This window comes from Phaseolus vulgaris, chromosome 7 (genome assembly GCF_051622355.1).
Source record: "Phaseolus vulgaris cultivar YP4 chromosome 7, ASM5162235v1, whole genome shotgun sequence".
Classification (NCBI taxonomy): domain Eukaryota; kingdom Viridiplantae; phylum Streptophyta; class Magnoliopsida; order Fabales; family Fabaceae; genus Phaseolus; species Phaseolus vulgaris.
The window spans coordinates 45,246,051-45,318,139 of record NC_143504.1 but is presented as its reverse complement, the minus strand read 5'-3'; the positions used below and the strand labels follow the sequence as shown (position 1 = coordinate 45,318,139).

Below are 72,089 nucleotides of genomic sequence, written 5' to 3'. Positions count from 1 at the left end.
AGCTAAGAAACCCTTGAATTTGGACTTGAATCTTCCAGCAGCACCAGAGGAAGATCAAGGAGAATCCAAGTTTTCGTTTCAGCAAAGAGAAAACGTCATTGTCTTCTCTAATTCTTTGGTGAATTGCAATTACTGAAGTTGTAGTCTGTGTTTTTTTATAAATTAGTCTCACAAAGAACTATTCAGTGGTAATTGAACATACTTTATTTTATTTTTTTGGTCTGAATGTATATGGGATTCTTTCCATTCATCCTATGGCATAGAACACCGAGCTACGAAACGCTGGCTTGTGGCTATTAATCTGAGAGAACAAAAAAACTCTATGGCATAGAATGAAAATTGAATTCATTTATTGGCTAATTGCTAAACAGATTTATGTGATTCAGTTTAATCTTTTGTCACGCTGTTTATTATTTTAATTTAAAATTGTTTTCCTTTAATTTTTTTCTGAATCTGATTGACCATGAAGATGCATGTGACCAGGAAAAAAATTTATCTTTTAATAATAACCTTGAACACGTATACACCTTTAGAAATGATGAATGTAATGAAGAAGAATAATAAATTGAGTACAGAAAAGTTAAATCTCACATAAAACCAGTGCAAAATTAGTGTAAAAAAGATCAGGATAATCAATTGGCACAGACTAACATGGACCACCATCCCACAAATTTCAACGTTTTGAGTTAATCTCAACCTAAAACTAAAATGATTATGATGTACCCTCCACGCTAGACTTTTTTTCCATTTCCATATTTCAACAACTTCATATTTGGGTTGCCGTTAACCACTTTACGCCGCTACCAGTGGGGGCCATTTCTTCCTGCAAAATAAGTTCACTCCACTGATCTTTCTGTTTTGTGGTTGTGATGGGTTGAACGACAGCAGGAGCATGACAGTGGAAACGAGCGCTTGGTTTAGCCTAGAATCTGCCTTATCAATTGGGTAATAAAATAGAGGGAGATAGAGAAAGCGTACGGAAGCAAACAAAAAGAAACTTTGATTGGAGTTGCGACCAACAAAATAAAACAACAGACCAAAAGCTATGAATTAGTTTCTTTGTGCTTCCAATTTGGTGCAGTAGAAAGTTGAGTTTTATGAAACTTATTTTAAAGTCTTAGGTTATCCATATACTTAGTCTGCTCTTTTTCATGTTTCAACCAGTTACATCAATATGATATAATTAACTTTGACAATTCTATTTTTTTTTTATATAATTACATTATAATTCTTAATATTATAAATTCTTAATATTATTATTTTAATATTTTTTTTATATGGCTTAATTATAAATTTATTTTTTATTACATATATTTATATTTAAATCAATTTGATCAATAGTTGTCTAGAGGTCTCATATTTCTCTCAGTAAAAGTATCATTTCTTTAAAAAAAAAAAATATTTTAAGCGATACGTAGACGATGTCATATTTTGCTCCCTTCAACCGTACGATTGGCCATTCTAGTAAATTCACTATAAAACTTACTATGAACCCTCTCTAAGACAACTTAAATAATGCAAAACTATGGCACTCATACGGAGAAGGACCAAACTTTGTTTATAATGTTATGGTAAATGCCTTCCATGACTCAAATGGTTGGCTTTTTAACATCACCTCTAACCAAGTTAATTATATCCTCCTTATCCATATAAATTATTCTGATAATCAATCTACGATTATCTATGATAATAATAAAAGAACTTATTAATTATGAAACATAAACATAGTTACGAAACATCCACACACAAATGCAGATGCTGCATAGATATAGTTAAATTACATATTATAAGACACAAAACACGACAATAATATATAAGGGTAAAAATAACTATTTTTTATTTAACTTGTTTTTACTATCACACCGTATTTTAAAATGTAGTGACAATTTTTAAATTAATTTTATGAATACAAATTGTAGGAGCTGCATTCTTAAATCAAAACGGTTGATTTATTGTAATAGTCACATTTTTAAATCAAAGCTTTTGATTGAAGAATGTGGCTATTTGTAATATTCGCATTCTTAAATCAAAATGTTTGATTTATGAATGCGGCTTTACCTATAGCCGCATTCTTAAATCAAAGCATATGATATAAGAATGCGGCTATTACAAATAGTCGATTTCTTAAATTATTTTTAACCCTAACTCTGAAGCATGTTACTTACGTTTTCCATACTTTCTTCCTCTTCTTTCCCGCTTTGTTCCTACTCACACCTCTTCTTTCGCTTTGCGTTTGCTTCCGCGTGTCATTGTAAGTTCTCGAGCTCTGTTTCTTCTTCTTGTTGGTCTCTTCTTCTGCATTGTTCGTTTCTCTTACTTTTTTTTTTTTGCATTGGTCGAAATACTGTTTCATTGCCTTCATGCTTCTTAGGTGTGTTTTTCTTTGCTCTGTCGCTGTTTCCGTCGATCTCATGCCACTCTTCACCAACGTTGACTTCACGCACAATGTTGGTGGTGCTTTAATTTTTTAAATTTTTTTTTAATTTTATGAATATGTTTATATTTTATTTATTATAATTTGTATTTTTTAAAATTTTATATTATTTAATATTTATTATAATTTGTATTTATTATTAGTTTATATTATGTTAGTTGTTAGTTTATAATATAATTATTGTGTTGGTATTGAGTTTGAGGGTGTTCGACCCTCGATAATTGATACGTGCTGGTATTGAGTTTGGGGGGTGTTCGACCCTCAGCAAACACGTGAGATGTAACACTTATTAGATACACTTGAATGACTATTACAAAATATAATGGATCGAATTGGATTAATTATGTTCGCATAAGTGATGAGTATGAAAGAGGAGTAAAAGAATTTATACAATTTGCGCAACGTAACGCAAATTATAGTGGTCATGATGGAGCAAATATCAGGTGTCTGTGTGTTAAGTGTTTGAATGGAAGGATACTAGATGTTAAGATAATCAGGCAACACCTTTTATGTGATGAGTTTCTTCAATCTTATACAACTTGGACATGACATGGTGAATTATTAAATTGACCATGTATTTTCGCAACTGAAGAATATGTGGGGTCTAGCATGGATGATGTAGTACATGATGATCGATTGGAGGACATGATTCATGATGTGGTAGATGAGTCTTTTGCAGAAGCGCATGGATGTGGAAGTATGTTAAGCGATGCAGAGACTCCATTGTATCCTGAATCAAATAACTTCACACGATTTTCGGCAGTGTTAAGATTGATAAATTTGAAGGCAATAAATGGATGGACTGATAAAAGCTTCACGGAATGGCTTCAATTGTTGAAGGATATGCTTCCAGAGGGAAATACTCTACCTAATCGTAATTATAAGGCCAAAAAGATTCTTTGTCCAATGGGTATGGAGTATAAAAAGATACATGCATGTTCTAATGATTGTATATTATACAGAAAATATTTTGAATTGTTAAAAATTTGTCCGAGATGTGGGTTATCACGTTACAAGTTGAAACAAAAAGATGATGATACTATTGAAGAGATAGAAAAGCATGGATCCCCAATGAATGTTATGTGGTATCTTCCCATCATTCCAAGGATGAAGCGTTTGTTTGCAAACCCAAACGATGCTAAGAATCTTAGATGACATGCAAATGAGAGGAAATGTGATGGCATGTACCAATATTCAACAGATTCTATTCAATGGAAGGAATTTGATGATGAGTTTCCAGAGTTTGGTAAAGAATCAAGAAATATTCGACTTGGTTTAGCTACAAACTGAATGAATTTGTTTGGTAATATGAGTACAAATGACAGTTCATGGCCTATTTTACTAGCTATTTACAGATTACCTTCTGGATTGTGCATGAAGCGAAAATACATAATGTTATCTATGATGATATCCGGTCCGAAACAACGAGGGAATGACATAGATGTTTATCTAAGTCCCCTAATTTAAGATTTGAAGTTAATGTAGGATTTGCTAATGAAACTTTCAAGCTGCATGCCATGTTATTTTGCACCATCAATGACTTTCCAGCATATGGTAACTTATTAGGGTATAGTGTTAAGGGTAAGAAAGCATGTCCAATATGTGAAAAAGACACCGATTCTCGACAATTGAAACATGGAAGGAAGATAGTATATCTTCGGTATCAGAGGTTGAAAAAGGCCTTTAATGGACATCCAGAGACTAGTGGTCCACCAACTCCATTAACTGGTGTTGATGTTTATGAAAAGGTAAATAACATAGAGCACACCTTCGGTAAGTAAAAAAAAAAAGTATTTGTGACAAACATTTGGAAGAAAAAATCAATCTTTTTTTATCTTTCGTACTGGTCGAGGTTAGAAGTCAGACATTGTATAGATGTAATGCATGTTGAGAAGAATGTGTGTGATAACTTAATTGGTACACTTCTTAACATTAACGGGAAGACGAATAATGGTCTAAATGCTCGTTTAGATTTGATTCAGATGAACATACGAGGCGAGTTGACACCGATAGAAATGGGTAAGCGTACATATTTGCCCCCGCCTGTTACACCATGTCAAAAGATGAAAAAGTAAGTTTTTGTCAATGTCTAAAGGGTGTGAAAGTGTCATAAGGACATTCCTCAAATGTGAAGAGCCTAGTGTCAATGCAAGATTTGAAGTTAATTGGGTTGAAGTCTCATGATTGCCACATCTTCATGCATCAGTTGTTGCCGGTAGTTATTCGTGGGATCCTACAAAAAAAATGTTAGACATACCATAACATGTTTGTGCTCATTCTTCTTTTCCCTATGTTGTAAAGTCATTGATTCATTAAAGCTAGATGAACTTGAAGATGAAATTGTTGTTATTTTGTGTGAATTGGAGATGTTTTTTCATCCATCTTTTTTTGACATCATGGTTCATCTAGTTGTGCATCTAGTAAGAGAGGTTAGATTGTATGGACTAGTGTACTTAAGATGGATGTATCCTGTTAAGCGGTATATTAAAATTTTGAAAGCTTATGTGAAAAATCATTATCTTCCAGAAGCTTCAATGATTGAAAGGTACATAGCTGAAGAAAGTATTGAATTTTGTTCAGAGTACATGTCAAAAGCAAATCCAATAGTCTTCCAGCTAATTCATGGCACCACAAGCATTTTACAAGTAAATGGTTACGTGGTGTGAATATTGTAAGAAAATTTCGATCAGAAGTCTTGTAAGTACATTTTTATATATTGAACAACACAAATGAAGTTATACCTTACATAGAAGCTCATAAAGCCATTATGAAGGCAAATAACCCAAGACAAGCAGAGAAATAGGCCTTTTCTCATACAATAAAAACAAGAAACAACTGGTTGTTTCGACTTTTCAACCGGTTGTTTTTCTGCAATGGTTGGAAAAGGTTTTGAAATGCCACTATTCTTGCTCTGGATTAAAACCAAGTCCAAATTTTCCAAAGACACAATTTTGAGATGCTAATACATTCTCAAAGTTGGATTTTCCTTTTGAAAGTTTATCCACAATTTTCACAAGATAATGAACCTTATTTCCAAGAGATTCACAGTTTTTACAAAAGCTTGAGTCACACTCACAATAAGAGTTTTTGTAAATCAGTTTAAGAGTTTCAAAATCATTTCTGGAGTTTTCCAACTCTTCTTCTAAGGTTTTGACTTTAGTTTCCATCCAGTTATTTAAACCTTTCAACCTATTGTTTATGAGGGCCAATCTATTAGCTTATTCATGAGTTTCTTTGAAAGCTTCAAGAAGTTGACTATAATTTTCAACATCACTGGAAGAGTTTGAACTTACACTACTTGATTCATATTCTTCCTTTGCCTTCAAACACAAATTGACTTCTACATCTTCTGAGGTTAATTGTTAATTGTTACAAGATGGGGAACTTATGGTTAATTGTTGTGCTGGAAGGTGTGTACTAATACAAGGAACAGCTTGTGGAGATCCTGTAGCCACAAAGGACTAACGCATTGTTGCTGTCTTTATTCTTGGTGTGGTCTGGTATGGGGGAATGGTGCTGTCAAAGGTTATTCTGCTGCACAGAATTCTAAGTAGCCAAATACAATTTGTGTTTTTTTTCTCTTAGTGCAGACTTTGAGCTACTATTATTTTGTTTTAATGTTGATGTTGGTAATAGTATTAGGAAAAACTGGTGCAGAATTTACACCTGTGTACACCAGTTTGAGATCAATTAGTTGTAGGTTTTTGACATCTAAAGTTTCAAAACTTTTGGGTAATTGATTTTGCTCTATATCACAAGGAATGTAACTTTGTGATTGTGTATATGGGTTGGGTTACCCCTGAAGTAACCCTCTAATTTAATTTATTCATTGCTGATAAAAAAAAAACTTTCAAAAAAATGAACAAAAGTAAGGGTAGCATGGTATTTATTCTTTTGTGACGTGACTTTTTTCTCACAAATTTCTTTTTTTTTTCTTCAAGCTTCAGAGGATCAACGAATCATTCAACTTTATCTCCCCTCACTCCCTCACCTTCAACTCTGTCTTGAATCAAATGAGGTGACACCCTCTCATCCGTCTTCAACTAGAGTGTCACCCTAGAACCAAACAGTGTGTTAATAAAAATGTGTTAATAAAAATATTTGGATGAAACATTCATTTTAAGAAATATAAGGTACTTTCTCATTTGTTAAAGATTGGTGGAAGATGAAATTTTGGACTACTACTCATCTATGACTAAGTTTGGTTAGACTACCTCTTTTCCTCTTTCTTTTTTCATTTTAAAAATGTATACTTTATTCAGAATTTGGTTAAACGAATGTATTTTCTCTACAGTTTTGTTGGCAAATTTGCAAGGATTAAAACAATGTACAGAGGAGAACATGTCTACTAGGGATTGAAACCATAAAACAAGAATGAATGGTTGTTCCTTTTTTCTAATGCAAGTGGAAGACTATTGACGGTTGAGCTCGAAGATGTCATAGAGAAGAAAATGAACAACGTCAAGATGAAAAATGCAAAGCGTGGACAAGAATGTAAAAACCATGGACAAGAAAATGAAAAACACGAACAAAAAGATGAAAAACACAAATAATAAGATGAGAACAACCAGAGAACAAAATGATTCTAAAATCCTAAACACAAAAAAAAGAAAAATACATTACATAAAAAATAAGTCAATTTTTAATTCAAATCCAATATCACATCAAAGTTATATAATTATTCTACACCACAAGAATGTGAGCATTTGTCATTTATCATTTTTCTATATAACTTTTAAAATATTTTTCCAATTTAAAAAATTCAAAAAGATTAACTTTAAACTTAAAATATAATTAATTCTTTAAAAAGACAATACTTTTTCGTTTATTTTCCCCTCCTATATGAGGTGGACGGAAAGCCCAGATGTATTTTAAGCTTAAAGAAAGACTCAGCAGTGACTTAGTACAGTGCCGGAACCGGCTACAGCCAGTTTCTCCGGCCACCATGAAACTGAACTTAGTCCTCACCACCCAACTCATCAACCCACTTCCCCACTGTCAGTAGCTTCATACATCACCGTTGGATCCTCATCACACGGACAATGGCGCTCCGCACCTTCATAGTCCGTAGGACCCAAGACGACATTCACAGCGACACTTGGAGAGCCGCTCTCTCCGAATTCATCTCCACACTCATCTTTGTCTTCGCTGCCTCCGGCTCCACCATCGCCGTCAAAAACCTCAGCGCCGACGCGCCCACCGCTCTCGTCATCGTCGCCGTTGCCAACGCCTTCGCCCTCTTCGCCGCCGTCTCCGTCAGCACAAACGTCTCCGGCGGCCACGTCAACCCCGCCGTCACCTTCGGCTTTTTCGTCGGCGGCAACCTTACCTTGCTCCGCTGCATCCTCTTCTGGATCGCTCAGATCCTCGGCTCCGTCATCGCTTGCTTGCTTCTCAAATTCACCTCCGGCGGACAGGTACAATTAGCGTCACAATTACCCTTACTCAATTATACTTATTCAATTCTTCTTTCAAACACGTATCTTAGTTTAGAAACACTTCTGTTATAGGTAACTAAATAATTGCTTTTACACGAGATTCGAACCTTAGTTAATCACATTTTCAATAGTCGAACTAATTTCTTGAATTAGGTGAGATTCATTTAAGAAAATGAATCACACTTCTGACAACAAACTTAAGAAAAATAAGATTATCGATCAAATCATACATTAGTTTGTTACAAGAATGATCCAAAATGAAATAGCATTGTGTATGAATTATCAGTTGATACGTGAGTTTATGGAGCCGGATAGCGCTAGTCATAACAGTCTCAATGAATTTGATTATGATAATCTAGGAGGTGGATTTAACCTAATTCAACCTCACAATTCAACTCCAGTTATATTTATGATTTGAATTCTTCTCTAATTGAGATCTTCAGAGATTGAGTTTTGCTATGGTACATGACAGAGAGTACCGGTTTTCGGACTTTCGAGTGGTGTGAAAGTGGGAAACGCTTTGGCGTTGGAGATGGTGATGACCTTTGGATTGGTGTACGCGGTATATGCTACTGCCGCTGACCCCAGGAGCAGAAGGAATATTTTGGGAACGATAGCGCCAATTGTGATTGGCTTAATCGTTGGAGCGAATATTTTGGTGGCTGGGCCTTTTGATGGGGGCTCCATGAACCCGGCTGCGGCGTTTGGGCCTGCACTGGTGGGCTGGAACTGGGAAAACCATTGGGTTTACTGGGTTGGGCCTCTCGTTGGTGGTGGGCTTGCTGGGTTTCTTTATGAGTTGGCTTTTGTTAGCTCCACCCGTCAGAGGTTCCGCAGAGATTACCGTAATTATTATTGAAGAAAAAGGAAAGATGAAGGTTCTTATGTATAATGATGATTTCACTTGTGTATGAATGATCTTGGTTTATTCTTGTGATGAATTGGCTGTGATCCATGAACCTGGTACTTGGTTGGTTTTCTCTTTCCTCAGTTGTTACATTACATACATGGTCTAGCTCTTTGCAGTTAAAACTAAGCAAAACTATATAACTGTAATTGTTACAGTTAATACAGTTTACAATATTTGGATTATTATAACACTCCCCTCTAATCCAAAATATCTGCTGACTTTAAGCCCCATAGACTTCTCAGCTTTTCAAATCTCAATTGCCTAAGTGATAGTGAAAGCATCAGCTACTTGATCCTCAATGCAACAATAGACAAGTTCCAATTTTCCTTTACATAGATAGGCAAATAGCAGATTTATTATCAACAAACAGTTGTACTGGTTTTTGTGCTCCAGTTTCATCTCCTCAAGCAGAATTTCCAGAAATAAGCACTGACATACGACTTCTGCAGATGCAGTGCACTCGGCTTTCCAGGAAGAGAGTGCTATAAGATTTTGTTTTTTCGAATGCTAAGAGATTGGTGCATTCATATACTTGAATAGATAGCCAAAAGTGTTTTTTCTCTCCACCTTATCTCCATACCAAAGCTTCTAGGACAACTCCATCCTGATTTGTTTCTCTCGGGAAAACTAAGCCAAAGGCAGTTGTACCTTTTAGATACCTCAAGATATGTTTAGTTGCAGCCATATGTGATACTCTAGGATCATTCATGAATCTTCTAATTAATCCAACTCCATAGCTAATGTCTGACCTGTTGTTACAAAGATACCTAAGATTGCTATAATTTGCTTGAACAAAGTTGCATCCACTGCCTTTTCATCCAGTTCTTCCGTCAGCTTCAATTTGCAATAACTGGTATAGGAGCTGCATTGCAATTCACCATATTAAACTTCTTTAAAACTTCACACGTATAATTTGTCTCATATAGCAATATTCCTTTGGGAGTGTGTACAAATTCCAGACCAAGAAAATAGCTGAGAGTCCCTAGATCAGTCATCTCAAATTAGAAATTCATCTTCACCTTGCATTCTTCAATCTCAATCTGCATATATCCTGTTACAATCAAATCATCTACATAGGGACACACAATTAACAATTCTTGTATTGAGTCTCCTTCTCATATACATCGAATTCAACTGTACATCTCACAAAACCTTCCTTGGCTTGGAAAGTATCAATTAGTTTATTACAAGCTCAAGAAGCTTGTTTAAGGCCATATAAGCCTTTTTCAGTCTATACACTTGTTCTTTCCCTGGCTGCAGAAATACACTTCTTCTCCCAGAGGACCATTTAGAAAAGCTAATTTAACATTCAACTAACATATAATCCAATTTCTCCAAATAGCCAGAACAACAACTTGTCAAACAGTTTTCAACCTTGCCACAGGAGAAAAAATCTGTATAATCAATTCCCTATTTTTGAAGAAAACCTTTGGCAACTAACCTAGTCTTGTGTTTAACAATTGTGCCATCTAGTATGAATTTAACCTTAAACACCCACTTCACATCAATAAAACATTTATCCACTAGCTCCCAGGTTCTGTTTTTCTCAATTACTTCCAATTCTTTAACCATAGCAAAATCTTCATGGGAAGTATGAATTATTTTTTGTCTTGTGTGTTTAATTTTATTTAGAATAAATTTTGAGTTGTTTGACAGGTAAAACACATTATCAAAAAGTTATTTTAATAAGATGAGAAATTTGATGATTTATCATACCAAAAAATTACATTTATTAATTGTTTCATGCTTTCATACTATATATGTTTTACTTCATTTTTTTTATATGTTACACTCTAATACATTTGCTTATATATATGTTTTGATATACTTGTTGCATGCATCTTGTCATAAGAATTCTCTTATATGATCTCATATTTTTGCTCCAATACATATTAGACCTTAACATATTATTATACATCTTTCTATGAAATATGCTTTGATATATCTTTTTTTAAAATACTTAAATTCAAAATTAATAGTTGTTTGACATCGTATAAAAGGGAAGAGATTGTTAGATCCAATATAAAACCTTAATTTAAAGTTTCGATTAGTGTAAATAAAGATAAGTTTTTATCTTAGTTAGGACAAATTCACTTGTTTTGGCAAAATTATTTATCTCATACATTAATATAAGTTGTGTGATTATATCATTAATCTAGATTTTCTTTTTTATGTATAGACCTTACATATATTTGTTTAACATGTTGCGTTTGATAAGTGTATCAGAACTATCATTCACTTAGTAATGGCTACATTAAGCAAGAATGTAAAAAATAGTTAATTGGAGTTATGATATTCACCATGGTGGGGGAGATATGAGTAATGGGTCTATAAATGCCATTTTTCCATAAAGTAGATATCGGGAAGCAAACTCACAAATACCATAAATATATATGCAATAAAACCCCTAATAATAAATATTGAATGTAAAGAAAACTTATCCCATTACAGAAGCAACCCATACGCTTTCCCTCCTCTATCCGTAAGATTATAGTCATCATAAAACTTTCCTTCATTTAATTACTACCCACTCTCAACCGCAAAAATTATATATTATTAAAGAACATGAAGACTTTTTTCTATTAAGATTCTCATATGGAGTTTTTAGAACTTCATCAATTATGCTTGAAGAGTAAACTGCATTAAGAAAATAAATAAAAACATAAAAGCGAATTGCATACCCAACTTGGTTTCTGAAAAAATCTTGAGTAATAGAAGTTGCCATGTTCTCATTCTGTTTTAAATGCAACGTCGATTCTTATACAATGGCTAGCAACATACATATCTCAAAGATTCATTACATTTAACACAATTCTAATATGTAACATTTAAAATAGTATATGCATCAGAATTAATGCAAATTATAATTATTTTAATACTAGTAATCATCAATTCTTTTGAATAAAACATAAACTAATATAATTCATAATGTCATTTTAAATTGAAGATTTTCTTTTTTATTATTACTCAAATTTCAAAGATAATATATATGTATTCGTGTCTCATGAAAAGAAAAAAGTTTAAAGAAAAGAAAGGAACCTTAAAGCACATAAAAGTGAAAAGAGTTGAAAAAATACACGGAAAAAATAAGTAATTTTTGTTTAAGGTTTTGGGACATATTAGAGAGAATATTTGTGTTATAAATGTATATTATTTTGTTTTAATGTTACTATCAATTCCTTTTTATAAAGTTATAATGTAATAGTTGATACTTTTTAAAAAATACATTGTCCTTTTCCAACTTTCGTGTATCTATTCCTCAAAATACTCTTTTTAAAGTTTTTTCTTGGATTTTCTGGTATTGGAATCATTTCATTAAAATAACTTATTTCAGAGTCTCAAAATTGATATTTATTATTAAAATAATTTACTTCATTAAAAGTATTGAGACATAAAATTTTCTCAAATCATAAGTGGTAGAACAGTATATCCTAAATTTTATGTTATAACTCTTATAAAATGTTTTGAGAACTACATGCCAAACAAAATTATATCTAATATTAATTTCTATCCACACATTTATTTTCCAATAGACACCAAAAACCTACTAGAGATAAGAGATACAACTATTCCTTCTATATGAAGGTGTTTTAATTGGTTTGGGGTAAAAAAAATTCTTCATGTATTATTATTTTATATTTTTGTGTGTTTACTTGTGAAAAAGGCTAAACAAACATAAATAGTATCACCTGTCACACTCTTAACATATATAGAGGAATGTGTGAGAGAATGAAAAGGCATTTATATTCCTATAAAAGATGAAGTGTTGTAGCCTTGAAGGATTTTGACAATTCGCATTTAACACAAAGTGACATTTCAGAGTTACAAAGTGACATTTCAGAGTGAGATTTCTGATATCTATGGCCCTATCTTATAAAAACAGTTTATAACATAAGGTTTAGAATTATTTATATATTATAAAATGTTGTTCTTTCTTCTTTAGTCGATGTAAAAATCTTTATTATTTTTTTAAATTAAAATCTACCAACTCATAGATGATTCACGATAGTGATGATAGTCATTATACTTTTAAATGTCTTTAATTTATTTGTAAATGTAAAATCTTCAACAACATCTAAATTAATTTCTTGTTTGGTCAAAGGGACCATAAGGTATCAACAACTTGCTACTTGCCACCACAAACGTGCTTATTATAGGCTCCTATCATGCTTTGCCACTCATTCATTGTCTTAATGCAACTTCTTTTTTTCTTGCTTTTGCATTGTAGCTACCTCTGCATTCTACCTACACTCTACTTCCTCAAATTCCCCATATCTCTGGATACTCACAAGAAAAACTCTATTAATCAATCTTTTTCTGCTCCTCTTCACTTTAATGGATGCCTGTCACCACTTGTCTTCCATTGATGAGTCTTCTTAATAAGACAAGAAAATTGGAACCAAGCCTAGCTCCCATTTGTTGAATTTATTGCAATTCATCGTCTAGCATTGAATATATATACACACAATCAAACTTTTAGGCCAGTACCTCATTCATTGTTTCTCTTTCACATCTAACAACAAGCATGAAGCTTTCAAGAGTATGTATAATTCCAATTTTGCTCATGCTTTTGCTGGTTTTGTTAGATTCAGCATCAACAAGAGCTGAAGACGTGGAAGAAACTGGTAACTTTCAGGCAGAAATTCCCTTTTTTACTGTTATTACTGTGATTAGAGTTGAAGTTTTTGTAGTATGAGGTAATTCTTAGAGAAATGTTACATTGCAGTGGACGAGAGAGAGTTTGATTACATGAGAGGAAGTGAAAAGGGACCTGGTTACTGGGGAGAGTTAAAGAAAGAATGGTCAGCTTGCAAACATGGAGTCATGCAATCTCCCATAGACTTGTCCTGTGCCAGAGTCAAAATCATCCCTCGTTGCCAACAACTCTACACTGATTACTTTTCTTCTAATGCCACCATAATCAACAGAGGCCATGATCTTGCTGTGAACATCTCATTATTTCTCTTCTTCTTTCCTCTTACAATATCACAATCTTGGTTAAAACACTGTCTAACACTGAACACAAAACATCCTCATAAAACTCAAACTTTTGTAATTGTTTCATGATGTGGTTGCAGGTATATTGGAAGGGTGATGCTGGCTCAATTCACATCAATGGAACCGAATTCTTTCTGAAACAATGTCATTGGCACTCACCTTCTGAACATTCCATCAATGGCAGGAAGTCTGTGCTGCTTCTTTCTTGCTCAAAATATTTAATAATATAATGATTTTATGGAAAGTATAATTTGTACTTTTGTTTTTAAGACATGAAATAATAATTGAATTTGAAACATATATTAAAATGGTGAGACATCATATTATGAACTATGCCTTTTTGTTTTGTTGATACAATAGGTATGACTTGGAGATGCATATGGTGCATGTAAGTCAGGAAAAGAAGATTCTTGTGGTTGGTGCTTTCTATAAAATTGGGCATCGCCCTGATCGTTTTCTCTCTCAGGTTGTTCCAATTTATACTTTATGGTTTCATAATTTGAATTGTTATTCTAAAAGCAACGAACAAATAATGTGTGTGAAAAATCAGCTTGAGAAAGAAATTGTGCACCTTGTTGATGAGGAAGTAGAGAGAGAAATTGGAGAGAGAAATCCCTCAGGAATACAGACAAGAGGCAATATGTACTACAGATACTTAGGCTCTCTCACAACTCCTCCTTGCACTGAAGGTGTCATCTGGAACATTGATAGAAAGGTACAACTTACTCAAACCATCCTTTTTATAATTTGCCAACCCTTAAATTTGAGTTGGAACATATGTAGTAGAGATACTAAGATACACACTAATACAATATAAATACGAAGATTCTAAAATGTAAGATATGATAACACAAATTTATATTATATAATTGTTAATTATATAAATTAATTATAAAAATTTATGTACATAAATATATTTTAATTTTTTTAACAGAAATACGTTTTTTTTTAATGATTCAAAAAGATTTGTTCCTTATTTTTATAATCCTAATAAAAAATTGTACATTAAGTTTGAGTTTTTAGAAAATTAATGTGATTCTCTTTTTTAAAATTGTGTTAGATCCATATTAGAATTGTAAAAAATTTAACAAATATTTTTTTGAATTAAACACTTAACCGATAAGTATCCTACGAGTGTCATACAATTGTCATGTCCAGTATGTGTGTCCGACACAAACACGCCATTTAAGAAGAGTGTACGAGCTTCATAACTCTTTATGATGTGATAGGTTTAAAAATAAATATATATAATAAAAAATAAATTTAAAATTAAATATTATAAAAAAATATTAAAATAATAGTATCGAAAATTGTAATGTAATTATATAAAAAATGTTTATAACTATATTAAAGGAAACACTTTTATTAATATAACAATATAAAACAAGGTCACTGTGTTGCATATAAAACTTCTATATAAACCCTAGATTAAGGATTAATAGAAAATAGTTTAAAATAAAACCGTTAAAATAATTACAAAAAATACGTATTAGAAGACGATTTAACTCGTTTTAATATTACTAAAGTGCGTTTAGTAGACGTTATTTTTCTTCTTCACATAAAACAGTTTGAGAATTTGACTAGACTCTTCAGCACATAGACTATTGTATACGATATATAATTAATTATCACAATTTAAAAAAAATCTAAAATATTATTTTGGTTTTCTTTTATGATCTTTTTTTAGTTTTATCTTACAAGTTTAAAAAACACTTTATTATGCAATGAAAGTTAGTTTTTTTAAAGCCTAATGAAAATTAGTGAAATTAGGAATGGGATTACGGATCTTGTCCTAGTCAATGCATCATCAAATGTCGTTTATAAAACATGAAATATATGTTAAAAAAATTATGTTTAAAGTTTCTAATATGTAATTTTTTAATATTTTAATAAATTTAAAAAATAAAATATATGTTTTGTTAGTATTCTTAGCTTATTCTATAAAATGAATTTTTGTAATGCTAATAAAAATTAATATTGAAATGAATTTATACTAAAATATTTATATATTTTACATTTTGAACTAAACTTATTTATTTCAATTAATTTTAGAAAAATATTAAAACTTTTTTTCTTTTTGTTTATATTTTTGTCGAATTGGCTTATCGGTTATAAATAAGATGAATAGGATTTTTTCATTGGAGGACCAACTCAACCCATTTTTACTTATCAAACTCAATGAAGGTAGACCACTCTATTTTATCATCTAAATTAAATATGCATTTATTATGTTAATCAAAATTAAAAATTAATAAATCAGTGAATATCTTAATTGTAATAATTGATCTTAACATATTATCTTTAGATTGAAACATTCAATAATTTATATAAATATATATATATATAATTAAATTGCTGAGTATTTGTCTTATTTTTTATTTGATGTATATAAAAATGATTTTGAAATTTCCAATTATCCTAGCAGATAAGGACAGTGTCGGAAGCACAAGTGAGGCTTTTGAGGGAAGCAGTGCATGATGTAAGTCATTCAATGTGCCACTATTCAATCTGTTATTCCAATTTTAATAAGAGAAATGATAATTGAGTACTTCTTTCAGAATATTTTTTAAATTTAATTCCTCAAATCACAGTTTTATCTCATTTTCTTTCGAATATGACCAACTTTTGCAGCATGCACAGAGGAATTCAAGACCAAGGCAGCCACGTAACCAAAGAGATATATTATACTTCAGATTCAAAAGCAGAGCAAAATCAAAATATTAAATTTTGAGGTTGATTTTGGGGTACATTTCAATGATGACTTTTTGATATATTTTGCTTTCTTTTATGTCTGTATATTTTTTAAATATTTTTTTTTTTATATTTTGTTATGTTCATTTAGTGCGAAGATATTTGAAAGTCTCAGTTAAGAATGTTCCACACACTTGAAGAATAGTTTGATGGATATATAAATGTAATTTGGTTTTGAAATTGAAATAATGTATTAGTTTTGAAATAAGTTATGGTTCAAATAATGTTCAAGAAATAAGATACTCTCTAACTATGCTTCAAGTGATGTTCAAATTTGAATTTGTACAAGGGTCGGACACCCTTTTTGAAATATTTTTTTACTTAATTAATTAATTATCTATTAAAAAATGTAATAATTGTTGATATTTTTGTCTCTATGACAAAATAAACATGTACGTGTGGTAATTCCTTATATGCACCTAACATATCAATTTAATTTATTTAAAAGTTGTAAATTATGTTAATATTTTAAATTTTAACTCTAAATTTATTTAACACATTAAGTTTTTAGGAAAGGGATGTGTGAGGATTTGAGGGAGTGAATGTGTGAGGAAAATGTGAAGGAAGTGAGGATGTTTGGATTGATGTATGTTAGGGTAGATGTCTTAGGAAAGTTTATAGGAGTTTGTGAGTGATGTGATGATTGTGAAAGAATTTTAATTTTTTTAAAGGTGTGAAATGTTACTTTACAGATTTATCTTTGCCTATTAAAAGAAAATTAATAATAAAATGAGTTGTTTTTGTTTAAAAATGAATAACTTTCACATATTTCATAGATTTAAAAATTATAATTAAAAAATATGGTAAATGTAAATATGTATAATATAAAAATTATAATTAAAAAAAATATGTATTCAACAAATTAAATAAAAACAAAACTTCAAGTAATAAAATTAGAAAATAAATGAAATCTTATATAAATAAAAAGATATTATTTTTTAATATTAAAAACCCTCTAATAATGAAAAATAAAAAATAAAAATATAACATAATTAACAATACAAAAAAATTTCATAAAAAACTATAATGAAATAAATTATAACTCATAAACATAATAACTATAGAAATATATTAATATAAATACAACAAAAAAATTAAATAAAAATAAAATTTCAAATAATTTTTTTAAATATTAAACATATATTATAAAATTAGAAAATAAATCACATCTTATATAAATAGAAAAATACTATTTTTTAATATTAAAAAACCTCACAATAAAGCAATTTAAAAAATACTACAACAACAAAAATATAACTTAATTAACCAAGGATTTCATAAAAAATTATAATAAAAAATAAGGATAAAAACGTATTAGTAGTATAATCCGATATAATATAGTTAAATAATTAATTATTATTATTTCATTTTATTAAATATTTGTGTTAGTTAAATTTATTTAATAACTAATATTTATAATGAAGTGTAGTTTTTATTAATAAATTATGTAAAAATATGTGAAAAATATATTTAAAGAAAAATGAAAATAATGTGTTGGAGTTTTATCCTTATGGGTTTTCAGCCTCTTGGTGGATGAGGATGACATAGATTATAAAGTTATAACCTATTATGAATAATTTTATAGCGTAGAGACCAAATTAATAAAATTTAAATACGAGTAAATAGAAGAAAATTGTGAATCATTTAAATAATTCGATAAATAACACAATTACTTAAAGACTTTGATAAATAACACAATTAAACAACAAACTTCGAAAAACAACACAATGATAAACAATTAAGTTTGATAAACAACACAATCAAAACAACAGAGTTCGATCAACAACACAATGATTTAAATACTCAAATAAACAACACAACCAAACTAAAATGAAATGCAACCTTAAAATACAACTTAAAAACCATTCAATTAAGCCGAGTCATCATATTAAACAACTTTGTCATTCTTCGTTGGGCAGGTAATCCAAATAGTTGCTTGACCTTAGCTGGGTTTTCACACAAGAAGTCGTAGCATTGGTCCATTAGATTTTCATCACTAATGTTCATGTCAACCAACAAAGACCAAATATCATACTCGGAGTACTAGTAGGACGCTATGCGGCGTTGATGGTGTACATGCTCACCATAATAATTGGTGCGTCTTCTGATGTCTGCAGCTACATCTTGTGTTGCGGTCGCCTGTATAAGAGCAATCTCAACCAAATAAGTGGCCACTTCATTACCATGCTTCATGTAGGACCCAAAAACCACAAGGTTATTGTTTAACATGGAAAATTGATTTTCAATGACATCCACCATGGGTGCTTTTCTCTTTGATCCCTTTAATGAGGAGGTCTCACCCGTTGTCTGAGAGGGCGTAGATTGAGTATTGCTTGGACTATTAGTTGATTCGACATGTGGTCCAGGTGAGCGGGGAAGATCCTCATCAGGAGCATCGGGAGCATCAAACTTCGGCGGTTGTGGTATGTAATCCATGTTATTATCACTTAGATTGACACGTAAATTTTTCGTTGGGCCATGTCTGGTTGCCTGTCGAGGTGTCCTCCCCTCATTTCTGGGGGCTCTTTCATTCGACCACAGCTCCTCCATAAGGTCATAATTGCGAATGGAATTGACACACCATTTACCAGCAGAAGGCTTTGCCTGTAACCAATAAAATGTCAATAAAAATATTAGTAATAATCCTTTGTTTAGGGTTTAAAGAAATGTTGTCAACATTATTAATTATGGTACTTGGATCAAGCTATCACAGACTTCGTCCTCTGCCTCAAATTTTTTACTACTCTGGTTCCATGCAAAACCACTAAGACTAGAAAACAAATCGTGCACCTCCCTCCACCTGTCCTTCAAAATTTTTTGACGATTTTTGACATGATTTTTTGTTATGGTATGCATTCCAGCCTCGTGTAATGCCATAACAATGTTGTTATAGCCCTGTGTGGTCCAACTACCATCAACTTTTGAACCTCGTTGTGCCTCTTCCACCATTGCACTTAAAAGTGTTAAGTCCATATCCACGACCCACTTAGTAAACTCTCTTAAATTGCCTGATGAAACTGCAACAACATTTTTACCGCGATCCATCTAAAAATTGTAATCAAAGTTAGGGCCAAATAGAGTAAGAAAAATTCAAAATAAAATTTATTGCATAAAATTAATTGTTTATAATGTTGCCACATTTCATTCGCTATATTGTCTCTAATATGTGAACCTATCCTATAATCATCCTCACGAGGTTGAGCAGCTGAAACTTGTAAATCTTGTTCTGGCAATTCATGATCAACTTCTTCAATGAAAGAATCATCATTGTCCACCACACGCAGAAAGTTATGGATAATACAACAAGCACAAACTATATTTGTGATAATGTCCAAAGAGTAATGTGGCTCGGTCCCACTAGCTATAATTGGGAAACACTTTTTCAAAACACCGAAAGTTCTTTCAATTACATTTCGCAGTGACGGATGTCGATGATTAAACAACTCTCGAGCATTTTGTGGACCTCTTCGAGAGTATTATTTCAAATGGTATCTAACCCCCCGATAAGGTGTTAATATTTGTCCTTTTAACATAAAACATGCATCGCCGAGATAGTATTTCCCTACAAACATTTTGCAAACCATAATTAGTCCAGAAATGTCTTCAATAAAAATTGTTATGCAGACCCAAATACCTTCACTAACCTTCCGGAATAATAAGAGGATCCTCTCGTATCAATGCATCCTTTAGTATTCTTGAATCCGAGACTGTTCCTTCCCACCCGGCCAGAACGTATGTGAATTTCTTGTCAAAATCACACGCTGAGAAAACGTTTTGAGTTGGCCAATCTTTTCTTCCTCGAAAACGCAGTGCATCACCACGTTGGACCTTCACGCGTACATGAGTGCCGTCTATGGCACCTAAACAATTCAAATGAAAAAAAAATTAATATTTAAGAAAACAATTAAGAAAAAAATTACGATAAATATAAATGAAATTTGTCATAAATGAACCTTAAAATACGGATAGAATCGGTTGTTGTGTAAGATCTGGGGTTGCACAACACTGTCATCCGGTTGATTTAAGAATTCTCTCTCCAACACCAAAATTGCATTCAATATGTTATGAAAGTGACGGGAAACTGTTTCTCCAGACCGATGAAAGAAGAATGAAACACTCTGATTCTTGACATTATGGCCAATAATGTGGAGAAATTTAGCAAGTTGTTCTTCCACGGTTGATCGATATGCATCCTTAACAAGTCTGGTTTGCCTAATTTATTGACATAATTGAATGAATGTTTGTGGTCCCATGCGAATAATGTCACGAGAACGTTCAGTGTGCACCAAGTACTCCATCAACTCTTGTCTGCATCGCTCTTTCTGTGGTTCAAACTTGGTAATAAAGTCTATTGTATCACTTAACATACGCAACAAATGTAATAAAAAAGCAACGATGCAAAGGATCATAACTGATGCAACTTTTGTGTTCTTTTGTATTTGTTCTTGTACTTGTGAAATTAATTTCATGTTCGCACTCGCAATATCGTTATAAATTGCAATTGTTTAATCAAAATTTTCATTCTCGTCGTTCTCAAAATTTGGCAGCGAATTGTTGTCGTTATCCATCCCAATAATATTGACCTCCATAATACACAACCATGTAAGAAAAATTTATTCAAATGGTTGTACGTAAGATTACAAATCTTACACATTAGTCATTATTGAGTTACCATACTAGTCACAATTTTAAAGTTAGGGTTAGGCGTATACTATTAGGTTAAGGGATAATGTTAGTATTATGGTTAGGGTTACTATTTATGTAAGAGATTACACAATAAATATAAAAAATGTAACTTATTTTTTTTATTATAATAAATAACAATTTTTTTTTAACTAATAACAACAAAATTGTATTTTCTAAAAAAAAAAAATATAATGTAATTAATTATTTTTCTCGTAATAAATACCTTAAAATTGTTTTAATTATTTTTCAAAATAGACCATAAACAAAAAAATAGCAGTACATTATTTAAATTAAAATTTAATTAAAATCATTGAAAAATATCTTGTGTAGAATTATTACACAAATAAAGCAAATATATAATTGTTTAATTTTTATATATTAAAATACCTTTATTGTTGATTTATTTATTATATCAAATTCACATAAATATTTCAAGTTGATAGAGATTTTTTTCCTTCATTTTTGTTAATTAAGAGTATCACCTTTTCGAAGAGGTAACTAATTTCTTGAAAAAATTATCGTCCCTTTAAAAGAATGACAGTTCTTATAAACACATTCTTAAAGGTAAAAATATATCTCCATTTTTAAATTATAATGTTTTAAATATTTTCTATTATTTAATTATTTTTATTGTTACTATAAAAGTGTAAGATTTAGAATCACATTCTCATATAAATTATATCAACCGAATATTAATTAAAATAAGAAATAATTAATATTAATTGAAATAAAAAATAATTAAACATATAGTCTTTGTTAATGTATAATAAAATTTTATATAAATTAATAATTACTTTATTGGTTTTATAATGGAGCGAATAATGGATAATTTGTTTTATTATTAAAACTAATTTTTTAAGGAGGTAACTTTTTTAAGTACATATAATTTATTTAAAATAAATAACTTACACTACAAGTGTCAAATTTTACATATTTTATTTTGATTCAGTTCAACTTTAAACCTAACAAAGTCATTTAAGGCACCATTAAGAAATAATTTAATTAACTAAAATCTTAGAAAAGGGAAAATTACGGATGAAAAAAAAAATGGCTGATTTTTTGGAAATTTAGATTTTAAAGTTGAAAAAAATTGAAAAAATCAATTCAAATAAACAATATATTTATTAAAAAAAAATCACACCACAAATAATTTAAATACACAATCAGGACCCTATTGACTAACACAAAACTGAATATAATATTAAAGAGATATATTAACTAACATAAAAGTGATATTAACTAATAAAAAACTGAATATAACATTAACAGATCCTTAATATTACAATTAAATTAAACATTTGATCATTTTACATCCATATATGTTAAACAACACAAATTTAATTTAATTTGTACATGCTTAAACAAATCCAACAAACTTGAAAGCTAAAAATAATTAAGGACTAACCTGAAAGAAGAAGATTAGGAAGCCTCTAATATTATGAGAGGTTATAATTTGATTCTCTACACCCAACAAGAGTCCCTAAACCCCACCTGTTATTAATAACATTGCAATAGTAAAATACACAACTTAGAAAGAAAGCACCAATACATATTAAAACCACCAATGCACAAGAACAACATGCATTTTTTTAATGAATTTAATATAACAAAAAAATAAAAAATAAAAATGAAGCAAAACAACTCCAGTGTCAAAACAACATAAAACACAAAGTATATATGAACTAGGATGGAGGGGGATTTTACCGGTAGCCGCTACAGCTGAATGTATCAAAGAGAGAAGCATCAATTCATCAAAATGGGTAAGGTTCATGGATCTCTCGCGCGTGCGGACAAAGTTAGAGGACAAACTCCTAAGGTGGCCAAGCAAGACAAGAAGAAGAAGCCGGAGAAGTGAGGGACGTGTGGATGACGGGTTTTCGAAGAATGCAAAATGTGTCTCTTGTTTTATTTTTATTTGATTGATGACTGAAAGTTTGATAGTTAAAAAAAACTAGGATGGAGGCACAAGAAGCTGTACTTGAGAAGGAAGAATTTTGTTTAGAAGAATGCTTATAAACAAACTTCACATGCAACAGTTCAAAGAAAAATATTCAACCTTTTTTTTATATAAATATGGCACATATGAGAGTTGTGATATTCACCCAATGCTGTGTAAATCACCATGGACCAAGCTCTTGGTCAAGAAAAACTTCACGAACCTTGCATGGGTTATATAAAAAGCTCTGCGTGCATGGGTTATATAAAAAGCACTCTGCCCCTGAAACCAAATGAAGCGTAACTTGATACATAAAAATCAATATTTTATCACCATGGGTATGCCTTTTCAAAGAATATGCTTCTGCATGCATGGGTCATTTAAAAAGTATTTGTTGAACCAAGTGGTGTTCATGTTTTGAAGAATCCAAATCCTTTGAAGGATGTTGAAGCCTCTGCTTTGCTTGATGTTGTTGTGCTGGTTTAAGCTTTGTTATGGGGTAGTTTATATGTTGTAATCCACCCTTTGATTAAATCTCAAGCAATTAGCATCTCAATCTTTATGAAAGAAAAATGTTTTTTAACTAAGTTGAAACAACCGATTGTTTTGTCGAAACAACCGATTGTTTATACTTGGGTGTTTTGAGAAAGATTGAAAACCATTTTTGAATGGTTGAAACTGTTAAGTACCAAAACAACCGATTCATTCGAGGAAACAACCGATTGTTTGTTTTAGAATCATAACAGAAAAACTGTTTTGTGTTTGACTGAGCTTTAAATGTTTTAATTGTATACGCTCCAGTCATTAAATGCTTTGACCAATCTTTTAATGCAATTTAAGAGTTTGTTAAGATTTGATAACAAACTACATCTTTGAATATATAGAGAAAAACATATTTGATAATTAAGAGTCTTTTGACAAAGTTTTTCTAAAGAGTTTTTCAAAGATCTGAGATTGCTAAGAGTTTGTGATTGATCAAGGTGTTGGAATATGATTTTACTTGTATTGATTTCAGATATTCATCTGTAACAAGTGTAATCTTTGTACTCTGTTGAATAATTTGTTTCTGTGATTGCTGAGATTGGCTGTGTGTTCTTGAGGTGTTCAAGATCAGCAATCTTAGTGTTGGCCAAGGGGAGTGTGTTTCTTGAGGTGTTCAAGGTCATTCTCTTGGTTGTCGTGTAAGTGATCAAGGTGTGGTTGCTTAGTGGATTTCCTCAGGACTTCTGATAAGACTGGATGTAGCTCTGGTTTGGAGTGAACCAGTATAAACAACTGTGTACAATCTCTCTATCTCTAACTCTTTAATTTCAGTTTATTTGTTGTTTGCTGGTATAAACAACCGATTGTTTCTATGAAACAACCGATTGTTTTTTATGGTACTACAGTTTTTGCTTGCTGTTTTGGCTAACTGAATTGCTGAATCAATTGGTTTCTAAGATAAATTCATTCTATCTTTGAAAAGTTTGCGAAAACCCTTTTAAACAATTCACCCCCCTCTAGTTTAAAGCCATCTTTTCTAACAATATTGAGTCCATTAAACCAAATAAAACATAACATAATACATAAATACATATCTTAATATATTAATTATCTTTTTTCAGTTTCTAATGAATAATTTAAGTTATAATAAAATTATTTTAAGTGATGGATTGTTTTTAGGGATTTTTTTTTATTAAATAAATTAAATATTTAGTATAAAATAAAATGAAAAATGTTTAGTATAACCTTTTGGTGATGCCCATGTTCCAACCGAGGTAATATTTTCAGTGTTAATTAGATATAGTATATTTTTTTAAAAAAAAAAAAACTAAATCCAACCACATTTAATAAAATATCTGATTCGAACTTGAAAAATAGGTATCACATGATTTACTCTAATAACTAATATATAAATGGAAGATTTTATTTAACTATATTTTTTTACACTAGTTTATCATTATTTACATAATTTATATTTTATAAAATAATAAACAAACTTAAATTTTTTTTAAAATTTATGATGATTTGTTTCTTCATTTTAAATATTATATATATATATATATATATATATATATATATATTAAACATTGTACAATAATTTTTTTTAAATACTAATACATTCAAATGAAGCACTCTAATACATTCAAATGAGGGTAAATTTGGAAATAAGGGATGCTGACATGACTTTCCCTCTACATCTCTTCATTTTGAGGGGAGAAGATATTTACTGTTCATAGGTATATCCTCTCCTTCACTTCCCCACACAACCCTAGATCCAAATAGCTGATATCCCCTCACTTCTTTGCCTGTGAACAGTACATCCATAGAAGCAAACAGGGGGTAAGTGACATATATTATGCTGAATCAATCTAACTTGCGCTAACTGTATCTGGCCTATGCTAAATGGATGGAAAAATAGTTTTGAAAACTTAGAAATAATTGAGCAAATTTATGGAGAACAAAATGGCTAAGCGAATTTTTTTCAACGATGGGACTTTAGAACTATTTTTTTTCTAGACGCTATCTGATGTGAGTTGATTTTTAGATGTTTTCATTTAAGATGACACTTTACTTTAAGATTGAGATTTTAGGGGTTAATGGTGATGACCTTAGGAAAATTCTCACTGGACACTAACTTAACCAAGTGGTTAAGTAGGTGTGAAGTTCCATTTCAAAAAAGCAAAGATAAAAGGACATTGTATGGTGACATGTATGCAATTGCCGAAATAAAGAAGAAAACTAGGAAACATTAATGGAAATGAAACATGAAGGAAATGGAAGAAGAAACTTATGAAGATGGTGGTGGGTGGTCACACAACTTGATGGGTGGAAACCACTAAGATAAGTGTTAGGCTGCCACTTGATATTTTCATTCTCATCAAGATAAGACCAAAAGGAAAAGGAGACAATACTCACTCAAGCTCTCACAATATTTGTGCAGAGTAACTTTTCTATTCAATTTCAACATGTAAAATACAATGGGTAGGCCTCCTATTTATAGGTGAAGGAGCCTTGGAAAACAAGCAAGAGAGGTAGGATGGGAAAAGGGAAAAAATGGGCAGCCTTAGGGTTTGACTAAGTCAAACCCGCATCCTAGGCTTGTCCTTCTAAAAACTAGGTCAAATTTTCTTCCTAAAGGGCTATGAACAAGCTAAAATGATACCTACATCTCCTATTACGCTAAAGGCACCTTATTCTAGCCTATATTTGCTATTTAGACCCCTAAAGTGAGCCCAAATTATTTACAACTTGTTTTTTTTTCTTTAAGAAGACCAGCAAAAAAGAACATTAGATGCTCTGGTTTGTGTCCATTTCTTCCTCTAGTGAAGTCTGCTAAATCCTTGGTAAGGTCTTCACTTGATTGTTTAGATGACTTCTCATAGTGTGCATTCTTGGTCATCTCCTTGCTGGTTTGGTTTGCATCATGTCCCCCAGGTTTGAGAGAATTCGACCTCGAATTTAGAACTCGTACAGATAACATAGTTAGTTTGTTCACATATAAGATAGTGCAAGGTGTGGGATGTGAAACAAACTTATGTTCTTTAAGCTTGGGGAGTTTAAAAGGGTAAGCGCTTCTTACAAGCCATGTTGGAAAAGAAGATTTAGGGATGACAGAGCGTGGTGATAAAAATCCTCTTAAAAGGTGAGAATCCTTACACTACAAAGAAAATACAAATTAGCTTCCAAAATTTTGCGTGGGCCCAAAAATAAAAATTATTATTGTCGGTCAAACCTACAAAAATAAATTTTAAAAAATTAGCATCCATTTAATGGACACAAAGTCGAAGAAAAAAAAATATTTGTTATGTTGGCTTAACCCACTCAAAAGTGGACAATAAATGTATATTATTTTAATAAAAATAAATTGTGAAGGTTAAACCTACGCAATTAATTTTATAAACTTTAAAATTAAATGTAAAATTATGTGAGAACTTAACGGAGGATAGACAGACGCATTGTAATAAAATAGTTTTAGAATATCAAAAGTTAGATGGAGTCAAGATTGACAAACATTTTTAATCATCCACGTAGGCTAGTTAGCACTTAAAGTATAAAGAGATTATTGTAATAAAAAATATCAGTTAGCATTTGAAGTTTTAGTGTGTCAGATTCTCTCACTTTCATTCTCTGCTTAAATTTTAATCTCTTTCCTTTTCTACTTAAACCTTAATCTATGAGAAATTTCCCCAAAACCAGCTCCTCAAAATCGTCCCCAATGCAGTTGTGGTGAAGGTCCGTGAAGATGCACGTGGTTGCCTAATGGTGTCATTGAAGGTGAGCGGTGGTAGATGGTGGTGATCTAAGCTCCGTTGGTCGTTTGAAGCTTTGTCGCACGAGATTCAAAATTAAAAGCGAGATTTGATGACGACGAGCACCACAACAGAGAGTGCAACAACGACGAGCGCGAACAATGGCCGCAGGAGGCGAGCGCGAAGACAACTGCTACTGCAAGTAGTGAGATATCTTCAACAACACAATCTTAAACAGAAGTGATGCCGCTGACAACGAGGAGAACAACAGACGCGCAGGAGACACAAGCAACGGAGGTGTGAGCAACTGATATGCACCGTAATTTGAGTGATTGAAGTTTCAACAATTTGGGGATTTTTTTAGGGTTCAATATTTCAATTTTTTTGTTTTGTTTTTAAACTGGCCCTCCGATACATCCTCCATAGTATTGGTCTTTTAAATTTGATTTTTTATTTAAATTAATTTCTGTTCAGATTTAATTTTACTTTAGAAATTTACAAATTTTATTATTGAAATTAAAGTCTAATTTTAATTTGTTGAGGAATTCATATGTGGAGATATAAATGTTATATTTCTAGAGAATTGAAAATTCAATTTTAGTTTGGAATGGAGATCCATTTACATATGCATATTCATATTAGTTAGGTTTGGAGTAGTATTTTACATGTTTGGCAATGAGCAATATATATTACTTAATATTCATATATATGGTCGGTTTTGCTTAGGCTTAGCCTACAATAATTGCATAGCTAAACCTACGCAAAATAGTGTGGGCTTTCAATTGTGACACAAGTGTATTTGTGTCCATGAGTTTAGCTTCCATTAGCTATGGGACGCTAAGTTCACGAAATTTTTTATTTTACGTCGATATTTCTCTGTTTTGTGTGTTTTTGGCCCACTCAAATTTAGTGATTTTGTGTAGTGTTAGGAGGTGTTTGATGTTCATTCCAAAATTTCTTTGTCCAGTAATTAGATTTATTTGGTAATGAAAAAGACAAAGAAGAAGGACACCTTGGAGGTGTAGTTGGTAGCATGGCACAAGTCAACATGATTGATTTAGTTGTGGAAGATGATATTTTGTGACTCAGTTTATCTTTTCTTTCTTTCTCTTTTTCATTTTCTCTTTTGTTTTTCATTTTAAGTTGCTCTTCTTGGACTTCTTTTGGTGAGAGATATTTTAGTGTGACCTTATGCCCATGGAAGGTGAAAGAGATTTTGTTGGTAAGGCCATCATGAAGGGTTTTCCTATCAAATTGTCATGGCCTACCTAAAAGAATATGAGTAGCTTCCATAGGGAAAACATCATACAAGACCTCATCCTTATATTTACCAATAGAAAAGGCTATGAGGACTTGCTTATTCACTATGATCTCCCCCTCTTCACTTAACCATTGATGTTTATAGGGCTTTGCATGAGAGATGGTAGGTAACCCAAGTTTGTCTACCATTCTTGTGCTTGCCACATTTGCACAATTTCCCCCATCCACAATTAAGGAGCACAACTTATCATTAATGAGGCACCTAGTGTGGAAAATGTTTTCCCTTTGAGTTTCATCAAAAGGTTTTAAAACTTGACCTAGCATGCGCCTCACTACTAACAAGTCTCCTTCGCATGGGCTCTCACTTTCTTCCTCACTTGGGGATCTAGAATGGCTACGGGACCTAAATCTTTGGGAGTTGTGGTCACTCATGACAACCCCTTCTTTAACCATCATGTTTCTTTTTTAAGGACAACTAGATGCAATGTGCCCAAAACCTAAACATTTAAAACACTTTCTACTTGAGGTTTAGGTAGGTGACTTAGGTGTTGAAGTGGGGGGATTAGAATGTTTAGGGTTGTAAGTGGAATCTTTCTCAACATTTGAAGGGAAAGTTTTGGAAGAAGTTTTGTTTTTATTTTTCCAAGAAGATTGGTAGTAATCATCATTATGAGAGTTTTTGAAATGATTTTTCTTTGAAAGTTGGGTTTCAACCTTGATGGCAAGGTGAACCAATTTTTCTAAAGATGAATACTCTTAAAGTTCCACCACATCTTGGATTTCCCTTCTTAGTTCACTTACAAATCTAGCCATTTTAGATTCCTCACTTTCATGCATATCAATTTTGGTTAAAGTTGTTTCAAGCTCTTTAAAATAATCATCAACACTTTTTGTTCCTTGTTGAAGTCATTGGAGCTTAAACAATAGTTCCTTCCTGTAGTGAGGAGGAACAAACCTAGAGTGCATGCATAACTTTAAATCATCTAAAGAGACCATGGTTGGCCTCTTGTTAAGTCCAATGTCCATTACACTTTTATGCCACCACTACATGGCATAGTCTAAAAATTCTAAGGAGGCTAACTTGACTTTTTGGTCTTCTTGGACCTCATGTACATTAAAAATTTGTTTTACTTTAGCCTCCCATCCTAGGTAAATGCTGGGATCACCTTCCCCACTAAAACTATAAATTTTTACATAAGGCAAGAAATGTTAGGAGCATGGTGTGGATGTTGGCGCCTCTCCTCAAAGTGGTTCAACCTCCAATCTTCTTCTTCCTCATGGCTACCATATTGAGTGAAATTCCTTGTAGCTTTTTTATGCTCCCATCTCCCTTGTTGTCTTCCATGAGCCGATTCAAGCCTTTGGAGCCTCTACTCCATTTGTCTCATTTCTTCATCCTTTTGTGCTAGGAATGTCTTTTGGGGAGATTGGGGTTTTGATGGCTCCCCTAAAGAAAGATGAGCCACAATTCACAAGTGAACAAACAATTAGTGAAATAGAAGTTAGAAAATACAGTCTTAAGTTTGCGTCACTTTTGGTGAAAAGAAAATCAAGAGGAGCACGCTCAAAACACTCAAAAAGAAATTTTATCCTCTCACAAAGGTCTTTCTTGAGGTTGAAAACTCTCAAATGAAAAAGGTCAAAGCCTTAAACACTTGATCTTAATGGAAACCACAACAAAACTTAAGAAAGAAATATAAAAGACAATCAAGAAAAGCTTAAGCAGGAAAAACTAAACCAAATTTGAGAAAGAAAATATGACAAAACTTGAAAAGGAAGACAAGCAAGAAAAAGGCACACAAAAAGACTCTAAGATACTTACTAAACTTTTAACAATGAATCTTTTTCTTTAGAAATTGTTAAAACAAAAGGATAAAAATTCCAAAATGGTTGAAATCAATTTGCCAATCAAGTGGAATCCAAAATTTTGAAAATGTTGCTCTTTGAAAGATTGGAATAAAAAAAATAGCTTGCGTAAATTTCTTTTCTCTTTTTTTTTATACTTGTTCTTGGATTATGGAAATGAAATGTCCATGGTTTTTATCATGCATATTTTCATATAACTCCAATTTTCACAAAAAGTTTGGGATTCAAAATAATTGATCACTTGAAATCTTTTGCTTGGAACTTAAATCTACTTCTACTAAAACAAGTTTCTAATTACTTATAACTTTAACAATTAAAAGCAAGTAAGTAGAGGCAAAATTATAAGGACTCCTAGAACCCTTAAGAACATATGACTCAAGGCAAATAGGTAATAACAAAAGAATACATAAAGGAATATTCAAGAAGCGAAACAAAGCTATTGAATAAGGTAAAATGCCGAATTTAAAAAAGCAAGAAAGTAAATGACTGAAATTAAAAGTGCTTGAAAGTAAAGACAAAATTTAAAAGTACTTGAATGTAAAGACAAGGAATTAAAGATGCAAGAAAGTAAAGTGCCAATCAACTCTAAACAAGATAAGCTCAAAAACCAAAGCTCTGAATACCATATGATGTGAGTTGATTTTTAAATGTTTTCATTTAAGGTGACACTTTACTTTAAGATTGAGATTCTAGGGGTTAATGGTGATGGCCTTAGGAAAATTCCCACTGGACACTAACTTAATCAAGTGGTTAAGTAAGTGTGAAGGTGCATTTCACAAAGGCAAAGATAAAGACATTGTATGGTGACATGTATGCAATTGCCGAAATAAAGAAGAAAACTAGGAAACATTAATGGAAAGGAAACATGAAGGAAGTGGAAGAAGAAACTTATGAAGATGGTGGTGGGAGGTCACGCCACTTGATGGGTGGAAACCACCAAGATAAGTGTTAGGCCACCACTTGAGAGTTTCATTCTCATCAAGATAAGATCAAAAGGAAAATGAGACAATACTCACTCAAGCTCTCACAATATTTGTGTAGAGTAACTTTTCTATTCAATTTCAACATATAAAATACAATGGGTAGGCCTCATATTTATAGGTGAATGAGCCTTGGAAAACAAGCAAGAAGGTAGGATGGGAAAAGGGAAAAAATGGGCAGCCTTAGGGTTTGACTAAGTCAAACCCGCATTCCAGGCTTGTCATTCTAGTAACTAGGTCAAATTGTCTTCCTAAAGGGCTAGGAACAATACACGCTCTATTATGTTAAATGCACCTTATTCTAGCCTATCTTTGCTATTTGGACCCCTAAAGTGAACCCAAATTATTTACAACTTGTTTTTTTCTTTAAGAAGACTAGTAGGAAGAACATTTAGATGCTCTGGTTTGTGTCCATTTCTTCCTCTGGAGAGGTTTGTTAAATCCTTGGTGAAGTCTTCACTTGATTGTTGAGATGACTTCTCATAGTGTACATCCTTGGTCATCTCTCTGTTCGCTTGGTTTGCATCACTATCACAATATCAACATATTCTATCTTGAAATGAGATTTCTTGTCTTTCTAATTTCTCTTTTTTCTAAATACAACTGGAAGTAATCCTTTTTATGGCAATTAAAACACCCAACATCTGCATGTTATTTGACAAATATTTTGTTTGTTTCTTCTCCTTCTACTCCTTCTTCTTCTTACTTGTTGACTTTGAAACATTCACAATCAGCCCATCATCGTCTGTTGTAGGCTTTTGAGTTTTTGTAACTCTTTATTTTTTATTGAGTTGTGCACCTCCTCTAAGTAATGGTTTGTTCCTTACCGAACAACAAAATGTTCTTGAAATTCTTAAACACCTTCAGCAAGGCGTTAAGAAGCAGTAAAGTCTCTTGCAACTTCACTTTTATGTTCTCTAGATCATCCAAATTCTTGTTGAAATTTGTTCGCTTCTCCACCATTGTTCTTGGCAAACAAAATTTGTTTGCCAAAAACTTAGTCATATACAATTACTCAAGTTTCATTTACATCGATACATTAATCATCTCCTTAGCAACTTCCCTTAATGCCTTATCACCAAGACACAAAATTATTGTGTTCCTAACTTTGTTGATCATGTCGTCAATTTTTTTCTTCTAAGACATATAAACACTAAAAATGTGTCTCACCCCTTAGAAAAAATAAATTTCTCTATATATAGAAGTTAACAAAAAAACGTCAAGAGACTTAAGCCTAAACATTCCATACAAGCATTAAAAGATAACAAATGAAACGGTTTATCCAAACTTAACATTATTGGACATTGACAATATTTTTTTATATTCTTCTTCATATGATCATGATTTAAAGTCAATTACCATATAGGCAATTGAAGTGGTTGTTGCTTTGGAGACTTTTCATGAAGCAATGTGAAAATTTGTAAAGAATAGTTCAACAAAAAAAATATCATCAAAGATTCCTAGACCGTGCAAATACATATTATTTGTGTTGCTATACGCCAACTAAGATTTGAAGTATCTTATGGTGATGTTTGCATCCAGGTATGAGGCACCACATTGTCCACATGTTGAAAGTTAGTTAGGTGTGCATTTCCTATAAGTAGGAAATTGTAACATTACTTATAGTATGAGTTCAGTTAGTTAAAAAGTTGTTACAACTATTAATTAAGTGATAGCTGGAATTTAGTGAAAGAAAAAAAGTTGTAATCTTTATATTGATAATGAATTCTAACTTACATATATAAATTGAAGCTACTTAACACTTTAATCTCTTGAGATAATCTTCTAGTGATTTTTTGTATTATATCAATTATCGGTTTATCATTGTTTAATAGACTATCTTCCAATAAATTTATTATATTTAACTTGGAGTTATGTTAGGTTCATTGAACTATTGTAAATCCGTTCAATCATTAAATTGAATTCAGTATTTAGTAGTGCAAAATGTATAAACAAGTATGGTTTATTTAGTGCAGCTTTGCGTTCAAACATTTTCGTTAAAAACATGATGGCATTTTTGTAATTAAGTTCATTTACAAGTGCATTTATTAGTAAAGTCGCACTTGTAAATCAAGCATTTGGATTTACAAGAACAGCTTTACTAATAGCCGCCTTCTTAAAACCTTTTTAACCCTAATTCAAAAATGTGCCACTTACGTTTTGATACTCTCATTTCTCTCGCACTTCGTTTCTCTTATGTGCTTCCTCCATTAACTGTGCTTTCTCTTTTCTTCCTCTCTTTTTTGCATTGTCTCCGTGCCATCAGTAAGCATTGTCTTCCTCTTTTCTTCTTCACCATTGATTTTTGTATGTTTTGCGTTTCTCTTATGTTTTTGTCTTATGTCCTTGCTAAAGTCATGCTTCATTGGGAAGGTTTTTGTTTGTTTTCTGTTGTGCCTTCCTCGTCGCTATTGTTGCCTTGCTCCGTCATATATTTGTGTTTCATTGGGGAATTTTTATTTGCGTTTTTTGGACTTTCATGGGATGAAATACGAAGAGATAAGATATGGATGCACCAAAAGATCAAAAGAAATGCTAAAATAATGACCACGTTCTTCAGAAAAGATCAAAGTTGAGAACTTTGATTTGAAACGCAATCAACAGCAAAAAAAAAAAAAAAAACCCTAAACGCCTCTCGTAAATGCGATTTATAAATGCGGCTATTTACATAGCCGCATTTATAAATCGCATTTACGAATGCAGCTATATAGTCGCCTTCCTATCTCTTTGATTTACAAATGCGTGTTCATCAAATGCGGTTATATAGACATCCTTATAAATGTAAAATAGCCGCACTTGTTTTGCTTTTCTACACAAATAAATACATATACGCACTATAAAATTCTTGTGGTAAAAAATAAGCAATCAGTAAATAAATAATTAAATAAGTATATAGCTGTCTTTAATATATATAATTGCATAAGCACTACCAAAAATAAATTATTACAAGAAAAACCGCATGAGTAAAGAATTTTCAATTGAGAGACAAAAAAATAATGTGATAAATTTATTCCTTGCGTTTTGGTCCATAAAGTTGTATCCCTCGTTTATTCAGGGCTTGTCTAGGTCTCGAATTCAGCTCTGCATGCTGCATAGAGTGAATCACACAAAGGTAAACACTTTTTGCTTTAATTTTAATTTTGATTTTGATCATTAGTGCAGTAAATGAATACTTACATCGTGGACAGCCTCTCTAAGTAAATTCACTTGTGCCCTCGACACAGTTTTTATCTGATGAACATCAAGGTTTAAAGGTTTAATTAAAGAGGTAATTACGATGATTCATTAAATAATTTTGACTTGTGAAAAAAAAGAAGAAAATGTGCCTTTGAAATAATTGAACTCTACCTTTTTATTGATAGTCCAAATGACACCTTCAGTGCAAGGAGGGACAGTGAGGGAGCCAATGTACCTGTAGTACTTCTTCCCACCCAACTTTATTTCTGAGGGATCAAACACCCCAATTTTCTTTTCTACTTCATTCTCACCCATGCTTTTTATAATCTCTGACAACTGAAATATTTTCACAGATACTTCTTATTATGATTCAGGAAAATAAATTCATTTATTATTCCTATTTAGATTTTAATTAACTCGATTAACTGTAGCTGACTTAAACAACTCACCTTGCTGAGAATAGGATCGGGTCGACCAATCTTGAACAGAATTCCAACAACAGCAATCTTTGTTTTTCCATTTTTGCTTTTGCTTTCATGAACCATGTGGAGCTCCAAATCATACCTAATATTGCAGGTTTTTGAAAGAAAAATTTCAACAAATTAAATAAGAAAAAAAACACTTAGGTTTAATATAAAATACTGAAAGTTGACTTTAATCAAGAGGGGAAATTCTATAGTTTTAAGTGAAAAAACAGCCCAACAATCCATAAAATAATATGAGCAAGAAGAGTTATTGTATATTAATATATGATATATATATATATATGAATGTAATACTTTATATTATAATTAAAAGTATCACCACCATACGAAAAACAGTATAAAGACAATGATTTTGAAGCAAGACAAACCTCCTTCCATTGATGGTATGTTCGGAAGGTGAGTGCCAATGGCACTGATGCAGAAAAAAATCCGTGGCGTTGATGTTTATTGATCCAGCATCTTCTCCCCATTTCAGCTGCAACCGTTACGTAAATTATAAACTAAAATATTTCATATTTTAATCAAAGTTTAAGTGACCAACCAAATTTAAATAACATGGATATATCAAATATCTTATTAGGTAGCTATGAGGCGAAGGACAGTTAGTTTCTTATACATGTTGAGCTGTATACAATTCAGAAAACCTATACTCAATAACAAAAAATATTATTTTATCTTTTATCAAATTTAGGACAGCTTAAATAAATAAGTAATTAACAACCCATGAGTATACAAATCACATTTGGTTCTGTTATTTTATGCAAATCGTTCATAGCCACGTACGTTAATTTAATTGACCTAAATTAATGTTTGAAGGCATGTGTGCAAGACAGATAAGAAAACATTGTCAAGATGCGGGAAGTACGAGATTCTTTTTTTTCAACAATAATTCTACATTTCCTATACTTTTGTTTTTCTAATTATTAAATAAAAATATGTGTGTTACCTGTATTTTTATTATTTATCGGATTAAATTAAATAAAAATATGATTCTGAATTAAATTTGTCGGATTTATCTATTTTCTCATCCTAATATGAGTAAGAGAGATATAACAGACAGTTTTTTTTTTCTTTGTCTTCTTCATTATGTTTTCTTATATAAAGTTTTCTCTTTTATCATTACATTCTCATTCTTCTTTCTGTGTTTTTATTTGTCTGCTTACACCCAAACAAACAAAGAAAAAAAAGTGAGAAATGTAATAAAAAAAGAGAAACAAAAGAAAAAGTTGATGTAAGAAAAAAGGAACAATTATAGCCTTTCGAAATTGTTAACCTAATGTTTTTGTACATCTAAGTATCTATCATGAACCATGAGAATGCATTCATCCGTTTTCAGCATTTTCAGATGAGAGGAGAACCAACACCAATTCCAGAAAACTGTTACAAAAAAGTTGTTTGATTCTTTCTTTTTTTTAATTTAAAACAGAAAATAAAGTTAGAATATATATGTTTGAAGCATGTTTTTGTTGATTGGTTACCTCAATATCATGGCCTCTGTTCTTGACAGTGGCATTCTGGGGCTTATAGTGCTTCTTTAGCTCCCCCAACTTTGGCACCACTTTCACCCTGTGGCTTGATAAATCGATTGGAGACTGCATTTTCCCACTTTTACATGTTTCCCATTCCTTCTTCAGTTCTCCCCAGCGTGAGGGACCCTTCTCACTCCCTTTTAAGTAATCAAACTCACTCTCATCCTCTGCAAAACATCATATAAATCTTCATCAACACATCAAAATGATGCATGAATCAAAAGAAAGAAAACTCAAACACTTGTTCCACTTACCAACTTCCTGTGCACTAATCCATGGTGTTGAATGGAGTACGATGATTGCAAGTATTATCAGATTTGGAAGAAAAACTCTGCACCTGCTTTGATGATTCATGTTAATGAAGATTGAGATTTCCAAAGTTCAAAGCTCAAGAAGATGAAAAAGGCTGATTCTCATAAATATGTAATTGAAGGACATTAGGGCATACTATATATACACTTTGGCAGGCATTAAAATGTTTAAGGTTTGGTGAGAGAAAGCGAAACTTTCTAAGTCAAACACATCAAATTTCCGTTTTCAAGTCTAATTTTTCTTCACTTTTATATTTAACTACCATAATTTTTCAAAAAAAATTCACATTTTACTATTATATTTTTTATTGTATATAGTTTACCAATCCATATAATATTTAACAACATATACTCATGTCAAGAAAATATTTTTAAAAAATCAAACATCATTATCTTATACTCATTTATATAAAACATATTGTCCTTCTGATATGGTTTCATATTCTTTAAAAAAAAATTTACCGATGTACATATTGATAAAATGTTTGAAAATAAAAAAAAATGTGAAAAGAAAAAGCTTAAAAAGTAAATTCGTGAAATTATAATAAGAGAGTGGTTAAATATATGATTTTTTATTGTTTCCCTTTCTCCTATTTGAAATGTGAACTCAGAATCTTTTGCACGCACAAGCAAACGTCTGAATCCAACAAAGAGTTGTTGTCCATTTTATATCATTAATCCTGGGGAAAAATGAAACATAAGTAAACGCTATATAACAAATTCAATTCCATGTTTTCTTCCTTTTTCTTTTGGAACACATCTAACATTTAACACACAACAAAATATATAGGCTGATTAAAAAAAAAAACAATGTAACATTATTTATCTCCATACTGTCTAGTTGATAAAGCATTGAATATATGCTCTATTTCTTTTTAATATAGGAAATAATTATATAGAAATAAAATCATTTTGTCTAGGTTAATGTGATACTTGCTCTAGATCATATACAACAGATGATCCATCTAAGTATTCGGTTATATAATTAGTCCGTCTAATGGAAGAGAACATAAGACTGTTTATTAAAGACTATCTCTAATATTAATAAAAATAAATTTTTTAATTTTATTTGTTAATATTATATAAAGACATTTCATAATATATAAGTAGGTGTAAATTTTATCTTATCTCAGTATGGTCAATTTAGACTTAAAATTCACTTTCTTAAGATAATATGAGAGTTAACTCTTTTTATCAGCAGAGAATAAATAAAATAAAATAAAATGAGATATTTCAGGGGTGTCCCAACTCTTATACAAAAAACTCAAAACAAGTTTCCTAGCACCCTACCAACTAAGGATCCAACATACACTACAATAACCAAAATTATATACCAGATCAAGATATAGAAACCCAACAAATACAATTACATCAACCCATCAAAGAGATCACACCCTCAATATAGGACATACATCCAACAACTAAACAAGATCTTTGCCAACAGGCTGAAGTGCGCCACATAACCAAGTGTCAAACTTAACAAACCGATCCTGCGAGAAGGAAACGTAAACCGGAAATAACCCACCAAAGAGATCACACCCTCAATACAGGACATAACATCCAACAACTAAGCAAGATCTTTGCAACAGACTGAAGTGCGTCAAATAACCAAGTGTCAACATTAACAAACCGATCCTGCAAGGAGGATACATAAACCAGAAATAACCTGCAAAAAGCACACAACAATTTCCCAAACTAAATAAGTAACCATAAACACCACATATCAATCTCTCAAAGCTCATACACCATAAAGATTCCAACACCAGACCGAAAAGCATAAATCAAATATACTTTCCTTTACCGCAGTCCAAGAACAAAATCATCAACCCGACCCTGCCAGGTAGAAAAAAACCAAGAAAACCTGCACTAACACACCATACCTTCCAAACCTGGACAAAAACATTAAACAAGAAACACCAAATATCAATCTTTCAAATACCTCATACAACATTGAGGTTCCAAACATCAGCCTGAGTAAGAAAAATTAGCCACACTTTCCTTTGTCGTGACCCAAGACCAAGTCTTCCTTTGTATCATAGTAAAAACCTCCACTGGGTCTACACGCTCATTCTCAAACAACCATATTCCTATGATTTCAAATTTCACTTACAATACCTACCCAAATACCCCCTCCCCAACACCTAATAATAACATGTTTCAAACCTATAGGTTTAAACATCTTAAAATGTATTTGTGCATCACAATGTAGAGACAAAGAAGACCCCAACCACTCGAGACACATTCCCCAAATTCGCATATAGGGTGTCCAAGAATTTTCCTGGATGTAGCCCCTCCAGCAGGGCATGCATGGAGACCATCGGGTGCAGGTTGGGTATGTGCAAAGTAGCTCGGTCAAACCGGACCATGAACTGTCTCAAGCCCTTTTGTCTCCCCTTGCACGACATTATGTAAGGATGTTGAGGTGGCGGCCATGGGCTTGCAATTTGCGAACCTGGCAAGGAACCTGCCACAAAACGTCTCAAATGAGTCTATCGAGTTTCTAGGCAGATAGTAGTACCATTCCAAGGCCATCCCGGCTAGAGTGGTGGGAAACAATCTGCAATGCACGTCCATGTCCATCGATAATAGTTGAGTTTGGGTCATATGGGCCTTAACATGTGCCTCGGGATCTGAGGTCCCCGAGTATTTCTCCAGATTGGGCCAACTCCATCTCTGGGGCAATTGGGCCCTCATAACCTCATCCGTGAAGGGATGAAAACTCCTTAGGTTGGTCCTCATTGTGCGATTGATCAACGGGTCAGGAAATGCCTTGAAGGGTTGATGCTCGTGCCACGACTGATGTGATTCCAATAGCCACATAGAACAAGATTCTTGACACTTTGAGGAATCACCTTGAGCTGGAAAATGTAGAGGCACTTTCTTAGAAGTTGGATCATGGTTCTAAGATCAAGAACTCACCAATAACAAGTACCAAATCCCAAACTCATTTGGATGAACCAAATATTGTCAAATTGAATCAACAAAGGAATAGAAACTAGATTAACCGAACAGAAATAAAAACAAAACAGAATATAGGTGCTGAAAATAGAAAAACCGAAAGCTAGACAACTCAAAACACAAGGCAACATGAACAATTGAAGAAGAAGAAAGGAAGGAGAAGAGAATGCTCATGAAGATGGAAGATAGGTTGGATGATCACGCCACTAGAAGTATGGATGCTCCTAGATGAGTGTGGAAGCCGCCACTTGAGGAAACCATGGTCCTTCAAGATAAGACTAGAGTAGAAGCTCAAAGCTCTCCAAATGCTCACTCCAATTTTGAGTATAGTTTCTTTAGATAAATTCAAATCTCAATTTTACAAGGAAGGCACCTCTATTTATAGCCTAAGGTGCTGAAAAATGAAAGCTAAACAATTCAAAATTCCCTCCAAAAGCCATCTAGAACCGGCGCTAATTGCCTAAGCAAGGAAGGTGTGATCCCTTCCTTCACTTTGGCACCCCCTATTCTACTCCTACACCTATCTACTAATACACCCCCCTAAAGGTCCTATTTAAAACCTAAAAGATGCTATAACAAAAGAGGTTTCTAAGGTTTCCCTCTAAGCACCTTCAACTAAAGACACTACAAAAAGAGAAAATAAATGTCCTCTAGCTCCCAAGGCTTTGAACATGCTTCTTGTAATCCTTTGAGGTGGACTTTGACCTCCATGGGCGTCCTCCATTTGTGCCTCCACCTCTTCTTGAGCTTGATGAGTGGCCTCCGTGTTCTCTTGGGCTTGATCTCCATCATACTCCCCGAGTTGGAGAGAATTCGACCACGAATTCTGGAGACCTACAGAAAAAGGAGTTAGATCGCTGACATTAAAAGTATGACTACCTAAGAATGTATCAGGCATATCTAACTCATAAGCATTGTCATTAATCCTCTTGAGGACTTGGAAAGGTCCATCCCCTCGAGGCATTAGTTTGGACTTCCTTTGAGTAGGAAAACGATCCTTCCTCAAGTGAAGCCAAACCCAATCGCCCTCATCAAACAACAATGCTTTTCTCCTTTTATTGGCAAGTTCAGCATACTTGCCAACCTTCTTCTCAATTCTCTTCTTGATGTCTTTATGCAAAGTTTTTACAAAAGAAGCCTTTTCATCCCCATCTTTGCACAAGACATCGTCAAGAAGGGGAATAGGAAGAAGATCAAGAGGTGTTAGGGGATTAAACCCATAGACCACCTCAAAAGGAGAATGGGAGGTGGTAGAATTTACTACTCGGTTATATGCAAACTCAACATGGGGTAGTAAATTCTCCCACACTCTAGGATTCCCCGAAATAAAGCATCTCAATAGTTGTCCTAAAGTTCTATTCACCACCTCGGTTTGACCATCAGTTTGTGGGTGGCAAGTGGTAGAAAATAAAAGCTTAGTTCCAAGCTTGCCCCACAAGGTCTTCCAAAAGTGACTCAAGAACTTAGGATCTCTATCGGACACTATAGACCTAGGAATCCCATGCAAGCGAACCACTTCTTGGAAGAAGAGGTTTGCAATGTGGCATGCATCATCCACTTTGTGGCAAGGAATAAAGTGAGCCATCTTTGAAAAACGATCCACTACCACAAAAATGGAGTCCTTTCCCTTTGATGTCTTGGGTAAGCCTAAGATGAAATCCATAGATATATCTACCCAAGGCATTGAAGGGATAGGAAGAGGAGTATAAAGACCATGGGGATGCATTTTAGATTTAGCTTTGCGGCAAGTTATGCATTTATCACACAAACTATGAACATGTTTATGCATATGAGGCCAAAAAAAATGTTCATGCAACACATCCAAAGTTTTAGCAACCCCAAAATGTCCCATTAAGCCCCCCTCATGAGCTTCTCTAACAAGAGATAATCTAATAGAGCATTGGGGAACACAAAGACGTTTTCCTTTAAAAAGAAAGCCATCTTGAATAAAAAAATCTTTGTGTCCTCCCTTAAGACACTCTTGATAGAGGAGAGAAAAATCAAGGTCATCATGATAAAGTTCCTTAATGTGATCAAAACCAAGATATTGAGAGGTTAAAAGATTTAGCAAGGTGTATCTTCTAGAAAGAGCATCCGCCACAATATTTATTTTGCCTTGCTTGTGTTTGATCACATAAGGAAATTGCTCAATGAATTCCACCCACTTAGCATGCCTCTTGTTAAGTTTGTTTTGGCTTTTCAAATATTTAAGAGATTCATGATCACTATGTATCACAAACTCTTTGGGAAAAAGATAGTGTTGCCAAGTAAACAAAGCCCTAACAAGTGCATATAATTCTTTATCATAGGTGGAATAGTTGAGATGACTTCCCTTCAATTTCTCACTAAAATAGGCTATGGGGTGGCCCTCTTGAAGGAGAACAGCCCCAATACCTATGCTTGAAGCATCACACTCAATCTCAAATGTCTTAGTGAAATTAGGAAGGGCCAAGATGGGAGCATTAGTCAATTTTTCTTTCAAAGTATCAAAAGCATTTTGTTGTGCTTCTCCCCAATGAAAGACCACATCCTTTTTCACTATGTCATTGAGGGGTGCGGCAATGGTACCAAAGTTTGGGACAAATCTTCTATAGAAAGAAGCAAGCCCATGAAAACTTCGGACCTCATTTAAAGATTTCGGTGTAGGCCAATTTTGAATGGCCACCACCTTGGTTTTGTCCACATGGACCCCTTTACAACTCACCACAAACCCTAGGAATTCTATATGATCAAGAGCAAACATACATTTAGCAAGGTTAGCATACAAATGTTCCTTCCTAAGGGTTTCCAAAACTTGCCTAACATGCAACCTATGGTCATTCAAAGATAAGCTATAAATGAGAATGTCATCAAAGTAAACTACAACAAACTTACCAATGAAAGGTCTAAGAACATGATGCATGAGGCGCATGAAGGTACTTGGTGCATTAGTTAAACCAAAAGGCATAACTAACCACTCATATAAACCAAAGTTGGTCTTAAAAGCCGTCTTCCATTCATCACCCGGTTTGATACGGATTTGATTGTAGCCGCTTTTAAGATCAATCTTTGAAAAGATTTTTGAACCATGTAATTCATCCAACAAATCATCTAGTCTAGGTATGGGATGCCTATACTTAATGGTTATGTTATTTATGGCCCTACAATCCGAACACATTCGCCATGTGCCATCCTTTTTTGGCACTAAGATGATAGGCATAGCACAAGGACTCATGCTATCTTGCACCCACCCTTTTTCAATCAAAGCCTCAACTTGTTGGCGAATTTCCTTGGTTTCACTTGGATTGGTCCTATATGCGGGACGATTTGGTAAAGAAGAGCCCGGTATCAAATCAATTTGGTGCTCAATCCCTCTCAAAGGTGGAAGTCCATTTGGAGGATCTTGAAACACATCTTTGAACTCTTCTACCAAATTTTCCAAGCAATGAGGACTATCAACAAGTGTTTCTATGCTAAGAGTTCTAGGGATGGCTAAAAAAAGAGGATGATGAGCCACTATTTCCCTTTCAATGTCACGCCTAGACACAAGGAGTGTAGGCTTAGAACTCTTATCTTTTTTATCTTTTTTATCTTTTTCACTCTCCCTCTTTTTCTTCATGATAACTTGGTCCTCATGGACTTCTCTTGGAGAGAGAGATTTTAAAGTAACCTTGTGACCATGGAATTCAAAAGATAATTTGTTGGTAAAGCCATCATGTAAAACTTTTCTATCAAATTGCCAAGGCCTTCCCAAAAGAACATGAGTGGCTTCCATGGGCACAACATCACATAATACCTCATCTTTGTATTTTCCAATGGAGAAATGGATGAGGACTTGTTTATTAACAATTATTTCTCCTACTTCACTAAGCCATTGTAATTTGTAGGGCTTTGTATGAGAGATAGTAGGCAAACCAAGCTTATCTACTACTCTTGTACTAGCCACATTTGCACAACTACCCCCATCCACTATCAAGGAACAAATGTTGTTTTGAATAAGACATCTTGTATGGAAAATATTTTCCCTTTGACTTTCATCAAAAGGTTGTGAAACTTGTCCAAGAAGTCTTCTCACAACTAACAAGTCCCCTTCAAGTGGACATTCGCTCTCTTCCTCACTAGATGCATGAGAATGCAATGAATGCTTTGAAGAATCCGAATCATGCTCACTAACTACAATGCCCTCATGCATGTACATACTTCGTTTTGAAGGACAATTTGCAGCAATATGACCATAACCCATACATTTAAAGCATTTAGTGTTAGATGTTCTAGTGGGAGACTTAGGTCTAGATGTTGATGGCTTAGATTCCTTGGGTTTGAAAGAAGAATCTTTGGAAGGATGTTTTGAAAAAGAAGTTTTGTTTCTCCAAGACTTGGAGTAGTATCCATTATTGGAAGCATTTTTAAAAGAGTTTTTCTTAGCAAGTTGGGCTTCCACCTTCATAGCAAGATGAACTAAAGAGTCCAATGATGAATACTCTTGTAACTCAACAATGTCTTGGATATCCTTCCTAAGACCACTCACAAACCTAGCAACCATGGCTTCTTCACTTTCTTCTAATTCAATTTTAAGCACAAGCGTCTCAAGCTCCTTATAATATTCATCCACATTTAGCGTGCCTTGTTGAAACCGTTGGAGTCTCAACATGAGGTCTTTCCTAAAATGTGGGGGCACAAACCTAGCGCGCATATGATCCTTTAAAGAGTTCCAAGAGTCCACGGGAGGACCCTTGTGATAGATAATGTCCTTTACAATTCCATGCCACCATTTCATGGCATAATCACTAAACTCTAGGGTGGCTAGCTTGAGCTTATGCTCATCTTGGATCTCATGGATCTCAAAAATTTGTTCACACTTAGCCTCCCAATCTAAATACACATTTGGATCACTAGAACCATTAAAGCAAGGTAGTTTGACCGAAGGAAGCTTGGACTTTGCATCATGGTAGAAGCCATTTCCGTAGTGAATTCTTTCCCCTTGGTGATGATGTCTTTGTCCATGGACTTGGGGTGGAGGTCTCCTTCTCCTATGCTCATCTTCACGGCCAACATCATTTGAAGAAGCTCTTGAAGATGGTCTATGAGAATGATGTCCATCATGGATAGAAGGAGATGGTCTAGATTGTTGGACCTCCATCTTTTGCATTTTTTCCTCCAACCTTCTAATTGTTCTTTGAGCTTCATGTAATTCACCAAGAATGGAAGCTTTGGAAGGAGAATTCTGCTTGTAGGATGCATCACTTGAAGATCCAGCCATTTGTAATTAAAAAAAAACAGCAAACACACAAAACAGCAAACAAGTTAAAAATTAGCAAAAAACAGTGAGCTTTGCACTTGAAACTGCCAAAGTGAATTTAAGGCTGAAAAAGATATCACTCTCAAAGAAATAATGTTCTTGCTCCAATCTGATCTTGAGGCCTTGGAATCCTCAAATGAAATATGTCAAAGCAAGCACACCAATCTTAAGAGCAAACCACCACAAAACCAAAGAAACAATAAAGACAAACAAGAAAAGGTATAAGCAAGGAAAAGGTAATTGCAAAAGGAATACTATATGTAAGACAAACTCAAAGAGTAAGAATGAAAGACAATCAAGAAAATAAAGAACTCAATGCGAAAAGTAGGCACACAAAAGAATACCTAAAGAAAAGCACTAGAGTAGATGAAGAAAACAAAAATTTAGCTACTGGAATTTTTTTTTTTTTTTTATGCAAACTGTGTTTGATATTCACTGATTTAACTGGAATGATGTAGAGCGAACTGGATTATGAAATTTATACCACAGAAACTTCAAGATGTTAACTCAAAAATGGCACTGGAATCAATTAAAAACAGTAAGCCAATTGAGAGAAATAAATTTTTTAAAATCACTGCCAGATTACCGTATTTTTTTCGGCAGGAATGTACACTTTTTTTATTTTATTTATCATTTTTTTTGTACTTCATATTTTTGAATGATTCTTTTTTCTATTCTTTTCTAACACTTTGAATATCTCAAATCCAGAATTTCAGAATTTTACAGTACGTAAATCAGTTGCAATAAGGAAAAACAGTAAGCACTTTTTTTCAGAAACAGAGGAATCCTAATAGGAATAAAAAACAGGATGATGAACTAGCAAAGACATAATAGAAAATGATGTATTGGAACTTGTATAGGTCTAGAATACAAGTATGAACTCAATTCTAAAAAGAAAATGCACAAAGGATCAACATCAATTCAGAAAATATATGACACCAAAGCAAGAAACAATCAAAATAATAAAAGTACTACTAGAAGTAATGACATATATGGAATAACATGACTAAGACACAACTTGACATGATTCAAAAATTAAAAGACACAACACAAATTGTAACAAATGAAAGGAAGCTTAAGGTAAACTCTAGGAAGGATAATGCCATTCCAAAAGAGCAACCATACTCATAAGAATTATGAGTGCCATAAACCTTTCCACAAACACTTGGAGCAAAAGAAAAACAGAAAGAATACTCAAGTAAAATTCTAAAACAGAAACTTAAATTGCAAGAAAATTAAAGAGCTCTTGAAATAAAGTGCACACCACTCAACAATTAAACAAGAATGAACCTAAGACTCATGATACCACATGATGTGATTCCAATAGCCACATAGAACAAGATTCTTGACACTTTGAGGAATCACCTTGAGCTGGAAAATGTAGAGGCACTTTCTTAGAAGTTGGATCATGGTTCTAAGATCAAGAACTCACCAATAACAAGTACCAAATCCCAAACTCATTTGGATGAACCAAATATTGTCAAATTGAATCAACAAAGGAATAGAAACTAGATTAACCGAACAGAAATAAAAACAAAACAGAATATAGGTGCTGAAAATAGAAAAACCGAAAGCTAGACAACTCAAAACACAAGGCAACATGAACAATTGAAGAAGAAGAAAGGAAGGAGAAGAGAATGCTCATGAAGATGGAAGATAGGTTGGATGATCACGCCACTAGAAGTATGGATGCTCCTAGATGAGTGTGGAAGCCGCCACTTGAGGAAACCATGGTCCTTCAAGATAAGACTAGAGTAGAAGCTCAAAGCTCTCCAAATGCTCACTCCAATTTTGAGTATAGTTTCTTTAGATAAATTCAAATCTCAATTTTACAAGGAAGGCACCTCTATTTATAGCCTAAGGTGCTGAAAAATGAAAGCTAAACAATTCAAAATTCCCTCCAAAAGCCATCTAGAACCGGCGCTAATTGCCTAAGCAAGGAAGGTGTGATCCCTTCCTTCACTTTGGCACCCCCTATTCTACTCCTACACCTATCTACTAATACACCCCCCTAAAGGTCCTATTTAAAACCTAAAAGATGCTATAACAAAAGAGGTTTCTAAGGTTTCCCTCTAAGCACCTTCAACTAAAGACACTACAAAAAGAGAAAATAAATGTCCTCTAGCTCCCAAGGCTTTGAACATGCTTCTTGTAATCCTTTGAGGTGGACTTTGACCTCCATGGGCGTCCTCCATTTGTGCCTCCACCTCTTCTTGAGCTTGATGAGTGGCCTCCATGTTCTCTTGGGCTTGATCTCCATCAACGACTCCCTTGCCCTGTTCTGCATTGTGTGGAGCTCTGTGGGGTTCCTCTCCAGGATGATTTTTTTGTGGGAGTGTGAGATATCGACCTCTCCTGTTGATTCGAGTTTTTTCGGGGGTCGTCCGGGATTCGGCGATATGCCGAGGGTTGTCGGTCACCCTGAGTGGTAGTGTTATTGTCCCTACGAGCTACCTGATCATGCAATACCAGTTATTATGCCCTGTGTTGTTCTCTTACGGATGCCAAATCTCATTTGGCTCAGGGCGTCTCTCACAATTCTAGGTAGGTCTTCCTCATTTGTTCAGGGGGGTCCCCTATCGGTTGATTTGCGTTTTCCTGCTGGATTGAGAGTCTATATCCAAATTTTGTAATGGTAAGGTTTTACCAGGTCTCACGGTGGACACCAAATGTTCCTACTGAAAATGAACTCGGGGAGGGCAAATCGGCAAGAACTTCGTGTTCCTCAAAGAATGAGCTTTCATTTGGTCTCCGATAAGAGGGGGAGGTCCATCTACAAAAGACTTTTTGATGCTTAAGTCAGTAGGAACACAAAGATGATGATAAATTCTTAACAAATAGCTAAAAGTAAGAGTATATAATAGAGTTTAATGTATCCTCTTATCGAGAGAGTCATCACCTATTTATAGGTCTTGTTAGACTCAGACCATTAAGAAAAGCATTAAATGGTTATCATGAGATATAAATGGAGTAACCTATAATTGCTAGTAACTTATAACCGATTTATTGTCTGACTTATGTGTCTTAAATATAATATTAAACGGACAGTTCTTGTCTGATTTATGTGTCTTAAATATTATATTAAATTAGCGGTTATTGGTCTGAATGTACCTTATTGTAATTGGGGTATGTACACTAACAAAAGTTTGTTGGACTGATCAGATCACCCCCTATTAAGTCAAAATCAGATCATTCATTATATAGTCAGATGTACGAATTGACAATATAAGTAGATGCAAATCTTATGAAACAATTTTATAAAATTAAGTTAGAATTATTATTATAAGAAATTCTAATTATTTGTATGTAGTTCAAATTGTTAGATTGTTAGGTAGAAGGTGGATAAAAAAAGTTGAGCCAACCTAATTTCACACTGATTTTACGTAGAATTATACATGCACTCAGTGAATGGTAGTTGTTGGATAAAGATCAGATGGCTCAAATTTTAAATGTGTATGGGTGGTCTACTCTTTGTTCTTTATGTTTTCTTCATGTTGACCAAATTTTGATCCCATAATTACTTGGTTGATAATGTAATGCGTGGAAAGAAAATTGAATTGTAGAGAAACCGAATTGGAGGTAACTTTAGTAGGTGGTGGTGTTATTTTGAAATTTGAATGTGTAGTGAAATAGTAAATAAATAATTAAAAACATTATTCTCAAGAGAAGATTGATTGTATCTCTTCATCTCGTACACGTTCGGACTCATTACGCGTTTTTTCGTTTCCCGTTAACGCGTTTATTTGTATGCATCCTGTAAAAGTTAATTTATTTATGATATATTAAGTAAACGTAGTTTATTCTTTTTCCTTTAACTACCATCATTACAATTTGGTCGGTAGAAATCAATTCAAATTCTTCTTTTAAAAGTTAAAATTGACCGAAAGTTAACGTCACTTTGTTTACTAATCAGTTTTTTAATATTAAAACACTCTCAAAATGCAAGCTATTTAAAGAATGAAAGAAAAAAATGTAATTAACAACTGAGACTAAATAGTTTCATAAATACCCACATAAATTCATAAGTTATTGGGACGCTCCAAAATGGACAGTTGCTACAATATTTTTAATAATTTCATTTTTCAATCATTTATATGTAAGAATTATATAATTTTCTTTTACTTTTTTAAATACATTTGCTTTAAAAATTTATTTTAGAAATTTTATTGCTTTCTTTTACTTTCCTGTCTTATTTAATTTATGTATTGTTATTTGTTTTTACTAGTAAATCTTGGTTAACTATTGTTTCGAAGAAAATTTTTATTTATAAAAAAATTTGTGAGCATGCAATCATATTCAATTTATAACCATTGAACACATTTTTCTCAAATATTTATTAGATTGTGTTGGTTTTTGTTGACAAAATTCACTGAAAAGACTTAGTAACACTTGTTAGATAAAAATGTTTTAAGCTTACATTTGAGTTTATTAAATTTGTGTGTTTTCTTTAAACTAAAATAATGTAGATAATTTTCTTATGACATTTTAACAAACTCAATTTAGAGACATTCGCATGTTGCCAACAAAAGTGACTTTAATAATATAATAAGCAATATTCAAAGTAAAACCATATTGGGTGATGACGAATTTGCTGATCTACTTAAGTAACTTTATATTTATTTATTTTTCTTTATTATCATCATAAGCAAGTAACTTTATATATCATATATTTTCTTAATGCCTAAAACTGGGTTGATAAGGGTTCAAAGAGAGAGAAGTTTGATTTTGCGTGCTTACTTATAAATTTTCAATTTCTGAATACTTATAAGCATGTATAAAATTGATAATTACGTCAAAATTATGAATTTTTAAACATTCTAGACTAAAATTGCAAACTTAAAATTAGTGAAAGACTTAAATTTCAATTTAGTAAAATTGAGACATGCCGTCTAATAATCATGAAAATGGTTGTACAAAAAGAATTTAATAAAATATTTGTACAGGTATGAGTTATAATTAAATATTTAGTTCTTGACTTGTTTTGTGTCTCAAAATATTGGGTTGGTAAAAGCACGAAAGAGTTGAAAGTTTGAACCGCAAGCACGCCTTGTTGAAAGAAGAATCCAAGAAATTTCTATATTAAGTTATCTACCCAACCCAACTAAGAAATTTAGCAAAATGGAATAAATAAGTTTCATTTGTTTTGTTGTTGTGAAGCATAACAAAGTATAATAATCTTTATCTAAGGAAATATATTATATATTCTCGAAGATCAGAAAGGTACATGCAAACCTGTCATCTTATAAATCTTCTGGAGATCAAATATTTTAAGGTTAACTCCAGCAAGAAGGGAGCAGCCATGACGAAACCCTAGGGATCTTTATGGCTGGAGTTGGTGGAAGAAAAAATAAGTCCATAATCAAAATTATGGGAGTGGGATTGAATTGGAACTCATAATTTTAAGTGTTTTACTTTTAGTTCTGAATCCTAAATTGTAATATAAGTGATCTAAAGTGGTTTGGTAAAAGTTCAAGATGATGGTGATCAAGTTTCTGTGTTCATTGTAGTCGTCTTGTTACTAAGATAGATCCATACAATTTCATCACATGACAAAGATAAGGTGATATGTTAGCTCACTTTTATTTTTGATAAATTTTATTAGGATTAGCTATAGAACCAATAAAACAAACAGATGTTGGAAGGGATGAAATTGAAAATAGAAGAGATAGCGGTTAATATTCTATAATAAACTTATGATACACTTTTCTTATGTTAATCAAAAACACAAAATATATTCATCTTAAAATGTATTCTGAACTCTTTTGAAATTAAATTTTGCTAAAAAGGAAATTAGGAAGTTAAGTGTTCATAGAAATATCATGAACAAATTGGTTATTTTGAGAGTTTTAGGCATCAATATTGTTCATATATATATAGATGGAGATTTCAATAGGAGTATTCTAATAAAAAAACTAATTATGAAAATATGTTATACAAGAAGTTTACAAGATACTAGCGAATTAGAAAGAATGATAACTATTATTTGCAAGAAAAACGAGTTTGATAGAAGTTATTCTTACTTCACTATCTTTATTACCAGTATTCACTAAAAAAAATATGTAAAAAATGGCGGTTTTAATATGGCGGTTATTAATAACCGCCACAAGTTTCAGTATAATACGTCATTTCATTAACCGCCTTAATTATCTTTTAAATTATGTCATTTTTAACCGTCGTAATTTTCTTTCAGAATTAAAAACTTGCTTTATTCCTATATTCACATTTTTAACTTGATTTAAAAATTCTTCAGTTTTTCACTTGAAAAATGATTTTTTTTTTGAAAACTTAAGAAAATAATTTTTTTTTAAAATTTCATTTTGAAAACAAGAGTGAACCCTAAGTCTAACACTTTCACTCTCGTCCTTCTCTCTGCCTCACACTCACATGAACCCTGCGCTGCTTCCACACGAATCGAGCACTCTGCCTCACACAAACCCTAGCGATGTCTGGCTCCCACGAACCCTAGTGCTTGTTGCTTCCACACGAACCTAGGGCTCTCTGCCTCACACGAACCCTAGCCATGCCTGCCTCACACGAACTCTGCCTCCATACGAACCCTAGCGCTCTCTGCCTCACAAAACCCTACTCTCTCTGCCTCTACACGGAACCGATTTGAAGGTAATTTGATGTTTAGGATTTGTCATGTGATTCTATTTGTGTATTTCATTATGTGTTTCATCTTTTTACTAGGTAGCTAAAGAGCAATTGAAGCAAGTTATCACAGAGGCGGCAGGGGAGAAAGAGTTTCCTGACTCGAGTTCTGATTTTCGAGCAATTAAAGCAAGTTATCACAGAGGCAGGTGAGAGAATTCTAAAACTCATTTTTTGTTCCAATCCTGCAGAAACTGCTTTTCTGTATCCAAGGGTCTTTGTTGAGTGAGGAGAATGGTCTGTTTTTTTACATGGTTCATAGGTGAAGCTTGCCCATTCACGTATGAGTAAAAGAATGACACTGCATCGTCTTGACATTGTTGAATCTAATTTGTTGAGAAAGTCATTTGGCGGTCTGCAACAACCATTTGCCCTTTCCAGGTTTCAGCCTTGAGAACAAGGCTAACTCTGTTGGGCAGGGAATTGATATCCCACTCAGGTCCATAGTTGTAAACCTAAGAATAAAAAGTAGGATTGATTGTTTAGTGGTTCTGTTTAGGTGTATTTCTGTTTCAATTAGTAGAGAAGGAGTATTTGGAGAATGGTTGATTCTGTTAGAGGGGAGTGGGGTTGGTCTTTTTCCTTTGGGAAAATGTTGAGATCATCCTGGGGGATCCATTAGTGGATGTTGAGTGAGGAGAAAATATTTTGTTGAGTTGCCACGAGATATTGTGGTTATAACTAGTGTTTTACTCTAAGATACTAGAAATCATTGTAATCATTACTCTTGGGGTAGAGTTCTCTCTATATATGTCCTCTTGTATTGATTTACGTTGAATCAGTTCAATAAAGATCTTTTTCCTCTCATAGCTAACCCTTTTCAAGTGTGGATAATTGGAGCATACAGATTCCTCTCTTGCCAGAGAGAGCTCTACTCTTTGTAAACTTGTCTTTCTTTCTCTCAATTCTGTTATTTTCATTCTTTGATTGCAGGTACCCCTAATACAATTCTGTGTTTTTCATTCTTTAAATTTTATTTTGTGAAATTATTTTATAATGTTCAGTACAGTAGTTTCCGTTTTTATGTCAAACAGATTAGTTGTGGTTTATTTTATTGGATTTTGGATGTTAAAAAGAACATGTTAAAAAGGATGTCATATACTATTGACTCCCATTATCATAAAACCAACATAGTGAACCCTTTCTATTCTATAAGGTCTGTGGATTGATGGATAAATGAATTACTCTGGCCATCAAGTATTTCCTATTGTGTCTGACATACTTTTTTATTGCACTAAAAGAAATACAATGTGAAAGTGTTGAAATGAGTATATTACTATTGGTATTTATCTTTGTTAGATGATGTTAGCAATGTGATTGATCTAACTTGATTTTTTTCTTTTTGGTAGTTGTTGAAAGACCAAAAGTTTGTGGATGAAATTTTGTCCCGTACTCCAATTAAGCGTATAGCAGAACCTGAAGAAGTGTCTTCGTTGGTGACTTTCCTTTGCTTGCCTGATGCTTCTTACATCACTGGACAGGTTATATGTGTTGATGGAGGATTAACAGTGAATGGATTTCAACCCAGCATAAGAATTACCTGAAAACACTATTTGGAACAAATGATTCTCATTTGATCACGAATAAGTGTGAGAAGTGATGTGCATTTTGGTTTTCTCTCCCTTCTAGTTGCATACCAGAATACATGGTCTTGTTCAATTCATTAGCAGGTAAGTGAAACTTTGGTCAAAGGTTCTGCTCCTTAGAGATAAATTTCTCAATAAATATTTACAGGAGAAGAAAGTATGATGGTAGAATAAATTGAGTTTCTTACGAGTTGAAATTTTAATCTATAGAAGCTTTCTTAATTAACATTTTCAAAAGTTAATTTGAATTTGTGTATAAACTTTAGTCTATATAAAAACTTAATTCATTTTGCTTGCAGTAAACAAAATTTCAACTTAGCAAATAGTAGCCGAGTTTAATTAATTCTTTCTCCGAAATTTAAAAATTCAAGTACATGTCACATGAGTAGCGGTCGGAATCATGTACTCATGGTGGTTCAGGACTATACTTATCATTGGCCATATTTGTTCCTGATCAGGGAAATTAGTCTTTGGGTACTTGGATATTAATTTCTTCAGTAATAAACCATTTTATGAATGTTGACAAATTTCATGACTAAAGGCACATTCAAGAACTGCGAATATAATTTTCATCCTCTAAGAAATAATCTAACATGATGGACACTGTATTTCAGTAGGTTAATTGGTGAAAATTTGTTATCTATGCTTGACATTGTAGTGTCTAAATATGTAAATGTGTATAACTTCTTTTGCTCCCTTGAATCCCCTTACTTTAGAAGTGGATGGTCAAATAAGATGTCATTTTATAACCCAAAAGGAAAAGATGTAATGTCAATATTTGCTCTACTATTTGTAGATAGAACAGTACAAAGCTGAAATCAAGAAACTTCAAGCATCTGAGGCAAAAATTAAAGCATTATCAGTTAATTATGCAGCTCTATTAAAAGAAAAAGAGGTACGGTCATTACTTTGTGGAATATATGTAATTAATGTACATTTAATCTGTAGATTTTTGTTTTCATTAGTTCACTTGAACTGTGCACTCAGACTCTGTTGAGCCATTTTTTTACTACATAAACTTTTCTGTTAATTGATTGGACTTATTCTGTTTAACTGGGGTATCTTCTATACGTTTTGGAGAACTATTGTTGGTTTTATGCAACTTAGGGTGTTTTAAAGTTATCGGATATAAAATGATTAATGTGCTGTCACCCAAAAGATTGAACTTTTGGGCTATGAGGCCTAGGTACATAATATGGTATGCGTATGATTTGGATACAGAGAATTTTTAGAAATTAAACACATGATATGGTCAAGATACATTAGCAATTTTGTTTGTATTTATATATATTTGACATGAATATACTATTTTTTAAGCAACATTAATATTACCAACTTCTCATTAATAGTAAATAACTGAATTTCATCGAATTTCATCTATTTTTGCAGAATACACAGTAAAGGGTTTCACATGTAACTGGTGTTGAAATAAAAGTTTGATGATGAGAAAGAGAGTGTGCCCTTTTTCTTTGCTACCATTTTAGTCTCCTTGGCAGCTTTAGACTGCAAAGCGTGCTACAAAGACATGGAATAAATATGGAAAATCCTACTAATTAAAGATATTTATCATTTTATAATATATAGATAGATGTAAATTTCACTGATTTATAAGATTCAATTTAAGTTTTAATATAATGAGAGTTATTTTATAGTCTATTCTAAAGGGTGCAAAATAAGGTGAGTCTAGTTCTTAATAAGAAATATAAGATAACAATCTTCATAATGAATATAAGATAACAAATAATATATATATATATATATGTATATATATTGGAACAGTGCACTAAATTGGAATCTGATAGAATCAATAGAACCATAGAAGTGATTATTTGCCTGTCTTCTAAACTGAGTCATTAAAGATTTTTTTTAGCTCAACTTTCATTAATAGTCTTTACTTATTCACTCGTTGATGAATGGACCATAAAGTCCACATTGGTTAGTGACTAAATTTGTTTGAACTTTTTTGTTATGTGAACTTGAGTTTGTTATTTCATTTTTTGTTATGTGAACTTATTTTTTTACTGTAATCTAATGATAACGTCTATCTTTGATGTGTCTAATGGACATTTTCCAGCTTCACATTGTCTAGATGTGATGCATATTGAGAAAAATGTTTGTGACAATGTTTTGTATACATTACTTAATGATCCTAAGTCCAAAGATAATCTCAAAGCCCGAAAGGTTCTTAAAGAAATGGGTATAAGGAAAGAGCTTTGTCCAAATGATAAAGGAAGATTTCGACCAAGTGTATTTTCATTGTCAAAAACAAAGAAAAAAACGTTTTTGCGGACGTTGAAAAATGCTAAAATGCCAGATGGATACTCAAGTAATATTGCAAGGTGTGTAGATTTAAAAGGTGGAAAGATTTTTGGACTCAAGAGTCATGATTGTCATATTCTTATGGAACAATTACTACCTATTGCCATACGTAATGTTTTACCAAACAATGTGACTGTAGTGATAGTAGAAATGTGTTCATTTTTTCGACAATTATGTGGGAAAAGTTTAAGTCAATTTGATCTTAATAAACTTGAGTCTCGCATGATTCAAACTCTTTGCCACTTGGAAATGTTATTTCCTCCTACCTTCTTTACAATCATGGTTCATTTAACATGTCACCTAGCTGGTGAGGCAAAGCTTGGAGGACCGGCACATTACCGTTGGATGTATCCCATAGAAAGGTAAATTTCCTGCGGAGCTTTGTACTTTTTTTAAGTTCAAAGTTTGATTATTCTAATTGCGAAAGAATTTTATAGGTATTTGGGGCACTTAAAATCGTATGTTCGAAACAAGGCACAACCTGAAGGTTCTATTGCTGAAGGATACCTAGCTGAAGAGGTTTTGACCTTTTGCTCTCAATATATGGAAGGGATGAAAACAAGAACTAATAGACCTTCATGTGTGGATGACTCTTTCAACACAAATATTTCAGAATTGAATACCATATTTCCACCAATTGGGGTTAAATTTTATTTATTCAGTATTAAAATTACGTCAGTTAAAAACGTCACTACTTACGTATATTATGGTGTTAGAATTTTCTTCAATCATTGTAAATTGCGACAGTTATAACTGACACTACTTACATATGAAAACCGCCACTATTTACACTATGTTTAAAGTGGCGGGTGTTGCGGCGGGTAACATAAAACCGCCACATTAAACTTTGTGGCGGCCAGTTCTATGGCGGTTTGGGAAACCGCCAAAAGTGTATATTATGGCGGTTATAAACGCCACTTTATACGGAAAAAACCGCCACAATATACACTTTTTTTTGTAGTGATTTTATCAAAATTAGTCGTTAGTGAAACTAGAATTTGATAGAAGTTATTGGCTCTACGAGAATGTATCATGAAAAGTAGAACTGGGTACAAGTATAAGGTTAGGGGAAATAAGTGGAATGAAGGAATGTCATTCATACAATTCTTCATCAATGTAAATTTTTTTGTATTTGATTACTCTTTCTCATTGTGGTTGAAGGGCTGTCGAGGTGGTTAGCCAGACGAAAGAGAAGAAGTTAGTAGAGAGTATTAAGGTCGGGGAAAGGCGGATAAATGTGAGTATGCCGCAATATGTATATGACACCCTCTTTTTTGTAAAACCACAACTCAAAGTGTTATGACCTTAAAAGTAATTCTAAAGTGTTTTGAATTTGCCTTTGAACTTAAGGTTAACTATTCTAAGAGTAAAGTTGGTGGAGTGGGAGTGAGCGTCAATTAGACGGTGTTGTATGCTTCTATCCTTAATTGCGAAATTATGAAAGCACATTTTACTTATTTGGGGGTGACAGTAGGAGGGAATCATAAGAGGTGTGTTGTTTGGGAAGGGGTGCTCAATAAGATACATAGTAGATTGGGCTCTTGGAAAGGGAAATTCCTCTCTATGGCTAGTAGATCATGTCTTATCAAATATGTGCTTACCTCTTTACCAGTATTTTACATCTCCTTCTTCCGTATGTCAGCTACTGTGGTGAAGGAAGTGAAAAGGATACAAAAGAATTTTTGTGTGATTGGGGATCAGAGAGTAGAAATATTGTCTGGGTGGCGTGGGATAAGGTCTATGAGTTGAAAGATAAAGGAGGTTTAGGGGTTATTGATATAAGAAGGTTTAACTTTGCTCTTTTAGGGAAATGGATTTAGAGACTTAAGTCTGAAAAGAGAAGTTTATGGAAGGATATCTTATATTCTAAGTATGATGAGTGGAGAGGCTTAAGGTCTCGGGTTCAAAATAGCAAGGAGTTTGTGTGGTGGAAGGATATTAGGAAAGTTTGGAATCTAAAGGAGTGGGGTAACGACTTTGATGACAGAGGATGATGGCGAGTAGGGGACGAAAAAGAAATTAGGTTTTGGGAGGATAAGTGGGTGGATAATGTGCCTTTAAAACAAAAATTCCCTAGATTGTTATCGGTCTAGATATTGGTCGTACTCTGTCACAAGTTGGTGTTTGAAGAAATAATAGATGGTTGTGGAAGATGGAGTGGAGAAGGGATCTCTTTATGTGGGAATCTAGCCAGACTGAGCAATTATTGCAACTGTTGGATAACAATAGGTTATTGAAAGAGGGTGAAGGTATGGCTGATAAATGACTTTGGAGGGATGTAGAGTTTAAGGAATTCTCTGTGAAGGCAGCGTATAATTTTCTTTTGAGGGAGGAGTCTGTAGTGTATGGGGAACTTTTTGGGGAGTTATGGAAGCTAAAGACTCTACCTTCAACACAATTTACAACTTGGAGGGTGTTAAGTAATACAATTGCTACTAAGGACAATCTTCTGAAACGTGACATTTCTATATTGTGTGATTGTTGCCCTCTGTGCGGCGTGAAAGAGGAGTCGATAAGTCATCTCTTCTTTGAGTGTTGGGTTTCTTGGAGAATTTAGGGGCTTTGTCTCAAGTGGTTGGGGTTTTCTTCGGTACTCCATTGTGGTGCACAATTGTACTTTAAGAGAATTAAACCTTTAGGTTTAAAACATACTACTATTAGGTGTTGGGGGATTTGGGTTGGTATTATAGGTGAAATTTGGAATCATAGGAATATGGTTGTTTTAAGAATGGGCGAGTTGATCTAGTTGAGGTTTTTATTGTGGTACAAAGGAAGACCTGGTCTTGGGTTATGGTAAAGGAAAGATTGGTTGATTTCTCTTAGTCGGATTGGTGTTTGGAACCTTTGTGCTATATGAGGTATTTGAGAAATTGATGTTAGGTGATTTGTGTGTAACATTTTGACACCAGGTTTGGAAGTTTTTGTGTGACTTAGTGCAAGTTTTTAGCTCCCGTAGTATTCTTGCAGGTTTGGTTTGATATTTATGTCTCATTGGTGTTTGGTTTACTTCTACTTGTTGGCAAAGATCCTATTCAGTTGTTGGAGAAGGGTGTAAGGTGGTATTTATTTTGTCTTATTTTGTGAGAGCATGTCTCCTTTTGAGGGATAATGTAATTGTATTCTAATGTGATTATGCCTATATCAATCTTATCATGTACATATCACTCTAGTTGATGTTTTGTAGAGTATGTTGGATCCCCAATTGGTTGGTTGTTAAGAAGTTTGGTCTGGGCTTTTTTTGTTTAAGGGTTGGGACACCCCTAAAGTGTCTCATTTTATTTTATTTATTTATTGTTGATAAAAAAAAGGACATAAACCCTCTTTTAGTTAACATCTTAGTAATTTTTTTATCATTTTCTTTGTAAGCATATTTTAGTCAGAAGTGGTTGTTCTTTCAAACAATATTTAATATAGTCAGTCATGATTTTTATTCTAAAAAATACTTAGTATTTAGTTAGAATTGATTGATATCCAAAAAAAATACTTAACTTGTATTTTTTTTCAATGTGAGTTTATATAATAAAACTTTTTTTTTTATCAACGCATAATGAAACTTGATCAAATTGTTAAAGAACTAAATGTAGTCTCTTTTATAAACAAACTAGTATAAAAATCTAAAGCCTAAACATTTCTCATAGTTTAACTCAAATTACATATTATCAACTTATTGTCTAACATGTTAAAGAATGAGATTATTTTTACAAGGATTTATAAAATTCTTTTCAATAGTTCTTTCAATAAAAATTGAAAATCATATATTAGTTTTAAAATTTTTTTTATCATACCAAATATTGTTTTAACTAACTATTGCATAATTTTCTAATACAATTCAATCTTCTTTTCCTATGTATGTGATTCACATAAGAGTATATCATTATAACTATTCCATACTCCACTACATAATTCAATATATTCAATCATAATCTCAATTCAAGCAATTGTCGAATTTTGAACTTCCTCAAACACAACTTAATTAGTATATCTAATAACTATAATTTATTAATGTAAGTCGCTTATCATAGGGTTTTTAATTCATATGACCATTAATCAAATTAATTAAATATAATAATTATATACATATATATAAGCTTTCATATTAGGTATCACTATGCAATTTAACATCTCAGCTAGGCTGACATCTCAAGTAACAACAATCATCTGTCATCACATGAAGAAAGTATTATTAAAATATATGGGGGGACTAAACTAAAACTCATATGTTAACAAAAACAATAAATAGGTAGACTATACCTATTCATAAAGAATTCTAAGAACAGACTAGACGGAAGCCTATTATATCAATGAAATGATTCTCTATGAATAAATCCTAAATTAGCCAACTTATCAGCAAACACATTCTCTTCACGAAAAATATGAGTAACCCTAAACCCGATTTTCACACAGTAATTAAGACAAGTATTTCATCGATTACGAAGCATCCACGAAACATTAGTCCTAGCAGTAAATGCAACACAAACCAAGGCAGAATCACGTTCAAGTCATACATTAGTAAGTCCCATCTTTTGAGCTTCCTCCATAGCATGTATAACTCCATAAAACTCAACAATCATAGTAGTTTAAACTTCAAGAAACGTAGAGAAAGCACCAATAAATTCCTCCATACTCTCACGGAAAATACCTCCACAAGTAGCAAGACCAGGATATCCCCTAGCAGCTCCATCAATGTTAATTTTAACCCAGTCTGGTGAAGGGTACTCTCATCTAACAGGAAGAGGACGAAGAACTTTACCAGTACGAGTATTAATACAAAAAAACTTAATCACGTTAAAATTCAACATATCATTTTTCATTGAAGCTTTACACAAATTTCTCACAAGACAAGTTAAATCTTTAATTACCGAAATAGCCCTAGAAACATCAATATTATCCTGAAATCTAACATAATTCCTCATACGCCATATTATCCAATTAGAAAAAGTTATCACAGCAAACTTAATCAATTTAACCAAAGGACTACCATCACTCTTAGTAAAAGAAAGAAGATCATCATTATTAGAGAAATGAAAAGTAAGAAAAATCTGTCGAACCCAACTCCAAATATGCAAAGCATTGGAACATTCAAAAAATAAATGTTGCATAGATTACTCGTGTTTTTTACAAAGCGTACAGCAAACCTTTATTTTGAATATGTTGATATGTTGGAAACCACCCATGAAAAAAATAGAGTAATTACAATAACATAGTACAACAACAAATGAATATCATTTTAAAAACAAATATATATGTATATAATAAAATAGTAACTCATATTGCAAATCTATAACAAACAGGTGAATTTTTTTTTTCTTTATAACTTTTTTTTTTATAATCTTTGTAATTATAAGTGTGCAAAAGAAAATCTTTTATTGTTCTTTCTAGGGAAAATGAGTTACAATGAAAAATCAAGCAATGGAGAATTGAGATTATTGAAGAGAAGTAGCACGAGTAGGAAACCATAACAAAGAAATAAAGCAAAGCTTGAACTAAGAAAATTCAATAACTCTAAAAAAGACAACCTAACCTAAAAATGGAAGAAAAAGAAGAGGGAAACAAAGTGTTAAAAGGAAAAGGGTAACTTAACTATTTATAGGAAATGTTCTGCATAAAAGGTAATTGTAAAAGTTAATCCTTTGTAATGCACATGGAGACTTGCCAAACAGTGAGAAACAATATTTTCAATTCAATACACACCATTAAAACTAGTCATGTCCTGAATAATTAGTCATGTCCTGAATAATGTTTTGGTTTTTTTATTTATTTTTCAATTGTTTTGTTTTTCTATTTGAAACACTCATTGTTATTAGCTAAAAATCCTTCATTAATTTAAAAAAAAAAATCTACTAATTATTCCATTTGAGTTATTTATAATTAATTTTGTGGAGTTAAAATTTTATATTTCATTTCTTGATGTAATTGTGTATTGTTTATACTTAAGTATTCTTTTACACATTTAAATTACTATTGTTGGATTAGGATTCCTCAATCATATAATGAAACGAGAATAATGATGATTAAATAATACCTGGTAGACCCGTGATCGTATGGCTGAGGGACGAAGACATGATCTTGATCGGGTTCCCTGGTAGACCCGTGATCGTATGTTTGAGGGACGAAGACATGATCTTGATCGGGTTCCCCTTTAGGGTGTATCGCTTAGAATGGAATTATGTGAGTAGAGAGACAAAGAGATGAGAGGCTCGAAAATCCCTTTAGGGAATGAGTTTCGACCGTGTGATGTTAAAATATAAGGGTGTCTCTTTAGTTGTCTAGTAATCTCTATTTATAATACACCCAAGGGGAAACCCTAATTATTTATAGTAATAGTAATTACGTCCATAAAGTAATTACCAATAATATAATAGGATAATTATGGTAATTGATCAATTAATAAGATAAATAATCGTGAGGTGTCACATAATATTCTTACATTCTTCCACTTGGCCAAAGGATTATTTATTATGAGCATTAGATAAGTCTAGCCAGATTTTAATACTCATTTTAGTCCTAAACTGTAATTGTAGCAGAGAAATACAGTCTTTGAATCAGTATTCAACTCAAGACCCCCATTAATCATACTACAATACAAATTTAAAACTTAGGTAAATTTTAGGATCAATTGATAAGTAAGCCCTTTAGACTTTGATTTGTACAGTTAGTGTCTATGTATATTTAAGCATGCATAAACATATTTAAGGACACACAAATCAAGGTAAATGAGGAAATTTTACTAAACATAAGTAAGTACAAATATGCTAAATAAGGTCTTTAGATAATCCCATCTTCGAAACATGTTCTTCGAATACTTTAGGTGGGAGACCTTTAGTCATCGGATCCGCAAGCATATTTTTAGTACTAATATACTCAACACAAAGCTTATTTTCCTCAACTCGCTCACGTATGAACAAGTACTTTGTATCAAGATATAATCCAGCGCCACTCGAACTGTTATTGTTCGAAAAACTAACGGCAGCTGAGTTATCACAATAAATCTTCAATGGCCTGGAAATGGAGTTAAGGACTTTGAGTCCAGCGATAAGATTTCGCAACAACATTCCATGACAAGTTGCATTGTACACTGCAACATATTCTGCCGTCATTGTTGAGGTTTTGTTAATTGCTGCTTATGACTATTCCATGAGATAGGCCCTCCTGCTAACATAAAGATATACCCATAAGTGGATTTCTTGTCATCTTTGCATTTTGCAAAATCAGAGTCAAAATAACCCACCACTTCTAAACTGTCACTTCTCCTGTAGGTCAACTTATAGTCTTTTGTGCCTTGTAGATATCGAAGTACTTTCTTAGCTGCTTTCCAGTGATCTAAACTAGGATTAGATTGATATCGGCCTAGCATTCCAGCAATGTACACGATATCCGGACGAGTACAGACTTGAGCATACATAATGCTTCCAACTACAGATGCATAAGGTATCATCGCCATTTGCTCTTTTTCAGCCTCTGTTTTCGGACATTGAAAAGAACCAAAAACATCTCCCTTAATTACTGGAGCCACAGAAGGAGAGCAATGCTGCATGTTATAACGAGTGAGGACACGGTCAAGGTAGGCCCTTTGGGATAATCCCAAAATCCCCTTAGCTCTATCTCGGAATAATTCGATGCCAATAACATAAGCGGCCTCTCCGAGATCCTTCATGTCAAAATTATGCGAAAGTATGCGCTTTGACTCATGCAACATGTCTATACTATTACTTGTCAATAAAATGTCATCTACGTAAAGGACAAGTATAGTAAAGTTGCTCCCACTCATCTTGAGGTAGGTGCATTGATCCACTTGATTCTTAAGGAAACCTTGTTTCTTCATGACTTCATCAAACTTTATGTACCACTGCCGTGAGGCTTGCTTCAGCCCGTAAATGGATTTATTCAGCTTGCAGACTAGGTGTTCTTGACCTTCAGGTTTAAAACCTTCTGGTTGTTGCATGTACACGTCTTCATACAAGTCGTCGTTAAGGAAAGCGGTCTTGACGTCCATCTGATGTAGCTCTATATCAAAGTGAGCTACGAGGGCCATTAAGATCCTTAAGGAATCTTTTCGAGAGACAGGTGAAAAGGTCTCTTGATAATCAATTCCCTCTTTCTGAGTGAACCCTTTTGCAACCAATCTTGTTTTGAAGCGTTCAATGTTTCCATTTTGATCTAGCTTGGTTTTGAACACCCATTTAGATCCTACGGGTTTTACTCCGTCGGGTAATTCTACTAGATCCCAAACATTATTTTTCTTCATGGAGTCAAGCTCATCAAGCATGGCATTATTCCATTCAGAAGACTGATCACTAGTAATGGCTTCATTGTAAGAGGTAGGATCAGTATACCTTCCGACATCCATTTCTGCTTTAGTCAGGTAGGTTACATAATCATCAAAATTAGTAGCATTTTTAGTTCTAGATGACCTCCTGAGCTGATTAGCGGGTTCTGCATTGTACTGATGTTTGTCGTTCAGGGTGCCTTCATTCTCGGATGGATTCAGAGTAGCATCAGGTTCTGAGCATGGAGTAGGTGGTGCAGTGATGCGCGGAGTGGGTACAAGAGGAGTGATTAGAGGCAAATTAGTAGTCGATGTAGATCTCCCCCCCGCCTCTTGTACTTCTAGTAAATCCAGGTAAGGATTGTCACTACTCCCATTGATCTTGAAATCCTCTAGGAAATGAGTATGCTTGGTTTCTACAATGCGGGTGACGTGGGAAGGGCAATAAAATCTATAACCCTTTGAGTGATTGGGATACCCGATGAAGTGACAAGTTATTGTTTTCATGTCAAGCTTCTTTAAGAAAGGGTTATAAACTTTAACTTCAGCAAGACAGCCTCATACTTTCATATATCTAAGACTCAGTTTCCTTCCAGTCCAAAGTTCATAAGGAGTTTTAGGGACAAATTTGGAAGGAACTCTATTGAGTATATGAACTGCTGCTTTTAATGCCTCAGTCCAGAGGAATAAGGGCAAATTGGAGTTGGCTAACATACTACGCACCATGTTCATTAGGGTCTTGTTTCTCCTTTCAGCAACACCGTTTTGTTGAGGAGTACCGGGCATGGTGTATTGGTTCACAATCCCCTGGCTTTTACAAAACTCATAAAATGGACCAGGGGCTTGTCCCAAATCAGTATGTCTACCATAGTATTCACCTCATCTATCTGATCGCACAACTTTTATTTGAAGATCAAGTTGTTTTTCAACTTCAGTTTTATAATCTTTAAAAGTTGTAAGTGATTCAGATTTTTCCTTAATGAGATACAAGTACATGTAACGAGAATAATCATCTACAAAAGTGATAAATGAATTATGTCATGTTATTCCAACGATGTTGTAAGGGCCACTAATGTCAGTATGAATAAGTTATAATAATTTTGAACTCCTAGTGGCACCTTTCTTAGTCGTGGATGTCATTTTGCCTTTGAGGCATTTGACACATGTTCCAAAATCAGTGAAATCAAGAGATGGTAAGACTTCATCCTTCACAAGTCGAGATAAGCGATCTCGTGAAATATGGCCTAAACGTTGATGCCACAACATGGATGAAGTTTCTAAGTCTCGTTTTCTCTTGGTCTTTGTTAAGTTCTCATTAATATTATATGATAACAAAGATTTGGAGAAGCTATCATCTAGTTCTAACTTATAGAGACCGTTATCCAGAAAACCAGTAGCAAAACAATTGAGAATTTAAAGAAATAGTAAGTTTGCCATGACCATGGGAAACATAAAAACCATCAATGTCTAACTTTGGTCCTGATACAAGATTCCGAGTAATTTCGGAAATATATAAGGTATCAAAAAGTTTAATACATTTTACAGTTTTCATAAGTAATTCTAAGGTTCTCACAGCTTCGACAAATAGTTCTTGTCCATTCCCCATCTTAAGTGTTCTTTGGTTTCTTTCCAGCTTCCAGATTGTAAGGAATCCCTGGATTGAATTGGTCACATGAACCATAGAACCAGAGTCAAACCACCAAGTATTAGTTGGAACATTTAAATTAAAGGACTCAATTATCATATTTAGATGATTACCTTTCTTAGCTAGTCACTCCTTAAGCTTGAGCACTTAGACTGCTTATGTCCTACCTTGCGGCAGAACTTGCAGTAGTACTTGCTAGTGGATTTGTTAGAGCTGGAGGGTGCACTTGCATCAGTTTTAGGGACCTTATTAGATTCCTTTTCAATGGAATTTGCCCTTCCGCTTCTTTGATTCAGTAGCCACGAGGTAAGCAACATCTGGTTTCTCCAGCTTCAGGCGCTCTTCTTCTTGAACAGTCATAGCAATCAACTCACTCATGGACCATTTGTCCTTCTGAGTATTATAGTTGACTTTGAAGGCTTCAAACGCAAAAGGAAGAGAAGTCATAATGAAGTGGACTAGGAAACCTTCACTGATTTTCACCAGTCAAGGTCTCAATTTCCATATTAGGGGTTGGTTAGACGACGAATTAAGATAATTAGGCTAAGGAAAAAGTTAGAGTGACATAGGGAAACTTAGATCTAAAGCAGACAAAAGTAAGAACCATTATGATAATGAAGTTGTGATAAAATCTATTATAACATCAAAATAATAGACTAGATTAGGTTCTACTTAAATAATCAGCTTTCACTTTGGTTAATTACCAATAATTTAAGCATAATGAACAATTATAAGTAAGGTATGTGCAATAAGAATGTGTCACATCATCTTTGGACAGAAGTGAACATTTAAGCTTATGCACATATTAAGTTTGCAAAACACAAGTGCAACAAACATCGTTGGACAGAATAGAAGTAATTGTTGTTTTTAGGCAAATGTCATGTGAATATTTAATAATTAAGTGTACTCACAAGTAAGTGAAGGTGCTTAATTAGACTCAAATAACAAGACATAACCCATCATCGTTGGACAGAAGGGAGACTTTTGTTATTAAGTTTAAGCAAAGATTTTAATTTTAATTTTGTCAAACTTAATATATATATATATATATATATATATATTTAAGAGTTTAACAAAATAAGTATTTTTTTTAAACATAATTACGGTATCATGAGATTTACCATATTTAATTCGATAAATAAAAGGAAACGCGTAAATATATAAACCCGATAAGGTGAGTAGCGAAATATTAAGGATTTGATTTTAGATTTGGTGTTCAAAATTTTAATTAGATTGATATGTTTCCAAGTTTGACACGACTGCTATTTTCGAAAATAGTAATAATAATAATAATACCCGAAAATTAATAAGGCAAGAATATACTATCCTAATTAAGGAAAAACTTGGAGACTAAGATATCAATTTTTATTTATTTTTTTAGGAGAACACAATCAAATCAAATTCATTCCTAATTAAGGAAATCGATTGTATTTCGAAAATTTGAATTAAGGAAAAATATTATTTTCGAAATTTCCTAATTAAGGGAATAATTAATTTCCGAAAATTCTTTATTCCTAATTTTCGAAAATTCATACGAACAACAAATAATGATGATGAACATAGAATCAAAATTAATTTCATTCCAAATAAGAGAATACTAACGAAAATTATGAAGAACACATAACATTCCTATTACATTTTAATTTTCAAAATCTTAAAATAATTATGGATCTCGAAAAAATTAAAATTTATTTTTATGATATCAAGGTAGATTTTCGAAAATAAGTGGTTCAATAATATACCAAAATAAAAACATCGAAAATCAATAGGTTGAATCAAAATCTTCGTTTCTTCCAAATTTAGGGAAAACGAAAGAAGAATCGATTAAGCAACATAAACGCTCTGATACCACATGTTGGATTAGGATTCCTCAATCATATAATGAAACGAGAATAATGATGATTAAATAATACCTGGTATACCCGTGATCGTATGGCTGAGGGACGAAGACATGATCTTGATCGGGTTCCCTGGTAGACCTGTGATCGTATGGCTGAGGGACGAAGACATGATCTTGATCGGGTTCCCCTTTAGGGTGTATCGCTTAGAATGGAATTATGTGAGTAGAGAGACAAAGAGATGAGAGGCTCGAAAATCCCTTTAGGGAATGAGTTTCGGCCGTGTGATGTTAGAATATGAGGGTGTCTCTTTAGTTGTCTGGTAATCTCTATTTATAATACACCCAAGGGAAAATCCTAATTATTTATGGTAATAGTAATTACGTCCATCAAATAATTACCAATAATATAATAGGATAATTATGGTAATTGATCAATTAATGAGATAAATAATCGTGAGGTGCCACATAATATTCTTACCACTATTACTATTTTGGCACAAATAAAGTTAAATTTTCATAAATAATCCATTTCACACTTAAGAGATGTAAAGTAATTTTTTACATTATAAAAAAGCCATACATAATAATTTAGAAATTAATATTATTTTCTTATAACATACCAGAAGAGCATAGTATTACATGATTAAACACTTTAACAATTTTTGTTTTTCAAACTTTTTTACCAATAGGCCCATGACAACTAATTTTGAGTTACTATTATTTTTATTTTCATTCTAACATGAATATACTTTATCAATGTATAAAAAGTTACTCATTAAGTTTTGATTTATGTAATTCATGTAAATTAAAAAATATTTAAAAATTCCACTTAATTAATTTACCAGAGTCCTAATTATTATAAGTATTAAAATTTGATTAGAAACTAAATTATAATTATTAAAAGTATTCACGAACTATGCTATAAATAAATAAAAAAAACAAACAAGGATCAAGTCATAATTAATGTACAATATATAAAAACCAACTTTATAATTTAATTTTTTTTTAAAGTTTATATGTAGACATTTAATTTTTATGCTAGTCTAGTTTAGTTATGTCGATACTTCCAAATAACTAATATATTTTTTATATTATTATTTAATAATTTACTTAAATATGTATAAATCACTGATTAACATTTTCAGGTCACATTAATCCAAACATTTGAAATTTATTCGTATATTTAGTGGCATGTGTGTTGATTGGTTCATAATATCACTTTAGACATTGTGTATGTTAAACAAAAATTAAGTTTAGGGATGAAAATGTGGAGCGAACTACTACCTCCTAAGAAAAAATGTGAGTACATTCAATCTGTTGATCCATTTAGGTCTACCTCGTATAATTTGCAATCCGTGCGGGCAAGTGTGGGATGAGGTAGGCTAGTACGCATATTTTAAAAATTATAATTTTTTTTTCTGCACCTTCACAATTTCTCATGCAACCTCATATTTTTAAAAATTATAAAATTATTCATTTCAAATTTTACAATCTAGAATATAATTTGTATTTTGAGTTATACAATATAGAATATTATACAATTCAAAACACAGATTTTAACTTTTGGATTCTATAACTTAGAAAGTCTTTAAATTCCACGTTCCAAAATTAAAAAAAATATTAAATAAAAAATGTCAAAGGGTAATTTGAGTATTTTTTTTGAAGTATGGACATAGATGTTCAAGAAGAAACTCCCTTTAATTCCTAATTCATAACACCTCAAAATTTGATGATATTTTTTTAATATTTAATAATGTTTTTTTTCTTTTTAAAATACATAAATTGATTATGTTTTAATATTCATTTAATGCATTAGTAGGACTTAATATTTTTTATAATAAAATTTAAATATAATATAATATTATATATTATATATATTATATTATTTTTTAAATTACAATAATAATCATGTATCTATATGTATTACCTTAAAAAATATATATTTATTAAAATGTTTTATTAAAATTTATGTATTTTAAATAATTAGTATAATTAAAATTAAAATTTTATTTAAAATCAGATCATAATAATTTTTTACTCAAATATTATTACGTATGTGTGACGAGAACAATAACATAAGTTAATTTATCTAAATAAGAAAAAAGTTAATTTAATAAATAAATAAAAAAATTATTTAAAATTTATTTTTATTAATTTTAAGAAAACATTTTTTATAACCCACATTTCTTATTGAAAGAACCCAATCCAAATTAGTTTTTATGGGCCAAATACGGGCCAATGAAAAACGGGTGAGCCCGTATTCATACCTGTCTAAGCTCTGAAACTTGATCCATGGAGGAAGAAGCTCTGACCTTGGAATTATGAGAGAGATAGGTGAATACAGTGGACCCACATTCTAATACCATACTAAAAAAAGTGGAACATAGCTGCAGTGGAACCCATGTGCAACACCCTTCACACTTCTCAAACACTAATGTCATGTCAAAAATATAATATGTTTTGCAAATAAAACTAATTTCTCTCTCTCACACTTTCATGTAAGTTTAAGATATTTGGTGGAATTTTCCAAACTAAAATTATTTTAAAAAATAATAATCAAATCATGTCTCAACCGTTTACTCTACTTAATTTTTTTTTCAAGTTAAAGTATTTGAGAATTGAATTTTGAACCTTTATTTCAAGTAACTTGTTACAAAACGGTTCAAAATTTCACGATCGACTTTTTTACATGATTTTTTTTTCTTAAGAATAGCTATATATAAAAGGATTCTTCATTATAACGATATTTTGGTGAATATAATTTTTTTTCGATCCTATCCTTATTTAATATATTTTATTTTATTAATACAATGAAGTATTTTATCATTTCATATGAATTATTTAAAAAAAATGAAAAAAATATTTTTTTAAAATTAATAGTAATGTACGCTTTTTATGTTATTCCTCACTCTTTTCTTAATTCCTTATTTTAAGACAATAATCGAAAAAAATAGTTCACATATTTCCACACCAAATCTCATATATTAAATAAAATAACCTTCATTTTCAATCACTCTCCGTCTATGAAGCTCAAACACTTCTCTTAAATGGCGTGTCGGTGTCCGATATGAGTATCCAACACCGACACTCGTATGACACTTGTAGAACACGCATCCGTGAAGTATCCAATTCAAAGAGTATTTGTTGGATTTCTGACAATTCTAGTATGGTTCTAATACAATTTTTAAAAGAAAAAACACGTTAATTTTCTAAAAACTCAAACTTATTGTACAAATTTTTATTATGATTATAAAAATAAGAAACAAATCCTTTTGAACCAGTCATGAAAAATATTTTTCTGCTCCAAAAAATAATCTGGAACATACTTGTGCACATAAATCTTTATTATTAATTTATATAATTCATAATTATATAATATATAGATTCGTGTCCCCGTGTCCTACATTTTAGATATTATACGTATCTTCGTGTTTGTATCCGTGTCGTATCAATGTCCGTGTCGGTGTCTGTGCTACATATCCGCACTCCATTTTTTGTTTTTTAATTTTGACTCATCTAAAATTATATATATATATATATATATATATATATATATATATATTAAATTTCTATTATCATAAAAATTGAGTAAAAGAAAAAAATGTGGATGTAGTTATTTATAAAAAATATTTGATATTAAATTAAAAAATTTAAAATAGTAGTTGAAATATTAATTCAATTATATGATATAAACATTTATCATTATATTAAAATTAATACATTAACTATTTATAATTTAAATAATATTTTAATTTTATTATTGATAATAAATTAAATTTATTTTTAACAATAAATGCATCAACAAAAATAATTTTATTGTTATTTTTAATAAATTGTAATTTTTATAGTTTCTTTTTAAAATTCATTTAGGTTATATTAAATTAAATTATTGAAAGGGTCTCTTTAAACATGTTTTTTGGGTATGTATAGTTTTGTGAACTTAATTATTCTGTGTAATATTTATGCAACTAAATCTAATAATATCATTTATAGGTTTATATTCTTCCTACATAAACTAATAGATAGTGTTCCAATACAAGAAACATAAGAATTTTATAAAAACAATTGTCCACTAGGTCCCTTGTTGGCATTTTTATGTAAATTTTGGTAGATTTACTTTTGTTTGACCTTAATTGTTTTTTTATAGTATTTATGATTTACGAGTTTATAATCTTAGTACATACGAATATTTTAAATAACGTTATTTTTTAATTTTTGTTTTAAATTTTTTGTTTGATTTAGGGCGCTCAGTGAAACTTTATATTTTTTTTGGATTGTGATACTATTTTGGTCCACGGTATGATGAAGAACAATATTCGCATCTTAATTCTTCAGATAATTTGTCATAAACTTTTAAAATTTCACCCAATTCTAAATTGTATTAATCTACAATATTTATAAGGGTTGATTTCAAAAGGGGTAAATTAAGCTATTACCAATTTTTACAAAAACTTAAAATAAGAATATTAATTGTATCGGTGTGGGCGAGGTCGACCCCTGATCTCCCTGATCGAGACCCACCTCGCTGCCCGACACCTGATCTACATGACCGA

At 32.4% G+C, this 72,089-nt stretch overlaps 5 protein-coding genes across 11 annotated transcripts in view; 4 read left to right on the top strand and 1 right to left on the bottom strand.

Moving 5' to 3' along the window:
- LOC137829647 (zinc finger protein ZAT5) overlaps window positions 1-398 on the top strand; it is a 1,549-nt gene extending 1,151 nt beyond the window's left edge. Inside the window, exon 1 of the mRNA XM_068636497.2 lies at window positions 1-398. This exon is cut by the window's left edge and continues 1,151 nt beyond it. Coding sequence (XP_068492598.1) covers window positions 1-136 — 136 coding nt within the window. The 3' untranslated portion in view covers window positions 137-398.
- A 6,844-nt stretch (window positions 399-7,242) lies between these two features.
- On the top strand, window positions 7,243-8,838 carry LOC137828916 (aquaporin TIP1-1). The gene is made up of 2 exons (XM_068635670.2): window positions 7,243-7,851; window positions 8,345-8,838. The coding sequence occupies exons 1-2, from the start codon at window positions 7,477-7,479 to the stop codon at window positions 8,729-8,731; spliced, it is 762 nt and encodes a 253-aa protein (XP_068491771.2). The 5' UTR covers window positions 7,243-7,476; the 3' UTR covers window positions 8,732-8,838.
- Window positions 8,839-13,101: 4,263 nt separating this feature from the next.
- LOC137828915 (alpha carbonic anhydrase 7) lies at window positions 13,102-16,770 on the top strand. 3 transcript variants are annotated; one of them, XM_090304650.1, is made up of 8 exons: window positions 13,191-13,407; window positions 13,509-13,726; window positions 13,861-13,967; window positions 14,141-14,246; window positions 14,331-14,495; window positions 16,203-16,259; window positions 16,412-16,524; window positions 16,623-16,770. In XM_090304650.1, exons 1-7 carry the CDS (start codon window positions 13,308-13,310, stop codon window positions 16,502-16,504), a joined length of 846 nt encoding a protein of 281 aa, XP_090160776.1. In that variant the 5' UTR covers window positions 13,191-13,307; the 3' UTR covers window positions 16,505-16,524; window positions 16,623-16,770. The 3 variants fall into 3 exon arrangements, with proteins under 3 accessions (XP_068491770.1, XP_090160776.1, XP_068491769.1); XM_068635669.2 differs by having other exon boundaries at window positions 13,102-13,407; window positions 16,206-16,259; window positions 16,412-16,711; XM_068635668.2 differs by having other exon boundaries at window positions 16,412-16,711.
- Window positions 16,771-34,342: 17,572 nt separating this feature from the next.
- Window positions 34,343-37,221, bottom strand: LOC137828914 (alpha carbonic anhydrase 7). Its single transcript, XM_068635667.2, has 7 exons — window positions 36,937-37,221; window positions 36,632-36,849; window positions 35,522-35,628; window positions 35,118-35,232; window positions 34,840-35,004; window positions 34,669-34,722; window positions 34,343-34,579 (listed from the first exon to the last, which is right to left on the bottom strand). The coding sequence occupies exons 1-7, from the start codon at window positions 37,034-37,036 to the stop codon at window positions 34,499-34,501; spliced, it is 840 nt and encodes a 279-aa protein (XP_068491768.1). The 5' UTR covers window positions 37,037-37,221; the 3' UTR covers window positions 34,343-34,498.
- A 14,327-nt stretch (window positions 37,222-51,548) lies between these two features.
- On the top strand, window positions 51,549-56,630 carry LOC137828910 (uncharacterized). 5 transcript variants are annotated; one of them, XR_011083996.2, is made up of 6 exons: window positions 51,549-51,847; window positions 51,920-52,029; window positions 53,230-53,550; window positions 54,263-54,361; window positions 56,090-56,147; window positions 56,223-56,630. XR_011083996.2 is itself a non-coding variant. In XM_068635662.2 (6 exons), the coding sequence occupies exons 5-6, from the start codon at window positions 55,498-55,500 to the stop codon at window positions 56,536-56,538; spliced, it is 966 nt and encodes a 321-aa protein (XP_068491763.2). In that variant the 5' UTR covers window positions 51,549-51,847; window positions 51,920-52,029; window positions 53,230-53,550; window positions 54,263-54,361; window positions 54,856-55,497; the 3' UTR covers window positions 56,539-56,630. The 5 variants fall into 5 exon arrangements, 1 of the variants encoding a protein (XP_068491763.2); XM_068635662.2 differs by having other exon boundaries at window positions 54,856-56,147; XR_016523269.1 differs by having other exon boundaries at window positions 51,583-51,847; window positions 51,920-52,025; window positions 56,223-56,476.
- Window positions 56,631-72,089: the final 15,459 nt, after the last annotated feature.

Coding starts and splice junctions, on each gene's coding strand:
- LOC137828916 (XM_068635670.2), top strand. CDS start 7,477: ATGGCGCTCCGCACCTTCATAGTCCGTAGGACCCAAGACGACATTCAC. Junction 7,852..8,344: donor AATTCACCTCCGGCGGACAG/GTACAATTAGCG, acceptor GGTACATGACAG/AGAGTACCGGTTTTCGGACT.
- LOC137828915 (XM_090304650.1), top strand. CDS start 13,308: ATGAAGCTTTCAAGAGTATGTATAATTCCAATTTTGCTCATGCTTTTG. Junction 13,408..13,508: donor TGAAGACGTGGAAGAAACTG/GTAACTTTCAGG, acceptor GTTACATTGCAG/TGGACGAGAGAGAGTTTGAT. Junction 14,247..14,330: donor CTGATCGTTTTCTCTCTCAG/GTTGTTCCAATT, acceptor GTGAAAAATCAG/CTTGAGAAAGAAATTGTGCA.
- LOC137828914 (XM_068635667.2), bottom strand. CDS start 37,036: ATGAATCATCAAAGCAGGTGCAGAGTTTTTCTTCCAAATCTGATAATA. Junction 35,629..36,631: donor ACAGAGGCCATGATATTGAG/GTAACCAATCAA, acceptor TAACGGTTGCAG/CTGAAATGGGGAGAAGATGC. Junction 34,580..34,668: donor TTAGAGAGGCTGTCCACGAT/GTAAGTATTCAT, acceptor CACTCTATGCAG/CATGCAGAGCTGAATTCGAG.
- LOC137828910 (XM_068635662.2), top strand. CDS start 55,498: ATGATAACGTCTATCTTTGATGTGTCTAATGGACATTTTCCAGCTTCA. Junction 56,148..56,222: donor TGGATGTATCCCATAGAAAG/GTAAATTTCCTG, acceptor AGAATTTTATAG/GTATTTGGGGCACTTAAAAT.